General features: G+C 45.6%; 1 protein-coding gene across 2 annotated transcripts; it reads right to left on the reverse strand.

Annotated features, from left to right (window-relative positions):
- Positions 1–23,736: 23,736 nt before the first annotated feature.
- Positions 23,737–60,041, reverse strand: Bach1 (BTB domain and CNC homolog 1). Of its 2 annotated transcripts, none has more exons than XM_038344959.1 (5): positions 59,905–60,041; positions 38,957–39,250; positions 34,553–35,887; positions 31,323–31,529; positions 23,737–24,607 (listed from the first exon to the last, which is right to left on the reverse strand). In XM_038344959.1, exons 2-5 carry the CDS (start codon positions 39,188–39,190, stop codon positions 24,179–24,181), a joined length of 2,205 nt encoding a protein of 734 aa, XP_038200887.1. In that variant the 5' UTR covers positions 39,191–39,250; positions 59,905–60,041; the 3' UTR covers positions 23,737–24,178. The 2 variants fall into 2 exon arrangements, with proteins under 2 accessions (XP_038200887.1, XP_038200888.1); XM_038344960.1 differs by lacking the exon at positions 59,905–60,041 and adding an exon at positions 58,706–58,726.
- Positions 60,042–60,948: the final 907 nt, after the last annotated feature.

The raw sequence follows: 60,948 nt of genomic DNA on the forward strand, positions 1-60,948 counted from the left end.
GGAAAATGTAGGGGAAGTTCTCCACGTTGCCTACCACACACCGATTTTGTTGTTCTTTAATTATCTGGGCAGCTGCTTTGGTTCCTCTACTTGCCTTTACAGAGAGGCAGAAGGGGAAGGGAGAAAGTATTGACGGAGGTTGCTTTCCCAGCAGGGCTTCTTGGTGCTGACCTCACAACCCCCTACAGCAACCGCTTAGTATCTGTCAGTGGTCAGTGGCAGCTGCCCATCAACACCCAGTCTGCTGCAAACTAATGAGGCCTTTCTAATTGATCTGGGTCCCTGACATTGTAGAATTGGGAGGACTGTTTTAAATGCATTTTAAATGGTCAAATCCTCTCTTTTAAAAATATTATAAGCAGATTAGCTTCCTAATATAAAAGCTGAGGGCACCGCTAAGACAGAGGTTATCAGGATTGGCCAATGGTACAATTCTTCTCTCAAATATAGTTCTTGATGACCATGTATAAATCAAACCAAAGGTCATCAGATAAATTCTCTAAGCTGGTGTTCAGAAGTCCAAGTGCAGCTGTCACTAAAGTCCCTGGACATGATAGCTTGAGGAAGGAAGAGGCAAAAATTGAGAGTGGGGTTATTGAGAGTTAACATATTTATAAGGCAGAAGCGACATTTCAGGGGAGCACGAATGCACTGTTTGTCATCAACATGAAATCCCCAAGTGCAAGTCCAAGTCTAACAACCCAAAGGGCCCACGGATCTTTAGGAACTCCCTGCTGGTTGTCAGTCAATACTCTGTATTCTGTTTCTCTGTGTGTTAGGAAATCGTATTGTATAAGTCGAGACAGGTCAAATTATACCACAATCACAAATGACCAACGCTCAGTTGTTCACAACTGCACAGGTTTATTAGTTCCCTGGGTGTTTTAGGAAAAGAATCAGAAGGCTTTATCTGTTATCAGCATGAAGGCTCTGAGCAAATTGCTCACCGGACTACAGTAACTGACAAGTTCTTTGATCTGCCATATGTAAGTTGGAGACACAGGAAAACCAGTTGAGTCTGAGTCCAAAGGGCTGTGAACCAGTGGAACCAATGCATGTCTGTATGACAGCAAAAGGCAAGTAATACCCATATGTCACGTGGAAGAAAGTGAATTCTCCTTCCTCCACTTCCTGTTCTCTCCGGATCACTGGTAGGTTGACTGAAGGACCCACTTGGTCAGAAAAAGTAGTCTAGTTTACTGAGTCACTCATCCCAATACTCAGGTCACCTGTAAGCGTCCTCACAGACATATACAGAGACAACATGCAGCTGGTGATATGACCAGAACATGAGCAAATGCAAGTGACACATACAATTAACCATCATAGCCATACCACATGCCAAGTTAAAGTAGCCCAGGATTGCATAGGTGAGAAAGGGGGGACAGAGAGGACAACACCGTGTTCTTGGTGGGTCTGTGCATTTGTTATCCACTTCTAGTCAAATAGCCTTTGTTGGGTTTACCAGAGTAGGAAAAAATGGCCCACTTGTAGCAAGAGATGAAGGAAAAATAGACATACTGTTTAACATACTACTAGCTATTCTCATTCTGAGCCATTGCTTCAGAGATACCCAGTCACCCCAAGTCACTGCTACAACCTTGCTGTGCAATCCATGTTCTGGTCTTACCTAAGAATAATAATAGGTCACTCTCTTTATTCTCAAAAGTACAGAAAATACTTGGATGCGCATGTAAAGTATTTGATTATAACAAGGAGGATTATAGTAGAGAACAAGAGCAAACTCAGCACAACCATCAGCCATGCCCCTTTACTAGCTTTTGATTTATTACTTCCTCTAGCCCAGTCATGGCCATGTACCACCACTTGTACACCCTCCAGTCCTTCTAAGAATCCACCTCTGTCTCGCCCAGAGGCAATGCCCTCATAGCAATACAGATGTGTAACCCTTCACACAGTGTGCTCAGTCCTAGAAGGCTTTATTCATAGCTAGTTAGCATGTGTGGATCAGATTCTTGATTCTAGGAGGGGACTTTGGCATCATGTAAACAGGGAACTCGTTGCACAATTGATAATTTTACTAAGAGGTATGAGTGTCTCCTATCTCAAAAAGAACACATTATAAGAAGGTTCAAAATAATATTTTTCTATCTCACACAAAAAAGGAGGGAGGGAGGTGTGTTCTATATGTATATATGAATAAAGTGAGCATTTTAGGGAGGGATCTCTATACATAATTTAGATATTCATGTAAGTGCAGATTTATATTATGCCATAGGGAGATTTCAATATTTTATGTAATTCCTTAATTAACATAGTTAAAGATGACATCTTAGTATGCTGACATAATTTGTTACAGCATTCTCTTCAATTGACTGTTTCCCTTTAGTGTAATGAATGAGGTTATCGTAAACTACTTCATGCATATGGATCTTGCTCCTATTAGACTATTTTATGGAAACAAATTTTTAAGGATAAAATTCATGGGCCAAAACTATGATTATTTTTACCTTGTACTAACTTAGTTTATATCTCTAGACCCAATTTATAACAATCATTTATAAATATATAATAACTTTATATTATGTAACATTTTTATTTTATTAGCCCAGTTTAATTTGATGACAAATATGTGAAATATGGGTGATATTTTCTTCTGACATGAAAGAAATTATTCCCCAAATAAACTTAAAAGCTTTGCATTAGGATGAGGAGACTTCCTTATAATATCAAAGTGCTATCCTCTAGAAACATAGTATATATGGGTCATAGTCCTTTGTCTGCATTTATGCTAATTTATGAGATAGTCCCCTTTCATTGTTAGCTTCAGCTGTTAACTTGATAGAAACCTGGAATCATTTAGAAGAGGGAGCCTCAGCTAAAGAATTTCCTCCCTCAGATCGGCCTGTGGGTGCCTCTGAGGTATTAATTTCTAATTGATAAAGGAGAACCCGGAGAACTGGAGGCAGTGCCATTCCTAGGTACTGGGCTCCATAAGAAAGCTACCTGAACAAGTCAGATGGAGCAAGCCAGTAAAGCTGCCCTTCTGTTTTCTGCTCCAGGTCTCTGACTCAAGTGCCGATCTTGGCTTCTCTCCATGATGGACTGAAATCTGTAAAATGAAATAAACCTTGTTCTCTTCAGGTTTCTTTTGGTCATATTATTGAACACAAGAATAAAAACCAAACTAGGACCCCATCCCAAAGCAAGGAAAGGTGATCAATTATACCTGAGAAGGAAAGCTAACCAACTAGACCTGAGAAGGAAAGCTGTCTGAACTCACCAACGGTGTTCGGAGAATTGGGGGATTATCAGGATTACAGTCTCTCTTCCATCCGCTTCTCCCAAGCTTCAGCTTTAAGTTCTCCAACTATATACAGTGTACATAGAGTTCATTCCTTACACCTCTAGGTCTATGGAAGGGGGCTATGGGAAACTGGAGGGCTGGTACCAATGCTTCCATCTTTCTACAAGGCTACACTCTGGCCAGAGCCTTTGGGTGGGTGCCTTGGCATTGAATTTGTCTACATGACTCATGTCAATGACACATGTAGAAGTCATAATATGTCATGGTAAACCTTGCAAGTTTTCACAAGTTCTCATGGAACACACCCTAACCAGTCTGCTCTAGGGCAGACAAGAGAGACACAAACCTTCAGTGTAGACTACAGGCATGGACAGCCAGGCTTCTAGAACTAAGCCAACCTATTGTCATCTTATACATATATAAGCAGCATTGCTGAGGCCAACTCATCCCAACCATAAGATCTGCAGGTGCAAAACTGACACCAAGATCAATGCAGTATGAATGGGAAGAGCATCCAAGGAAATGCCAGTTCCAGAGGGAAGGAGATGCCAGCTCCTGCCTTAGGAAAGGTCGTGTCAGTGAAACCTAAACACCCCAGGGGACCAGGTAAACAGAGCCTTAGTAAGTAACTACCTGGTACCCTGAGAAGAAAGTCTGGAGATCCATAACTTTCAACCAGAAAACAAATAAAAATCACTGCTACATGTCATTATTTGGGAAGGAGTATTTTATTGACACATGATCCCCACAACTTGTTCTTGGTCCCAGAATAAATTTAATCAACCTGAAGATAATTGTGAACTCCAGAGCAACAGTCAGATTAGAGTTATCACAGAACAAAGACTGAAAATCCTTTAAAATTTTAGCTCCTAAGAAAATAACGTCACTTCTTTATAACTACGGGCATATGTTGATCCAACTTTTGATATCTGTGGTAGGAAATGAGGTTAAGTGCCAAGAGTCTTCCCTTGCTTGTTTCATTAAAAGCAGTTAGGACCACTATAAAGTGATTCCACTTTCTTTGAATTAGTAAGAACAATGGACAAGTTCTCATATGTGTATGGAAGGCTTAAGCCTACAAATGGTGTGCAAAAACATATATTTCACTGCATACTGAGTGAGAAAAAGACTATTTGGGAAATGAAGCTTTGTCAGACTTGGCCACTCTATCAGAACGTTTTCCATTACTACCACAAACACCTGACATAATCAGTTTGCTAAAAGAAAGAGCTTGGAATTGAGGCCTGGAGAGCTGACTCCGTGACTAAGAGCACTGGTTGATCTTGCAAGGGACATAAGTCCAATTTCCCACAACCCACATAGCTTACATGCATCTGTAATTCCAGGCCCAGAGGATATGATGCTCTCTTCTGGCCTCATGGGTCATTGCACATATGTGGTAAACAGATGTATGGGCAAAACATCCCCAAACATTAAACATTTAAAACAATTTTGCTTTTTAAGAGAAAAAAAAAACTCTCGGTGCTGAGAAGTTGGGTCAATGGGTAAAGAACTTGCTATACAAGCACCTGACTCTGAACCATGGGAACCCACAGAAAAGCTGAGACCCAGACCACCCACAGAATGGGAAGTGGAGACAGAAGACTCCCCAGAGGCTTGCAGTCCAGCGAACCTGGAACACTCATTGCACAGCAAAAGAGCCTGCCTCAAACAAGGGAGAAGGTGAGGGCTGATGCTGAAGGCTGACCTCTGACCTCTAGGAAATATCAGTATTGCATTATATTTTTATAAATATATATCTTTTAGAGGTTCAAGTATCTCCTAGTCACTCCTTGTGGCTACAACCAAGGCCCAGTGGCTTTTAGAGCTTTTAAAATTCAAACCATAACAACATGCAACTCATACTTGGGGCCCACTTGATATATCTGCTCGACAAAACTTGTTGAGATGCATGTGTTCACTGAGCCCTTGACACCTGTTCATTTGATGAGGACGGACTTTCTGCATTGTTCCCTGACAATGGCAAAATTAGCTATGCAGGTCACCTAGGACGTGACATTCGGATAGAGCAAAATCCAGATCTCGCACCTGTGTACTCTTGACAGTGCCAACTTTCATCTGCCTAGGTGCCAATCATATTTAATGGATAAGATCTTCCTTCAGCTTAGAACAGGGCACAATATCATGTTGAAAGAGTGGCTTCTTTTTGCAATTATCACCTTCACTTACCTTGTGTGGGAAAATGGAGGCAACATATGGAAAGAAACTTTTATTAATAATTATATAAAAAGAGAATCAGTCTTGAGGAGAACAATCTTTCACATGCGCCCTGCAGATAAATTACCAGGCCCATGGTGAAACTACCTAAGTGTGGCCAGACTTTAATTTAATAAATCCCTTGAGTTATAAATACCCTGACCTTATTTATAAAGGAAGCTAGTTTGTTCACTTAATGAAGACATCAATTTGCCATTCAGCTTGGACTGACTGCTCATTATCTGCTTTCCCCACCCCACCCCACCCCAACCAGCAGCTCTGACTTAGCAACCCAACCTCTGTAGACATCGTAGGCAGTGGTATGCTGCCACCTATAGTCATAAAGGAAAAGATGCTGTTCTGTACCTTCTGTGCTGAGAGCCAAAGCTACCGGTAAGAATACAGTACAGGATGCCGCTGCCGATGAAGATGAGGATATAAAAAAAAATATAATCCCAGGTTCATGATTGTGGTCCTTTCATCATGTTAAAATCAGTGTAAAATGCTGGTTACAAGCAAAATGAAACAGATAAACCAAGCAATATTGAATTATAGCTGCAAAGTCTTTCCCAGTGGGGGCAGGAGCAAAAGGACCATAATACTGAGAACTCAGATGACACCAGATCTGCAGGAGTTATTTCCAAGTAAAACCCTGCTTTGTGTTTTCTCTGAATTCATGCCAGGGATTTTTCTCACTTTCTTCAGAGTTTTTCCTATTCTGGGATGCCACTATCAGCAACAGTTTTATGCCAACTTGACACAAGCTGGAGTCATCAGGGAAGAAGCCTCAATTGAGAAATGCCTCCATAAAAATCCACTGTAGGGTATTTTCAAAATTAGTGATTGATTGGGGAACATCCAGCCCACTGTGGGTGGCTCCATCCCTGGGCTGGTGGTCACATAAGAAAGCAGGTTGAGCAAGTCAGGATGAGCAAGCCTGTAAGCAGCACTCCCCCATGGCCTCTGCATCAGCTCCTGCCTCCAGATTCCTGCCTTTTTGACTTCCTATCCTGACTTCCTTTAATGACAGATTAAGGCGTAGACATGTAAGCCAAATAAACCCTTTTCTCCCCAAGTTGCTTTTGGTCATGATGTTTCATCAAAGCAATAGAATAGAAACCCTAACTAAGACAAACATTCACTGCCTTTTTTGAGACCTTCTTGGGTTCCTGGAATCCTAGATACTGAGATGTAACACGGACAAAACAATTCTCTTCCTTCTGAGATGCTTATATTTACTGGCATCAGACAGATAATACACATAGTATGAACTGTACAAAATAAAACACCCCAATCTATAGCATGCAGAATGGCGAGAGACATCATGGAAAGAGTACATAAGGAAGTGTATGGGGCTGGAGGCAGGACGACATAACAGATGAAGAATGGAGTTGTGGGAATTCATTCCGCCAATAGCTCTGGGGTAATGCCTCAAGGCGTGGTTTCTTGTCTGTGGTTGTGATCTCTTAAAGGAGAGAAAGAAGTGTGTGTGTCTGTGTACATACATATTTTTTTCTTTGTGTTTCACTACATGGAGTGTTAATCAGGGTAGTGAGGAGAGCTTTACTGAGAAAGTAACAATGTATAGATGTCCCCCTGGAAGGCAACAAGTGGAATCTGCAGGGAAAACAAAAGGCCACTGACCAATGTCCCATAGAGAGACTGTACCTATAGTGCTGGAACAGCCTGGAGTCCCTAGGGGCATGGGCTTGAGAGACAGAGAGGAAGCCTATGGCCTCGGAGGTCACTGACAATGTATCAACTTCTAGTTTAGAGAAATGAAGCTCTCTTTTAGATAAGGCAGATGTACCTATAGCCTTTTCTCATTTTCTAGAACTAAATGGATACTTTCATTAGGATGTCTCAAGAGTCACAAGCGCTCAGAACACATTTTAACAAATCATTTCACTATTTGTGAACTTCATTTCAGCACCCAGATTCATACATAGCTTGGAATGTACCTGGTTATCATCACACTGGATACATAAGCATCTGGATATTATATTTAGCATTTATCATACTCACTTATCATGAGCATCTTAATGCTATTTTGTGTTTGTCATAAAGATTTTATTGACTGCATAAGACTCTTCAAGAAGGGCATTTGGCTTTTGATGTTACTGTGAAGATTAAGTGAAAAAAAAAAAAAAACCAGGAGTTCAGTTCAGTGTTTAGTACAAGATGAGCCCTCCACAAACCACAGTAAGTGGATGTACAGTGATGTGCTAAAAGTTTATTCATGGCCATTTGCTATGGGAAATGATGCTATAATGAAATGTTGGTAGAAAAGCATTTTATTGATTACTCTTCTATATACACTCCAAGCATCATGGTTCCTGGGTTAAGGGATATGGTAGCTGCATTATTTCACTTTTTTGTGACCAAAGCAATCCAGAGAAGACAGGGGTGCTTTTTGAAAACACTTTGGGTTATGATTCTGGAGGGTTAGAGTCTGTTGACATAAGTTTCTGTCCTGCCTGATCCTACAGCCATTCAGTCCCAAATAAACACATAGAGGCTTATATTAATCAGAAGCTGTTTGGCCTATTAGCTCAGGGGTATTATCAACTAGCTCTTACAACTTAAATTAACCCATAATTCTTGTTTATGTTTAGCCATGTGACTTGGTACCTTTTCTCAGTGAGGCAATCTCATCTTGTTTCCTCTGAGTCTGGTAGATGGCTGACTCTCTGCCTTTCCTTTTTCCAGAATTCTCCTACTCTGGTTGCCCCACCTATACTTCCTGCCTGGCTATTGGCCAATCAGCATTTTATTAAACCAATATGAGTAAAAAATCTTTTCAGTGTACAAGAGCATTATCACAAGAATATAACAGCAAGGATATCATGGCATTTCGGTAGGAGAAATTCACATAAAGCAGAGAGAGAACAGGAAGTGGGGAGGAACTATAAACCTCACAGCCCATTCCTGGAAAGCTCTACCTCCTAAATGTCCCACAGACTCCTGAAACAGTGCAAAAGACATGATGTTCTGGAATTTTCTCTTCCAAAAAAAAGAAAAATCAATCTAGTAGTTTAAATTTAGCCTCAGGCAGGCTCTCAGGACGTGAGCAGAATTCATGTAGATTGTTACAATATCACACAGATGGCCCCCAGCACCATCGTTAACAGAGGCCTCTCTCCCCTTTGAAACCTCATGAGCCTGGCCTCTGCTTTCTGCATCACTCACCCCGCTGCCATCTTCTAGGCTTCTTCTAGAACTGATAAATGGGATTGATTGAGTCTGAAAAGCTCTACATGATGGGGAGAAGAACTGATCACTGGAATTAGAAACAGAACTTCATGTAAGACACGGTATTAATGTAGTCAGTTAGTGCTCTCCATGTAAGCCCGAAGACCTGAGTTCAGATCCCTAGCACCCATAGAAAAATGAGCTACTGCAGCATCTTGTAGTCCAAGCACTAGGGACGAAAAGACAGGAGGATCCCCATGGCTTGCTGGCCAGCTACTCTAGCCAAATTGATGGGCTCCAGGTCCAGTGAGACTTTCTTAAAAAACAATGTGGAGAGCAACTGAGGAAGACACACAGTGTCAGCTTCTGGCCTTCATACTTACATGAGCACACATTCATTCATGTGTCTGCACATATTGATAAATATGCATATTCACACACTCACCTGATACAGACAGAGGAAGAGAGCTACAAAGAGTTAGCATACAACCTCCCCGATCAATCAATCAATGAGTTAATAGACTAAATAGAACACTCTCTAAAGAGGAAATACAGACAATAAATACTGTTAAAAACTGAATATATATTATTATTAATGATATATATTATTATAATGATATGTAATATATTATATTATTAATGATATATATAATCATTAACCATCAGGAAAATGTACAAACTGTTTTGATATTCATTAAGAATCGCTATCATCAAGAAAGCAATGACAACAACTGCCAGTGATTATGTGGAGAAAGAGTGATTCTTCCTTACCACTGGCGGGAGTGTAAACTGCACTAAGAAAGTCAATGTGGCCATCCCTCAGAAAACACAAAGTAGTAGCACTGCTGACCAGCTATAGCAGTCCTGGGGACTTACCTGAAGGACTCTCAGTCAACTTATCCCAAAGATGCTTACACAGCCATGATTACTGCTGTAGTATTCACTAGTGTATAGTGTAGTGCAGTATTGCACTAGGAAGTGCAACCAGCTTCTACATCCATCAGCAGGTGAATGGATTAAAAAAATGTGGACAGATACACAATGGAATTATGTTCAGCTGAAACAAAAAAAATGAAATCATGATATCGGCAAGAGAATAGGCAGAACTGGAAACCAATATGCCAGGAACAAAAAGACAAATCCCGTGTGTTGACTCTCATAAGCAGAATCTAGATTTAAATTGTATGTGTGCGTGTGCATGCATGTGTGTGCACACACATGCATGAGTGAGTATGTGTGTGTGTTGTGTATGTGAGTGTGTGTGTGCAAGTATGTTTAGGGGTGCACATGGGTGTGATTAGAGCATGAAGAGAGCTACACTTGGGGAGGAGGTGGTGAGAAGGCATTGGGATAAGTGTGACACGGAAGCACTGTTTGTAGGGAGAAAGAAGACCAGCAAGAGTGGGTGCACTGGAGAATGGAGGTGTAAAAAAAAAAAAAACATGATTATGTTTATATATTAAAATGTCGTGAGGAAACATCACCTTGTATGCTTACTTTAAAATAAAACAGTAAAGAGGAAGCTAAGTCTGGTGTGACTATCTCACCATTCTAATACTCAGGCTTCTGAGGCAGGAGGATAGTATGTTTAATGCCTGGATGGGCTACAGGGTGAGTTCAAAGCCAGCCTGTGCAATTTACCTTCTCAAAAGAAAAGGAAGAGGAGGGGGGCTAGGAATGTAGTCAGTGGTAGAGCACTTTCCTACTATGCAGAATGTGTGGGTCCAGTCCCCACAGACAAATTAAGAATAAACCAGTCATGAGGGTTTGGAGAGTAAAATTAAAACCTAAAGAACATTTAAACACATTGTTCTTCAACATTCCATGTAGTGAGGCATAACCGTCCAATCTTCGTACTCCCAAGCGAAGGACAAAGCAGGACACATGGTCACTAGTGGTCCCAATGAGCAGTACCACTCTTACTCATTCTTCACGCTTCTCAAGTCTTTCCTCCCACTGCAAAGCCATTTGCCTCACGCAGCCACATAAAGGGGGCACAGAGAACTCACAAAAGGGCCACTGTGTTATTTGCTAGCTATGAATTGAACATGTTGACCCTTTGGACAAAAGAGCTGCAGTGTGTGACAGAAATCTTGGAGTCTCAAGTGAAGAGTTTGGCTCTGAATCTTCAAAGGGTGCCTAGAATGGCAGACACACACATGACCACAGTTTCTCTGCTGGTGCCACATGGATATCCAAATCAGCCCTACAGAAAGAATTTTGTTGGACTTTCAGCTAATTACTACCCCTAGATCATCCTGTCTACACTTCACTTGCTTTCTCCTGGTATCCTGCCAGTGAGCCCATCCCACCAACTCCCTAAGACCACAACTGTATGCTCACCCCTAGGTTCTGATAGAGTCCTGCTGTGGGACAATGGTCTGTACCCTGTCGCTTGTATTTAAATGAACACCGATTGGCCAGAAGCCAGGCAGGAAGTTTAAGTGGGGCAACCAGGCAAGAAGTAGAGGCAGAGCAACAAGAACTCAGGGAAGAGGAAACTGTCAGTCTGCAGCCGTGACCCAGCTGCAGAGGAAGCAAGATGTGACTGCCTCACTGATAAAGGTACCAATTCACATGGCTAACACAGACAAGAATTATGGGCTAATATAAGTTATAAGAGTTAATAAGAAGCCTGAGCTAATAGGCCAACCAGTTTATAATTAATGTAGGCCTCGGTGTGTTTCTTTGGGACTGAATGACTGCAGGACCAGGTGGGACAGAAACATCAGCCAACAGAGTCCCTTAAACCTTTGCCCATGTGAGTCCCCGTCTCATCATCTCACTGAATAGCAATATCCTCCACTGATACTAACTCCTCTATTTCTTTTTAGCCACCCTTTCTCCATAACTCAGATCTGTCTCTTCTTAAACTTCATGAATCTAGCCACATTTGCAAGCCCACCTCTACTCCAGCCGAGCACAGCCTTGGCCTGACCATAGCCAAGGCCTCTCATGGGTCTCCCCAATTCCACTCATCCATTGCCCAAGCCATTGTCCTCTAAATCACCAAAGAAATGTGCAGAAATTCAAAGCTGGTCATATCACTCAGTTTAGAAGTTTCCCATTACAATTAAAGAGATTCCAGAATCTACACAATATATAAGAAGGTTCAAGAGGGGTGCTCCTTCCTCAGTTCATGCACCCCACTCCTCCATTCTGAAGCCATGAACACCTCCTCGCAATCTGACATACACAACACAACAAACATGTTTGCTGACAACCACAGCAAACCTCTTTCATCCCCATGCTTGTCTCTCTCAGCATCTGCCTACATCTTTGCTGAGGCTCTGAAAACCAGTCCCGACTTCCTGCTCAGCTCTCTGAATTTACTCAAAGACGAGGCTCTGAGTTTGCAGCCGGACTCAGTGGGTATTGTCAGTTGGTGGGGTGCATACACATGGCCCTTCCACACGGCTTTCTCACAGCATGATGACCTCAAACCATCCCTGCTTGCTCATCATGACTCAAAGTTCCAAGAACAAGTATTCTGGAGCTGAACAAAAGCACTAATAGCCTTCTGTGCCATCTCTCCCACAGGACTGCACCCTACTGATCAAAGCGGTCATGAGACAACCCGGCTATGGAGGAGGGAAGGGCGCCGTTGCCTGTAAAGAATCTCAGACATCAAGCTGGTGTGATGCAGGCCAGAGATCAGGAGTTGAAGGCCAGCCTGGGCTACACACGACCCTTCAGGGGGTATCCCTGAATGTGATAAAGAAAATGGGAAAGAATCCTGAGTTTAAGAGGCCTGCTTTATGGTCAGCCTGGAGATGTAGCTTACAACTCCAGCCACTTTGGATCCTGAGGCAGGAGGATCCCAAATTTGAAGGCTGCTGGGCTACAGAGTGAGTTCAAGGCCAATCTGGTCCACTTAGTGAGATACTCTCTCCAAATAGAAACTAGAAGAAGGACTGGGGATAAAGTTCAGTAGAGTGTTTGCTTAGCAAGCAAAACGCAGAGTTCCATCCACAGCACTGCAAGAAATGAAAAAGGAAGGGCCAGCGGAAAGAAGGGAGGATGGGCAGAAAGGGACGAGCAGCTCCATAGGAGAAAGACCAGGCGGAAGGAGATAAAATACAGCTTAACTCGCAGTGGCCTCATGGTAACAGCGCACATGGACACTGAAAACATTTGTTTATGCTACATACCTGGCCGGTAAGATCAACCAAATGCAGAAGATACAATGAGGTCATGTTTTTGTAGACAGTCACTTCCTGCCTCTTGGGGGTGTGGCTGCAGCAAATCTCAAAACCCCTGCTTTTAATAAGAATGTAAGGATAGTCTTATTTTCAATTCATTAAAGACACAAAACAGGATGTTTAAAGTATGTGCAAGTTTTGGAAATTGGATCGCATCCCACGGAAACTCAACATTCCAGCTGCCTTAGAAATTCTATTTTTTTTTTTTTTTAACTACAGCAGATACCTGGAGCTCAGCACCACACTGCACACCTGTTTTTCTCCCTTTGTGAACCTCATTCCCTTCTGCTTGGTCTCTGGACCCTGGCATCAGCCCAGGGACAGCGTGGGGGCATTTCTCTCTGTCCTGGCACCACAGTCCCCCTTCACCAGCCAGTCTACAATCTTTCCTGCTGTTGATCCCTCCTATTGAGGCAAGCCATCAAATGACACCCTCTGCTGCAGCACGGAGAGGCATCTTGTAACTGACATCGGGCAATGGCCACTCCGCCCAGGCTCTTACCTGTACAAACACAGACTTTGTCCTTTGTCATTTAAGGCAGGTGCTTTATATGGCTTTGGACTGGTTGGCCCGTGAGGCACACTTACAGCTCTCCGTGGGCACCTCCAGAGTGCTATGCATGGCAATGCAGGCTGCTTCTCCACCTCCCTCTCCTCCACCTGTTCCCACAGGCCACTCTGCCAGCCTCTCTGATGTTACATTTCTCCAAGGAGATGCAGGATTTCTGCTCGGTAAAGACCTGTGTCTCAAATTACATATCAGAGGAACTAGGGAGAAGGTTCAGCATGTTAAGAGTGCTTGCTTTGCAAGCATGAGGATCTGAGTTCAAATCCCAAGCATTCACATAAAGTGCTAGGCATAACTCTGCATGCCTGCAAAAGAAGGAAGGGCAGAGACAGGCAAATCCTGAAAGTTCATTGGCCAGACAACCAATCTGAATCCCTGTTTTTCCAGTTCAGCAAGAGATCTTGTCTTGAAGGAATAAGGTGGAGAGCCATAGGAGCAGACACCTTCTGTCCTTCCTTGCCTTGACACAAGAGAGGAAGACTCTGTCCTCTTCTGTTCTCTGTTTATGCCTGCGTGAGCATGTCTAAATGTATGCAAAACACAGAGACAAACACACGAGCCAACATGAACATGCAGACACACACACACACACACACACACACACACAGAATCATATATCAGCCTCACTCAAGGAACACTCAAAGAGTAGAAGGTTCAATCAAGTTCAAGGAGATCATACAAGTCTAACAGAGAGTAAGATGTCAGATTCTGCTGTCCCTAGACAAGGCCGTCTGTATTAGGGGCTCCCTGGAGGTGGCTCTACTATTACTCACAGTACTCTCTACTCCTAGGAACCCAGGTGAAACTCTTTCTCCCTCCCTCTCTCAAACTCTCCATTGACAGAGAGTGTGTACACATGCACATGCCTGTCTGTCACCTCCCTTTCTGCCCTCTCATTTTTCTCTCTGTTTTAGGATAAGGTCTCACTCAGCCACCAAAGCTATCCTGGAAGTCTCTGTGTAGTCCAGACTGCCCGGAATCCTGTGGCAGTTCTCCTGTGTCCATGTCTCAAGTGCAGGGATTGTAGGTGCACACCACCATACTCCGCTGACATCTCTAGAAAGTTGCAACACTTGTCTCCTGCTATCCAAAGTTTTGAGGCTTGAACTGAAATTCCAAGGTGGAGCCCCAGCACTCCCCTATTCTATATACAATTACATTTCCTTGATATAGCAGTGCCACACATTCTAATCAGCGCTGCCAACAGAACTCAACTCAGTGACGACAGTGTTCTCCGTGTGCACTGTGGACACCAGCGGAACTCAGCACAGTGACGACAGTGTTCTCAGTGTGTACACCAGCGGAACTCAGCACAGTGACGACAGTGTTCTCAGTGTGCACACCAGCGGAACTCAGCACAGTGACGACAGTGTTCTCGGTGTGCACACCAGCGGAACTCAGCACAGTGACGACAGTGTTCTCGGTGTGCACACCAGCGGAACTCAGCACAGTGACGACAGTGTTCTCGGTGTGCACACCAGTGGAACTCAGCACAGTGACGACAGTGTTCTCAGTGTGTACACCAGCGGAACTCAGCACAGTGGCGACAGTGTTCTCAGTGTGTACACCAGCGGAACTCAGCACAGTGACGACAGTGTTCTCCGTGTGCACTGTGGACACCAGCGGAACTCAGCACAGTGACGACAGTGTTCTCGGTGTGCACTGTGGACACCAGAGCCCAGTGTGCTCTTGAAATATAGCTTGCAACACTGAAAATTTATATCATGGTACCAATCTTAATACACGTTTATTCTTCTTAGGTAACTCTTATCATCCAATAGGTGCATGTTTTATTCTTCAATTAGTTGTTCCTCTATCTCAGTTACAACATAAGCTTGAAAAGACATAGAGTTTGTCTTTCTCTAAGGCATTGGTTCTCAATCTCTCCAATGTTGCTGACCCCCAACCATAAAACTCTTTTCATTGCTACTTCATAAATGTAATTTTGCTACTGTTGTGAATAGTACTGTAAATATCTGAGGTGCAGGATATATGATATGTGACTCTTTTTTAAGATTTATTTCTATATTTATTATGTATACAACATTCTGCCTTCATGTATGCCCGCACACCAGAAGAGGGCGCCAGATCTCATTATGAGATGGTTGTGAGCCACCATGTGGTTGCTGGGAATTGAGCTCAGGACCTCTGGAAGAGCAGTGCATGCTCTTAACCACTGAGCCATCTCTCCAGCCCTGATATGTGACTCTTAAGGGGCTCACACCCACACTTTGAAAACCACTGTTCTGTATTTTTAGAGCCCAAAGTGATTTTTGGGGGGAATAAACAGAGTCCTTCTGCGTGAATGAATGATGTATTCTCTAGATTAGGCGGGCACTCCAAGGAAGGAATGCCAAATCCTCTGAACCCTGGGTGGATCTATGGGTGAGATTTGAAGCCAACGTCAGAGGTCAACCAATAAACAAAGGAAAAGGGGAGGTGCCAGGGTGTCAGCACACGGCTAAGGCAGCTTGAGATGGGCAGACCATGGAGTCCCTAATGCAGCAGCATTCAGTTTGAAGCTGCCTGAATTGCTGAGATGTAAACACAGCATTGCGCACATTCTCCATAAGTCTTATCAGATCAGAGAATGACCTTTTTACTCACCTAATCTCCAAGTGCGTGATGGAGGGGCATGCCCCCGCCAATGCGAAACACAGAAGAAGACAACTGAGAACCTGAAAGGGTTTGATGGAATCGGGAACCCAGACACTCAGGGTGACCATGACATGCTAAGCCAGGCATAGTAATAACATCCGTACGTGCCACAGAAATATCACCTGCCCGGCCACCAACGCTGATAGAGAACACGTAAGGAAACCACGTCCTAGAGAAATGCATTTTCTAGCTGTACAGCTGTCAAGCACCAGACCCAGTCTCCCAAACCTGGTGTCTCTTGAGGCCAGGACCAAGCCTTTATTCCTCACAGTCCCTTCAACGGGGACTTGGATTTATGCCTGAGCACTGCCTAAACCCGTGTCATTCCTTGAGTTCTTAAGCACATAATTTCACACTGACCCTATTTCAAGCATGCCACAGCTGTCCACCCTATCCAACCCGAATGAACACAATCTCCTGAGTGCGCTGGCTGGCCAGCATCTCCCACCTTATCAGAGCACCGATGTGAAATCTGAAACTCCGTGCACGGCTCCAGCCTGAGCTCCACTCCCACGTGCTACTCCTCAGCGAGGCTGAGACAGAGCAGTCTGAGCAGACTTCCTGCGCTCGCGCTCGAGGAAAGATGTCTTGCAGAGTCAACTTTCCACCGCTCCCTAAAAGACACCCCTCAAGTGCTGAGAGCTTGTAGACACCAGAAAGAAAAAAACCTCAAACAAGGCCAAAACAGGTTTTCCAAAAGTGCCCTTCTGCAGAAAACTTTGCGTTAAAGGCACCAATGGGTAACCCTGCGTCCACCATTTAAATCAACACAAATGAAGCCTTCTGCATGATTGCACCACAAAGCAAGATTCTAGCTGCATTTCCTTTTGCACGGTGAATATCACCATGCTATAGAGACAGCAACTAGAAAACTGTCTGGGTCCGTGTTCGGAAAGGAAATTAACTATTCAGGAAAGCGCTGACTTCCCAAGAACAATTAAAAGTAAACTTAAAGCTGAAAACAGTAAACGCAGAGAAGATGGCCATGTTTAAATGATGAAGGAATGCACTCTGCTTGGTTCTCACCTTTTCATTTAGACCCGAAGAGCAACATCCGTAATAGAGATGAGGGAGACGGAGGTAGTGTCTCAGAAGCGAATACTTTGATTTTAAACCTGGACCTATGCCCCTTTCAGAAGATGGGAGGGCAAGTTCGGGGCTTTTATTGGGGTCTACCCGTCATGAGGGTACCCTGCTGTTTCCCTCAAACTTCTTGAAGCTTCCCATTCATGACTCCATGTAACATAATCTTCCCTGACCCCCAGTTTCCCTTCCCGGATAACCAATGAATAAGGGAAGAAAGCTGGCAGCTCTCATTTCTCCTCAGTAACTTTCCTCCTTGGAATAATGTTCCTCCCACCAGAAGCAGTATAGACCATGCTGTGCTGATGAGAGGAAACCTTCCCTCCATGAAAATGAACGCAGGGAAATTATTTCCATCCAACAAGAAGCAAACCACTACTGAATGTCTATTTGCCTAATTCTGGAGCCCGCCACTCGGCACCTCCTCGTGCCATCAACCAGGTTTAATTTGGTCTCCAACTTTAACTCCAGAGCAGGAATACGAAAGACATTTGAGAGGCACTGCAGAGACAAGGTGTGAGAAGCAGGATCTGAAAAACGTATGGCTACGACCTGTGAGCCGTTGTGTGCTGTGCTAGCTCAGAGCAGGCGTGCATGTTGCCTTGGTAATGAAGTTGGGCTAGGTGCGCATTTTTAATCTGGAAGGTTGCCATAGTGTAGTGTTTTAGCCAGCAAATGTGACTTCCTGTGGTAATTGCTTCCTGCCTTCCCGGGGCCTTAGAAAGGACCATTTAGAGACTTTTAAGCCTAAGCCACTGGAACCTCAGCAGAAATGTGGCCATCACTCACAGGAAAGCCTTTCGGGGGTTCCTTTGTACTGGCCCAACGCTGAGTCGGAAGTGACTGTTAACAACGACACACACACAAGGTGACCATAGCACGGAGCCACCTACGGTGAAAACATACAAACATGCAGGAGCTAACGGCAGGTACGCCAGGAAAAGCAGCATTACCAGAATGCAGCGCCAGGCGTGCTCAGTACTCTGCGGAAGACAAAGCGTGCCTGTGGAAGACAGTGTGCTTGGAGGAAGGAAAGTCAACAGGGAATGCCATTTTTTCAGTCTTGCCTTGACTTCTGCCAGCCATTTTCTTCTCTGGGGACTCTATTACCTATAGTCTTTAAGCAGTTAGCAGAAACCCTCCTCCATCTCCAACCCTGTGGACTTCAGGCCTTTGGAAAAAGTGTGCAATGCGACCCAAGTTAAAATGTGAGCAGCAGGCTCGTGGGAGTCCTCTCCAGCTCCAGCTGTGTACAAGGCACAGCAACACCAGAGCAACAAGCTCTGTGTGGGGGGAAGGCTCAGAGAAAGAGCAATGCTCTAAGACGTCTTAGTATAAATGGGAAAATGTACTAATTCTGCAATTCCCAAGGCAACTGGGTTCCAATGCAGAGTACTCTTTAAAGGTTCTAGCTTTTAAGAGAGAATTTCAGGCCAGTGGGACACACTAAAGTTCATATTAGTCAAGGAGTGAGCAGCGGAGATCCCAGCCTTGGATACAAGCGATTTCTCTTTAATAGACTTTGTGTTGTTTAAACCTACTTAGAGACCAGCCAATCCTGGGGCAGCCACGTTCTTAGGCCACATCCCAGCAGCCCTGGCCTGACCACATCTGTGCTAAAGAAAGTGGACTCAAGTCCTGAGAGAGCTTGCTCAGGCTCCCTCAGCCCGCAAACTGTGTCCTGTTGGAACAAGTTTAAATCTTGGCATAGGAGTTGGGTCTGTCTCCTAGCATGCTTATAGTCAAAACCAAGCTGTATCTAAGTAGCTCCAACAGATTCTGAGCACAGGTTGTGAGTTCCACAACAAATGCATCTCTCAGTAGAAACCAGAAATCACACACACACACACACACACACACACACACACAACTGAATTCTCTTATTACATTGGCAGTACTAGGTACTGAGTTCATGGACTCTAGCTCTATCTGGGACAAGTGATTTACAGCTTAGGAATTAGCTTACTTCAAATAAATATGGCTGTGGAACCACAGTTGAGATGTTATAACCCCTCATACTCTAAACCAGTGGTTCCCAACCTGTAGGGCATGACCCCTTTGGGGTCTAACAACCCCTTCATAGAGGATACCTAAAACCAATAGAAAACATAGATATTTACATTATGGTTCATAACAGTAGCAAAATGCCACTCATTGTGTAGCAAAGAAGTAATGTCATGGTTGGAGGTCACAATGTGAGGAACTGTATTTCAAGGGTCACAGCTGGTGAACCACTCACTGGTCACACCAGACACCCAGCCTTAGCCTTAACCCTTTCTAGGTTCCGGCAGGAGCTTTCACAGGGCAGCAAAGCTAAGGCTTCTATGAGAACCTCCACCCCACCGACTAAAAGCTGAGGAGACTTTGGTTCATCTGCAGAGTATATTCACTGCAGTCTTTCACGTGCATCGTTCTAATGGGCATCCTCCTGTGTCGGTATTCACTTGCTCCCCATGCAGAATCTCTGATATGCCAGAGAGGGGCAGAGACAGAGAAGCAATTATGAACGGCAGAGCTGGGAAAACACAAGGAATGCCTGGATTATTTAGTTACCAGTGTGTTGCTGGATCCACTCCAGAGCCTTCTGAGGGACCAACTATCTACCAACCACCCACAGCCCAGCACATGAGAGTCTGAAGCTAGAATCTGATAGTAGTGACTTCTTCCTCCTGGGTATCAATGAGCATGCCCAGAACGCAGCTGTGTCTGCAGATGGACTGATTAGTAGAAGCTGGAATGTTACAGGTTCAAATGCTAGTCACCTATCTCAAGCTAACTTCAGTCCCTCGGAAGGCCTCAACACCAGTAGCTGCTCAAAGCTCAGCTCAAGGCCTTGTTGGAGCAACAGATTTGAGAAACCTGTGACTGTGTGTGTGTATGCGTATGTGCGTGCGTGCCTGTATGTGTGGGTTTCATAGATAACCTAGGATGTCATTCTTCAAGATACCACAGTGTCTCTCACTGGCCTGGGACTCCACTAGCAGGCCAGGTGGGTCAGAGAGTGCAGAGATCTATTGGACTGCCTCTCTTGATGTTGCCATCGTTAGGCACACATGGGTCAAGCACCCGTGGCTATGCCTGGCTTTTCTGTTTGTTTTTTGTTTTTCGAGGCAGGGTTTCTCTGTAGCTTTGGAGCCTGTCCTGGAACTAGCTCTTGTAGACCAGACTGGCCTTGAACTCACAGAGATCTGCCTGCCTGCGCCACCACCACCTAGCTATGCCTAGCATTTTTTAGATGGGTTCTGGGAATAGAACTCAGGCCCATGGCAAGCACTTTATCAACAAACCAATCTCCTTGGACCCTTTGCGTGCCCCTAATTCACAGACTGGAATTAAGTAAATCAAACACAGGGCTTAAACCTGTGTGTCTTCCAATACCAGGACACTGGGAGTCTTTTTTCAGACATAAGATAATCAACCAATCAAAACGTCTCCCTTACCAACGCATAGTCTGAGCTCTGGTAACTGATCAAAAGGTTAGCATTAGTAAGTTCACATGAGCAGGGAGACGTGGAAGGTACAACTCTGTTCAGTTAAAGGCAGCATCAGGAACTTTATTGAACTGTCCGTCCACCATCAGCATCTACGACTTATATTTGACACATAAACAAGCCTATTAGGAAGAAAATGTAAATTAAATATTATAAAGTGTACTTCTAATGAAACATGGGCTTAATAGGACATGAATATATATATAAGTTCAGTGGTTTTATTCAGTTAGAAAAATTATATTATGAAAGATACAAAAAAAATCAATATTATTATTTGTTTATTTTACAATCAGTATGCCATCTTTTACCATTATGGCTTTAAATTTTCATTCTATCCAATAGGTGTCAAAGAATAGTTCAGTACATGCCTTAATAAAACAGTTAAAATATTTACAAATTCAAAATAGATGTTTTTGTAACTGAAAGGTTCACCTGAGAATTCACTGTGACATCGCCGTTTGCTTGTCTTTTTTTTTCCCAGTTGTTAACGTGGATGCATGTCCTCATGCCGGCTCCACTATCCCCACATCATTTATGTTGAATTCCTAACTTAAGATTGGCTAAGAATCAAGCTACAGTAAATTGTTATAATGCTTGCAGGTGGACAACCAATGTTATATCCATATTTATTCTGAATATAAGAATTTAACAAATTATGTGCTTGCGGCTATAGGATTCAAATAAGGGACAAAAATTTAAGAGGACATAATTATACTGAGTCAGATATGACAACTTAAAAGAAATCACCAGGCATTGAGAAGGCTGGATCATACAACGAGGAGCAATGATTGCAGAAATATGCAAATAACAAATGAAAAACATCGTCAAAACTCTGCATGAAGGAAAAAGCATACGTGTACACATATGATCCTATCATTTGTCTTCGGCACCCCCCCCCCAAAAAATATTGCCTTAAAACAAATTTTCTTAGAAAAAAAAGTCTTTAAAAGTTCATGTTAAAATAGGCATAAATGTGTAATGCTATGCAATATACAGATAACTTACCCACGTCATGGCCAAAAGACAAAGGTAAAATCTTTCCTGTCCATCCAATACAACTCGAAAATTACACAGGAATGAGGTAGTGTAGTTACTTGTATTATATGCTGGCTGTTAAAAGTAATGCTAAATTTTAAGAACTATTACACTTGGCCAATTACCAAACACCATTAAAATTAACCCTTAATGCTAAACATTCAAAGGTAGAAAGAAATTTAAACGAAGTGTCGTTAAAAGTATCTTTACCTTGAGGAGAGAACTGGGTCTTATCATAAAATGCTAAGTAACTTTCCAAAGCAAATATTTACAGTTACATTTAAAGCAAAAAAATTGGACGTGTGCACACTGATGGCAGAGAGTCGAGTGTACAGTGAGGTAGGAAATCAAGGACTCCATTGGCTTGTAGAAGATTTTACACTTTGTAAACCAGAGACGTTTTCATATTATTTCACGTTGTTGAAATCTAAAATTACAAGTATCAAACAGCTGCGTAGGGACATATACATATATACACAGCTCTTTGTCACATGGGATGCTTCGTCACCGTGAGCGTTCTCTCCCAGACAAACTGAGGGGACTTTTCAAAGTTTCTAGAAGATAATTCCAATTTCATTTTCTCTTCCAAAGATAAAATACACACTACCCTTCCTCCCTCCCTGCACCCAGGAGAGAAGGGCATCGTGACAACTACTCATACTGACGCTGGTCCCGTACCTTCTCGTGGCAAGCACCAGCTAGGTACCTACCGACCTGATACCGCACTCAGAGTGGCTCTCTGGAGTGCTCTCACCCTCTCCTTCCCTGGAGTGCTCTCACCCTCTCCTTCCCTCTCTAGGCTCTCACTGGACGCAGCACGCAGTGAAGATGAGTGTCTCCTCCAGCTACCTGGCTTGGAGAGATGGCGTCCTTTGACTGCTCCTTTGAGCACAACTCTACAAACACTCCCGGGAGCGTCCTGAGAGACCCCCATCACAGGTGTTTGAGACCACAGGTGCCTCACACTTCAGATTTTCCCCATTTGTCAAATATCCACTTCTACAGAATGTAGAAGCTTCTACAGTTAGCTTGAAGATAAGACCCTCCCCAAAGTCTTAATAAACTTCCCATGTACCTTACACATGTATCCTAAAGAAGCTCTCAGAAGATTTTGAATATCCTCTTTTGCCTGTGGCCCACCTCATGAACTCAGGACTGGAATATCCCACGTCTGCTATCAGCTAGGTACTCAGAACGTTTCCAATTTTAAGGCATTTCACATTCCTTGAATAGGGATATTGAACTTGTATATATGATGCTTTGTTTCTACTGCTGAGGTCTATAGTGTGAGATTCCAGAACAACCAAGAATCACTGCAAAATGTTATGGGGTAGATGCTCAGATTATTATAAATTCATTTTCTACCAACATTAAAATAAGCACAAGATTGACTTGTCCATGTCCAAGTCAAAGTAACACATGTGCCTTTACACCATACCAAATCGGGGGGCGGGGATGACAGGGTTCAATCTGCTTCTCAAGTGCGAGCCCATAATGGACTGAGCACAAATTTTATGATTTCGAACACCAGCAGAGCCGTGGTTCCACGCTTGCTCCAACAGGGCTTTTTACGGACCGCAGCTCTTCCTCAGGATGCCAACGTGCTGCACCTCTGGTCAATGTAGATATCCCCCCATCCCAGTGCCTTCTTGGGCATCGGTGATCGGTCTCCAGATCCGTGGCAACTGTGGTTCTGTCCTGCTTGTGAACACTCAGGTCACTCAGCCTAACTCCCATTTCTTCCTCCAAGGGACAAGAAGGGAACAGGAAGTCCGTGACTGGCCTAAACATGGCAGAAACTGCAGACGGGATCAAAGGAGAGAGCAGGGAAAATGACAACTATCTACTGTTGGTGCAGCCAGAAACTCTAGTCACTGTTGAGGAGGGGAGGCCTCCAGCTCAGGCCGCTGTGGCCCTTCACTAAGTCCTGCCAGGGCAGCCTCAGGTCACCGGGTCCAGTCTGGGCTGGACTTTGGTAGGAGCATTAGAGTTCGAACATGATTTCTTTTCGGCGTGACAGCTCTACACAGACACTCTCAGTGCTGACACATCTATTCTGGGTCGATTGCCACCACATTGCTTGGGGAGAACTTTTCTTTCTGATCAATATTCTGTCAAATGGTAGTTTACCAAGCTTCCACAGGCCAGGAGGACCGGGTGCAGATGCTGCCAGCTGTTGAAGCGGACCCTGCGGTTTTCACTGTCTTAGTTATTTTGAACACTGGGAGATTATTACTCTACATTTTCACATGTGATTTTTCAGTTTCCAAGAGGTAAATCATGTCACGTCTCCTGTGAAAACCAAGGAGAACTCAGGGTCACCTTAGAAGAGAAACTCAATTCCCTCTCCAGAAAGCTACCAGGGGAAGCAAGGCTACTGAAAGCAAGAAGACACGACCATGCGCGGCTCTCAAGACAACGCCAACGCTTCAGCAGGAATCCACGGCTGGAGGACGCGTGCGGTTCATTCATCAGTAGTGCACTTGTCAGTCATCTGCTGGCAGAAGTCTGAGATCCCGCCACTCTGCCGACAGGGTTCTGACAGTGTGGCCTGCTCCAGGGCAGCTGCGGTGGTTGGCGCGGTTGTCTGGGACTCCTGCCCCGGTTCCTGGCCTGCCTTGCTGCTCCCTGGTCCACAGGGGGGTGGCCCACCAGATACACTGAAAACTGAAGGCAAAGCTAGTTCACCATCAGTACTTTTTCCTTTCTCCGAAATTAGAAAGGAAAGTGGGCAGTCTGAGGCCGAGTACTTGGCGAGGATCTGGATCTGCTCCTGACTCAGCGCGGCTTCCTTGCAGACTTGCTGGCACAGTCCCGTCAGGTTCTGCTTGGTCTCACCCAGCGTGGACAAGATGAGATCTCGTTCCTTCAGCAGGCTCTCCTTTTCACTTTGCTGTGCAGAGGGGAGAGAGAACACAAGGGCTCGTGTTTATTGGGTCCGCCGACATTTCTAAGGCCATCAGACATTCCGCATCCCTCAGTAAGATCACACGGGATGCTCTCAATCAACTCAATGACACACGCGTGTCAGCTCACCACACAGACACCTGCACATCCATGTGTGCACATCCATGTGTCCCACAGCACTTTCACAACAGCTAAGTCACAGGACCAACAGAGGTGCCCAACTCGAGGAAGGGAGGATGTGGCATAAGCACGCCAGGGGATGTTTCCCACCATAAAGGAAAATGAAGTCATGTGATTTGCAGGAAAATGGATGCAAACTGAAGTCTGCATTAAGTGAATTACACCAGTGTTCAAAACACAAATGTTCTCTCTTGTATGTAGGTCCTAGACTTTCAGATAAGACATATAAAAATCACATATGATAGAAAAGCAGAAACAAAACAAATCTAGGGAAACAGAGGAGACTGAACAGGCAGGGGGGAGAAAGGGCAATGAGAAGAATGTCCTCAATAGATAATATGCACTTGTACGACAGCATCCTCAGGCCATGTGGTGCTGTACCATGTACAAGGAATACGTAAAATTTAAAATTGAACACACACATGTTAAATATCAAAAGCTCATGATCCTTCATCCAAAAACTCCTAGAGACAGAATTCATAACTTTTCACACTATAGAAAGATAATACAGATGTGCACAAATGCTCCATTGTGTGCAGAGTTAGCACCATCGTTAAACATCTTTATACTTTAAAAAAATACTAAAATATCAAATAAGGCAGAAAGTGGGGGGAAAGTACTTATAGCTGGTTATCAAATTTGGATGGGTTCTAATCAAGATTCTAAGACAAACTCACTGCTCTGAGTGTCTGAATCTGAACTGTGGAGTAGTGTGGACGTGATCCTGTGCGGACACCAAGACGGTGTTCCTGGTTTAGCCCCCAAGACTTACGCCACTGTAAGGTTCAGCTAATGCCTGCTTTCCTGAGATGCGGCTATGAGCCCAAGGTTATGGCCAATGTTTTCAATATGCAATCTCAGCTATACAATCCATACAGTGACTAAGTAAAGAGGAGGAAGACGTTAGCATAGCATCGGTGGCTGGAAAGAGCTTGTACAGTGAGTATAAGGATTGAAGGGGTTGGTCTGAGTTCATTGCTCTCACTAGTGTGATTTTTTAAATCCCTACAAGAACGTCTGCCACAAGACTTTTTCAGGTCTTCCTGGCTCTACCTCTTCTGCCCACATCAGGGACCATCGCGAACAGCACATCACTTCCACCCATATCCTATATCCTGCCTCCTCTTTCACATTCCACCATTTCACTTTCTAATCTGAGATGAGCCAGGCAACCTAATCATCAGGCTGCATGTGAAGTGAGAGTGAATGAACAGCAGCAGAGGCCAAAGGTTTCACCTGTGAAACAACAGGACCAGTGCCTGAGGGACCAGGGCCGCCTCTGCCTCCTGCCTGCCCACTGACAGGTGCTGAGAGCCGGAGATGCTGGAGAACATGGGATGGGGACTCCACAGGGATAATTCTAACTGTCATAGTTCATGTCCCTTTGGGCACAAAAATAGTTTCAAAGGTAGTAAGGGTTTCGCTAGATACGTAAGTACTATTTCAGCTTTATATAAAAATATTTCTACAAAGTTATGCAAGAATTCAATTATTGGTGGTTTTTTGGAAATACTAAGATTATATAACTTTTTTAAAAAGGAATTCCTTTATTATAAACACAATATAAATTTTATATTGCAAAGTAATTCTCCAATTTGTTCAGATTTCTAGGTTTGCTTCATAATAAAAAAGAGCAGATCAAGAATGAAGCACACGTCCTGTGTGCATACTAGGTCTACGTTCACACCTTTTCTCCTTCACATAAAATCAACCCGCAGGGACAAGAGCAGCACTGACTTCCAGTCCTGAGAAAAAGCACCTTTATAGCACTTGTGCACTCTCTTCTTTGGACCTCTCGGAAGCACATCTAACGGAAATGAAACGAAGATCTCAGAAGATGACAAGAGCCCTGTTTACCAAGTTACAGCCATACTCATGTCTCGGTTCTTCTATCGAACATGAGATGAAGCCATTCTGAACAGCAATATACAAAATGCTGGTCTTTGAAACTACAAAAGGTTAGCTTTAACAGTGGACGTTTGGGCTCCTCCCACAAATAGGAACCACTGCTTAGAGATGGTACGAAGATCACAGATATCACTTAACGTCTGTACCTTCATGTAAATATCTATCGATCTGACCCTCCATACTCACGCTCCTCCTGCCCCACTAAGCAAGAGATGACTCTGCTCATTCAGAACATCCAAGAAGAGTCTGGGGAGATGGCTCAGTGGATCAAGAATGCTTGCTGCCCAAGTATAAAGGCATGAATTTGAATCCCCGGCAACCTCACCAAAAGCTAAGTGTGGCCATACACTGCTGCAGCCCCAGTGCTAGGGGGAGAGGAAGGAGTCGGGAGGATTGCTGAGGCTTACTGACCAGTCTAGAAAAAAAAAAGGCAAGCTGCAGGTCTGCTTAAAGACACCTATTGGTGCGGGAAGTCCTTCTTTATATGTGTTGCTTTTATTGATTGGTGAATAAAGAAGCTGTTTAGGCCTGCGATAGGGCAGAATAAAGCCAGGCAGGGAAAACTAAACTGAATGTTGGGAGAAAAAAGGCGGAGTCAGTGAGAAGCCATGTTGCCCCACTGGAGACAGACCTGGGGATGGAACAGGTACGAGGTCCCAGGTTCAATACCAGGGGTGAGAGACATGATGTCTCAGTACCCCAACCTCAAACGCAAGCTAACTCCTTAAGATTATAGTCATGCGTGGTCCTCGACAGCAGCATGTTCTAAGACATGTCTTATGAGGCAACTGGGCCACTGTACAAACATCTAAATGGTGCCACCTGCAATACACGTGGGCTGAGCTATCTCCTGTTAGCTCCTGGGCTACAAATGTGAACAGCATGTTCCTTACTGAAGCTGCAAGCAGCAACACACACTCCCAAGTGTTTGCATATCTGCGCTTATCTAAACACGAGACGGGCACAGTAAAGATATGGTTCAGAAGACTAAGAATGTGCACTTACACAGGCGCGTGCGCAGTGGCGTTTCCAGGCCTGGACGCCGCTCTGGGTAGGAGGGCGAGCAAGCGAAGGACCTGGGACAGTTCTATGTACACCAGGGCCCTTGCAACTGCATATTCACGCTGTACTAAAGGTCTCAGCGTGTTGGGGTTCCTTCAGTAATATACTTAGTTTATTATAAATTGTTTATGTTATACCTTAAGTTTTTTTTTTTAACTTTTGAAATAACACTTAGCTTACAACACAGAAAGAATAAAATGGTGAGGACAGAGCCCAGGCTTGTGCCTAAAGTGCTAACACTGTGCAGCCGCACCAAAGTCATTTTCTCCATCCTTATTCATCGTTCTTGAATATTTTCCCCTTCCTTTTGAAAGTGTTTCATCCACTGGCCCAGCCTGCAAAGGATCGGTGTCCCTGATGACACCGGCACACGCTGCCCTTCCAGGGTCTTCAGCGGTGTGACACACATGGACCGGCCCCTCTTGTAACAGCACCAGTTCTGCTGGATCCCCCGAGGCTCGCCTTGCAGAAATAGGTGCAAGGCAGTGTGCTTGCTTTATGATCTCCACCATATCTGCAATGAGTGAATGACGGACACTTGCCTCTGTTAGGGAAGCCTTCCGGGGGGGGGGGCACTTTTTTATTACATGTGTTTACTTGGGGGGTCAGCAGCTGCCACTGAACCCTCCAAACTTTTTCCTGCAGCTTCCCTTCCCCCACCTCATCCTCTGTAAGGTGACAGCAGCCCAGCAGCTTCTCCACCACGTGGGGGGTCAGCTTCGGTGGAGCACTAACAGACCACTGTATACTATGTGTCTGTACTTTAAGCATTACATCTTGTTTCTTCCGGCAGTTTCCTTATTCTTATTTGCTAAGAAGCACACTTTCTGACTATCTTTTGTCTGAGAAGAACGTCAGCGGCAGGGCAGACATTTATAGCGTGCCCCTTGCCTCTGCAACTAGGGTTTGTGCAAATTAAAGACTGATAGCCCTGCACCACCACACACAAGCCAACAGGACTCTTCAGACTGGCTTTACAGATGAGGCCAGGGGCAGAACTGAGCTGCTGACACAGCAGCCCCATAGGCAACCTGCCTGGCCTGCTCCAAAAGGCAGGACTCTCAGCTCCCTGCTGTGGTCTGTCTTCCAGTCATAGGCAAGGACATCTAAGCCTCATGAGGCCGGTCCTCTTTGTTCCTCCTGGACATTTAGAGCTGACTATAAATGCTACTTTCTTCTTGAATCCCTTCGGAACTGGGGGCAGCGCACTCATGGGTTCCTGGAGGCGTTCTAGTTTCTGGTTCCACGTTGGTCACGAGACCTGGCTCCTTTCTCTGGCCTCGACCACAGCAGATTATCCCATCCACTCTGCAGATGGTTCCTGGATTTTGTAGCCAGAGTCCAAATCAATACAACAGGTAAACAGGAAACTTGCCAATTTGGTTTCTGAGTTCACAAAAGGTCTGAGGAACTACCAGTCTTGCACTGGAAAACAAGAATCTTTCTGTTGACCAGATGAAAGGAGCTCTTCTGGGCTGAGAGGAAGGGCGAGGAGGAGGCCCTACCGGAGCTCACAGCTGTGCTGAGAAGTTTTCTGCCACTTTGATACAAGCTAGGGTCACCCCAGAAGAAGGGGCCTCAACTGAGAAAGTATTTCTGACAGACTGGCTCATAGGCAATTAAAGATCATTGTGGAAGAACCCCGCCCACTGTGGGCGGTGCCACTCCTGAGCAAGTGGTCCTGGGCAGGTAGCTGAGCAAAGTCAATAAGCAACACTTCTGTAAGCTCTCTTCCTCAGTTCCTGCTCCCAGGTTCCCACCTTGAGTGCCTGCCCTGACGGCACCTGCTAAAAGACTGTGGTGTGGAAGTGTAAGCCAATTAAACCCATCCCTCCCCAAGTTGCTTCTGGTTGTGGTGTTTCTCACAGTAGCAGAAAGAACTAAGATGATAGTTAGAAGACAGCAGGAAGGAAAGCAGCAGAGGCTAAGAAAACTGTGAGTCAATGATGATATGACCGCAACAAGAAAACACTAGCACTTACTGAGGGCTATACAGTCGGTACTTGTTGGGACTTCTTCTGACACAGTAATCCATTTGCTCTTCACGAGCGAGCGTTGTAACTATAAAGTGGTCAGTAACACTATCCCGCCCACGCTTCGGCTGCATCTCCTGTCCTCCTCATCACCCTAGATATAAAATCCTGCAACCCAGCTTCTGCATCAGTCCCCAAACACGGGACCTTCAAGCCAGGCAATGGAGAACTGCCAAGCTACACTCAAACACGCAGCACATTCCCTGTGTATAAAACAGAGTAAATCTTCATCCGTCTTGTTTATTTTTAGGAGAGTGAGAAAACTGGAAAATGCTACAGATGACTATAAATTCTGACCAGCTAAGGGGAAGAGAGCAATGCAGGAAGCAGAAAAAGCACTCCAGCACAATCCTGCGCCAGCTTCAAATAGCTCCCCGTAGCCCAAGAGTGTGAAAGCATCTAGCACAGCAGCTAACAACAAGCAACACTCTACAACCTCATCCATCCACCGGCAGCTGAGCACTAGAGTGGGCTAACACGAAAGATTACAGTTCATAAAGGTGTGCGTAGGCCCAGCTGGCCGTGAGACTCTGTCATGATCCTAGGAACTCTAGTTGCTCTGTAATCTCATCCGATTTCTCCTTCATCGTTTTAGTTACTATACCCTTTCCCTAAAGTATGTGCACAGTGTATACATAATAAAATTTTATGTTTCAACTACTGTTAAAGCCATAAAGACATATTTTCCATTATACTGTTTCTAGTCTAACCCAGAGCTACAATGTTCATGCTTGAAGATCAGCTGCAAACACAACTGATTTTTTTTTTTCAACCATGATTAGCAAAGATACAAAAGCGAGTATTTGAGGACTCTTTTTATTGCCTCCAGGCTGCTGCCCTGGTGGCCTGGCCCATATGGAGCCCTCAGCTGGTCTGGGACGGGAGCTTCCTCTCACACAATACCTCCACCAACCACAAGAGGAAACTAGAAATGGGAGCAAATAAAATTAATATGTCTTCCAATTAATTTATGGTCTGAGGCTGGAAGAGAGGTCCGATAAGCAAGTACCCATCTCACGGAGGATCTTGCTGCATCTCCTAAGTTTCTATTCAAAGCACAACTTCACATCAGGATTTTTCCCTTGGCAGGGAGACACTGGCTCATCTGCTTGGTTTTGGTATCAACCCAAACAGGTAATTCAGGTCCACAGTTCTACCCAACTGGAAAACAAGTTTTTATAGACATCAAACATTATAAAGAACTGTATAATTACTTTAATCTTTATTCAACCACTAAGGATTAGCTAGAAGAGTCATTAAATTGGAAAATCATTTTAGTAAACCAACTCAGAAATAGTTCCCCACCTACACATTTCAGCATCTCATGCTAAAAATGTAGGCTGCATACATAATCAAAGGAGTCAATGAAAACCTTGTTTCACATCTTCTAATCTTTCTGCACATCTTAATTTCTCTTAAAATGGTATTTGGACTCTGAACCTTCCTAAGAATTTAAATAACTATCTATAAAATGAAAGAGCAAGGGCTTTAATAACATCGAGAAATCCGCCCACTTACCAGCTTCTCGATTTCTGATTCAAGGTTCTGAATACAGTCCAGTTTCCTCTTGCGACAGCGCTGCGCGGCAATTCTGTTCTTACTCCTCCTGCGGATGTCATGGATACAGTCCAGCTGCTCGGGGGTCAGCTTGTGCATCTTCAACAAGGACTGGAAGTCATTCCGTGACAGCGAGATTATTCGCTGAGCATTAAATGGCAGTTTTACCTGGGATGTGAAAGAAACATCAGGAACTATGACTACTGTGAAGACACGCACTGCACATCAGCTACAGATGAAGACACACACTGCACATCAGCTACAGATGAAGACACACACTGCACATCAGCTACAGATGAAGACACACACTGCACATCAGCTACAGATGAAGACACGCACTGCACATCAGCTACAGACGAAGACACACACTGCACATCAGCTACAGATGAAGACATGCACTGCGCATCAACTACAGATAAAGACACGCACTGCACATCAGCTACAGACGAAGACACACACTGCACATCAGCTACAGATGAAGACATGCACTGCGCATCAACTACAGATAAAGACACGCACTGCACATCAGCTACAGATGAAGACACACACTGCGCATCAGCTACAGATGAAGACACGCACTGCACATCAGCTACAGATGAAAACACGCATTGCACATCAGCTACAGATGAAGACACACACTGCACATCAGCTACAGATGAAGACACACACTGCACATCAGCTACAGATAAAGACACGCACTGCACATTAGCTACAGATGAAGACACACACTGCACATTAGCTACAGATGAAGACACACACTGCACACCAGGTACAGATGAAGACACACACTGCACATCAGCTACAGATGAAGACACACACTGCACATCAGCTACAGATAAAGACATGCACTGCACATTAGCTACAGATAAAGACACGCACTGCACATTAGCTACAGATGAAGACACGCACTGCACATTAACTACAGATGAAGACACGCACTGCACATCAGCTACAGATGAAGACACACACTGCACACCAGGTACAGATGAAGACACACACTGCACATCAGCTACAGATGAAGACACGCACTGCACATCAGCTACAGATGAAGACACACACTGCACACCAGGTACAGATGAAGACACGCACTGCACATCAGCTACAGATGAAGACACGCACTGCACATCAGCTACAGATGAAGACACACGTCACATTTCTCAGAGTTTAACGTGTTAACCTTGGGGCTGGAGCGATACAGAGCTTCAGAGTGCTCCCTGCCCTTGCAGAGAAGCTGAGTTCTACACCCAGCACCCGTCAGGTCAGGCAGCTCACTACTGCCTCTGACTCCAGCTCCGGGGATCCCACCCTCTGCTCTTTGCGGGCACCAGCACACATATGCACACACCCACACAGCCTTAAAAAAGGCCTCTGTTTTCCAGTTTCTACAGAATCCACCCCAGTAAGAACGGACAGCTCAGCTGACGACTCCTGGCTGGGAGAGCATCCAGAAGTCAGACACTTGAGCGAACCAGACACAGCCACCACACAGCATTGCATTCAAACTGGAATTCATCTACTCTCTATGTTCATATGTACTTTACTGTCTACTACGTTAACAACTTCAAGAAGTTTCTCCCTAACGTATGTTTAATATGTAATAAAATCCACTTTATCTTTGAATATTACCCACAGCAATGGCACTGTGCGGTACTGGAGTAATTATGCCGGTCATCTCTACAGCACTTCAGAAAACTTCTGTCAAAAATGTAGCTTCATACGTCTTATTTAAAAAGCTATACATCTCACTTGCCAATGGAGACACTGTGAAAACAAGTTAGGAATACTTTTTCCTAGACTATTTTCTCATCTGTTTTGAAGGCTCCAGAGACTGCACCCCGTGGCCTTGCAATCCACATCCTCCCAAAGCCAGGGAAAGGCAGCCTCTTCAGACTAACACCCTCGACTCACTGCAAAGCGAAAGACCAAAATGAAGACTGGGCATGGAGAAATGGCCCTCTGTACACGGCTGGCGGGGATCAGCAAGCTGCTATGAAAGCCACCATCAAGCTCTCATGGAAATGAAAACTGTGTGCATGCCATGTGGCCTGGAGTCCCCTGAAATCAGATCTCCAAGTGACGTCTGTCTTTCTGCATTCACTGACAACGGCCAAGACAGACGACTGAGATGAGCAGATGACAACGGGGCACGCGCACACCTATTCTTACTCAGCCTTACAAGAAGGCCTGCTAGGTAAAGAACACCACCCTAAGTAAAATCAAGCAAATTCCGGCGAGCAAGCCCTGCTTCTCTCGCCTACTACAGGTGGTGACTGTAACAGGTGACCAATAGCGAGGGCAGGACAGCGAGCGAGCCCAGGCGGGAGGAGGGAAAGGGGACGGACATAGGTGTTCAGTGACTTGTCGTTCCAGAGAAACGCTCTTAATACAGCAATGAGAGCTAACACCGTTCCGTGCTCTAGGACCCTTCTGAGGACAGACCTCGGGCCACCACAAAAGAGCAAGTAAGGCACGCACAAAAAGAGAAGTGTGATTAAGAATTCCTTATAAAAGCAAAGTGAGAATGGCCACAGTGACTTTTGCAAACTAAAGAAACCTAATTTCTAATGCATGGGTCCCTACTTACTATTACTGAAGCAGAATGTTCCACAAAGCAGGTATTAAGTAGTAAATATAAACTTATACATACCGAATGCATGGGGCAAGCTTGATGTGGCTAATTTAAGTCAGTAGCTACATGTAACCAAATTGAATTGTTAAGATATTCATTAAACTAATGCCTAAAATGGCTAAAGAAAAATAAAATAAAATAATAAGTAAAAGCAATGTATAAGAAAAATTAGGTCTAAGAAAACGTCCCTACATGCCAGAACCCTGAAGCCCCTCAGAGCCAACCATGGCTCACATACCAGGCTGTTCCCAGGTTTGACAATCTGGGGCTATGAACATGTTTTCTTCCGAAAGTTACCATTAACCACCAATGACAACACATCCTTTCTCCCTACTGGGGCATCTGATTACAAAAGTTACACAGCCCATGTGGGGGTCTCCCCCATGATCTATACACATACCAATGTGAAACACACACACACACACACAGTAGTCTTTCAAACTCCATACATCCGCCTCACCACGCCACATCTGTCACGTGGTCTCCCCCTCCCTCCCTCCGCCAGGCACAAGCCCACGTCTTAAGGAAGGCGTCTGCCCAGTGAGAGCACGCGCCCACTCACCTCACATTCCTGCTCCCTGGCAGAACAGGACTCACTGTCACCTTCTGTGTCAGTCTCAGATTCATCGCCCAGGCTGATCACGCAAGTGTACGGACAAGGCTCCTGCGGAGGCTCCGCCACGTAATCGTAGTTTCCGATTTCCAAGCTGCTCGAGCAGCCTTCGGAACTCAGAGTACTTATAAAGGGGCAGCTGACAGAACTGAGAGTTGTGAAGGTCCGCTGGCCTGGCTCTGGGCTCTCGCTGATCCTGATACCCAACCAGGGACACTCGGACCGCCTTTGCGAGAAGCCCTGTTCGGAGCCCTCTTTGGCCGCAGCAGGTGACAACTGCATTTGGCAGGTCGAGTCCGTGCTGCAAATGTCACTCCAGAAGCCTTTGGCCAGGTGCTCTGCCACCTCCCTCTCCACGCTACTGCGATCACCAGACGCAAGGCTGCTGCAGTCTTCTTTGGGGCCCGTCTCAGATTTCAGGTATAAATCCTGATTTTCACCGAACGGTTTCTCTTCCTGGACATCTGGAGCTGACAAAGGTTTCTCTGCTTTCACTGTTTTGCTTTGCACCCCAGCAAAGCCCAAGTCACCTGACTGGTCATACGCATGTAAGAGTGGCAGGGAATAGAGCCCGTGAGGGTCTGCAGAACTGTGAGGGAAAGGAGCCGCTTCTGGCTGCACCGCGGGGCACTGAGGGGTGGGGTCTTTGCGCTTTGTCTCCTCACTCTCCATGGCTGGCTTCGCTCCTTCACATTTTAAAATCACTTGTAAATCTGCACAGCCTTGTGCTCCCCCCAAACACTCGAGTTCAGACGTCTCGTTTGGTTGGACGGAAGCAGCATGGACATCTTTGATGCCACATTCTAGAGTACGGATCTTGTCAGTTCCAAACGCTTTCTGGAATTTTCTGTACTTGGGACACAAAGATGGCAATGCCTTCTCCAAGCACATGGCCTGGCACGTCTGACTGGCACTGTCTTGGAGAGAGGGCAATGCTTTCACATTGCCCTGACACCTTTGGGGGTCACACTGAGGGGCCTGAATATTTTTCTTTTCCAAGTACTCCTCTGCTTCAACGATTTCTAGATCTTTCTGGTCTGAAAGTGAGATTTTAAAGTCTGCTTTCTGACAGTGGGGGGAGAAGCATTTTTTCCTTGCACATTCCTGCTGCTCCGCGGTGGAGTCCAGAAACTTAAACTTGAGGAACTGAAAGCAGGACTCCTCGATATTGTGCACGCTCAGGAACTCTGCACACCTGCACACCTCATCGACGTTGTCCTTGCTTAGGATGAGCTTGGCGGTGTAGGCAAACTGAATCAAAGGTTCAAATCCTTTAACCGTCACCTGTTAACACACAAGACAAAAATAAACGTGTCCCTCACAGCCGACTAGCAGGCCTAACAGCTGTCTAGCCAGGACAGCAGGAGAAGAGCAGCAGAGCCACGCAAACTCATCTGTGGTGGCTGGACGGGTACTTTAATTTGTAAGAAAAGATAACCCTCTACGAAAACCAGCAAAGTGGGGTCCCACCCCTATTCAACAGGACTGAACCTCCACTTTAGGAATTCCATATCAATATGGTTTAATCCTTAAGACATAACCATAATTTCCGCACTTGGAAAGAAGTCATCTATGAAATAAAGCAGGACAGATCCACTCATAGCCCCCAGGAGAAAACGGCAATGGCTTTGCCAGGTGGGTGTCTGAGGCTAGTGCAGTTCCCAAAGGCCAAACAATACGAACAGTAATAAACTATAAAGTGGAAGTTTTAAAAATTTGAGAAGTACTTATAAAATACTTATAGAAATATCTTAACTATCAAAAACAGCACAATAAACCAAAGTATTGACTGGAGAGAGAGGTCAGCGATCATGGCACTGGCTGCTATTGCAGAGAAGCCCGAGTTTGGTTCTCTGCACCCACATGGGGAAGGCTCACAATTGTCTGTAACTCCAGCTCTGGGGATTGGATGCCTCTGCTGGCACCTGCACTCACAACACACACACACACACAAACACACACACACACATGTGCGCGCGCACAAAAAAAACCTAAAAAATAAAAATAAAACAAATCTTTAAAAAAAAGGTACCACCTTGTGACAAATATTTCTAATAATATTTTAATGATCCAGATGCAGAGGTTCTAATCCTGCCTCTGTACGGCTTCAGCAGAGACTCGAGAGCTCTGGGAGGCAAGGCCTCCAAACACACCCCTGTGCCCTGTGCCTTTACACCGAGGCTGTGTTTGCACGGCCAGGGTGGAAAAAGCCTGCAAATGTGCACAGAGCGCTCACCCTGGGTTCAAAATACAAAACACACTTAAAAAACTCTGCGTTACTACCAGACTGACCAAAGCACTTAGGCTCTCCAAAAACACACTACTCTTATAGCCCTTAGCTGGAAACTGCTAAGATAAACACCACCACATTCTTCAACAACAGTCAAACTGAGTCATTCCCAACGGTAGGGAGGTCAAGTGGACAGACACTTTAAAGTCACTAGGTAGTTTCTTATTAAATGTGCAAAACTACCTTACGACCAGAAAAACTTCCTGATTTTTTTATCCCTAATTAATGAACTTGTTTTCACAAAAAAACCTAAAGTGACTTGTCTGTAACAAATAAAAACCTAAACTAATCTCAGTTCCTTCAATGGGTAAAAGACGTTTTAAAAAAGGAAAACTAAGACGTAACTATTATACAGTATTCATCAGAAACACAGAATAAACTATTGGTACAAGAAATTTGGATAATATCAAGGAGATTATCCTAAGTGTGAAAAGGGCAACCCTAAGCGGTCACATAGCACTGCACTGTCCCACTTCTACGGCTCTTTTGAAAGGACAGAAAGTGGTTGCCAGCATCTAGAGACAGAAGAGGGGAAGGGAGAACGGGGCCCAAGCGGGAGAAGGAATTAGCGTAAGCAGCATGCGGGATCCTCAGGTTCCAGATCGTAACTATGAAGAATACAGGAACCTCCACAGAACGCACAGAAACTAATTAATGCCCGTAACACTACAGCCGTCTCGTCAACACTCCTGTTGGAACATTATTAATTTTTCAGAACATTACTGATGGAACACTGAGCATTATTCCTTAAGACCGTACTAAATTTAATAATCCGAATAAAAATGTCAATTAAACTTTTCCAAAATATGCTAAAACAACCAAAAAATATATGAAATGTCTTCAACTTGTCACTGTGATGGAACAGTTCAAATATTTGAAAACTTGTGATTTATACATCATCAGAATAAACATAAAACATACAAATATACACACCATACATAGACTTGTGTATTAATATATACATCTTCTCTTAAAAATCCATTAAACAAACTTTGTTCTACCTCTAAAGACACATTAAATAGCTTAAATATGAACTGTAGAAAGCACGCCACCATTGGGATTCATGTTCTTTTGTAAAACCAATGGTAGATACCCTTGAGCCACCCCCCAACCCTACAGACAAACACACAGACGAGATGCAGCACCAGCCACAGGCTCCACTAGGGGTTAATTTTCAGATTATCCAATTACATGCAACAGGGAACATCACACACTATGTCATACACCGGAAGTTCTACACACTTCCTCCTAGTCTCCTTAAAACCCTTTGGGTCCGATGTGAAAATATGCTAAGAGCAATAACTGCCCAAGCACATGCCAATAAACAGAGCCGGGAGAATCAGTGCAAGCTAGGAAGACGGCAGAGACCCTAGTATTCACAAGCTGAAGTTACACAGACTGGGGATAGGAAGGTGTACGTAAACAGGGCTAGGGCTCTACAGGGAAGACACTAAACTATTTTGGTTTTTAGCATTAATTTGTTTGTTTGTTTAATGGGTGGGAAATGTGGGAGGGTGTGTGCCAGAAAGCACGTGGAGGTCAGAGGACAACTTGCAGGCTTCTCATCTCTCCTTCCACGATGTGAGTCAGGGAATTGAACTGAGGCCAACAAGACGCCTTTACCTGCTGAGCCATCTCACCGGCCAAGACAACAGATCATTTCTTTCCTCCCAAAGAATAAAGAAATCAGGGAGAAATACACATACAGGGTGCCTGCTTTTCAAGGGAGATGTCTTCAGAGAGAATGCACACACCCTGAACCTGTCAAGGCTCTCCCGCCATGGGACAGAGTCACATAGCCAGCACTCTCTAAGCGAGAACCCTTCCAAATGGCTACAATCTATCAGGGAAGATGGTATCCATATATTCCACTGTTCAACAAGTATGAACATCCAAAGGGAGAACTTTACACGTCAATATTGCTACAAGCCCGAGAAGGGCTGCCACAGAAATGCTCCCCGAGATGCCCGTCTCCTCAGGGAGACTAGAGCTTGTTCCTGGTTTATAATCAGAAGGTAGCTGGGTAACAGTAGGTTGTGACTGCCCGCACAGTGGCCCCTCACCTCTTCAGGCAGTGTGATGGTGAGCTCAGCATCAGTCTGGCCTACGATTCTCGAGTGGAAGTAGCTGCTGCACGCAGCCAGCACCGAGCGGTGGGCTCGGAACTGCTGGCCCTCCACCACGACAGTGACATCACACAGCACATCCTTCTTCCGCTGGTCATTGAGGCTGAGCAAGACGTTGGTGCTGTGCACGGAGGACTCATAGGCAAACACTGCGCTCTCACTCACAGACATCCTGGGTGGCAGACGGGATCAGGGAGAGCAGTGGAAAGCATGCTTCTAACTGTCACCGACCTGCAAACACACAGGGAAGATGTCAACATATTCGGGGGTAGAGGGGAGAGATGCGTTTTAAACAACAAACTGTCAGCATGAAGTGAAATATGTACTTGTTACTAACACAGAAATGGAGACAAAAGCCTCCGGAGGGACAATCTAGATTCATTCAACAAACTTCAAGCAAAGCGGGCTGATGACAATAATTCTAATTTTAAGGCAAGGCTCTTAAAGAGTAAGAACTTCCTAAGCCCAGGACTTCCTAGATGTCTGAAAAATACTGAGATAAGAGCCAAGAGCTGGCCAGAACCTTCAGTCCAAACCCCACCCTCTACTTGAAGACAGTTCTTGGGTATGGCCAGGTCACACGCTGGGATGGGCACCCTGTTCACCCACAATGAGAAGCAATGATCAGGCACAGGCTTAGCTTCCCATCCAGAGGCTCCAATCAACACAAGGTCAAGAGCATTCCGCAGAACAGGAAACGAGGTCCCATGTGTCAGGACACATCTTAGAACTCACTTTCCACATGCTGTGCTCTGGGAGGCCAAAGTCAGGTAAAGCCACAGTATCACCAAATGCATGCTTTAGCCTTGCAGAAAGCCTTGGTTTCCTCAAATGTTACAATGTAAGACTAAGTATTACCATTTGAATATAAAGTAGTGTTCAAACTGTTTCTGAGCATGTGCACAATACCGGCACTCAAAGAAAGGAGGCACCCCAAATACATGTATGCTTATTATATCTGGCATGACGATTCTGATATATACACCAAGACACACAAGAAACTGCAATAAGAGTCTAAGAGACAGCATTTTCCTGCAGTCTCCGTGGCCTCTGTTGAGCACCCACTAGTGTGCCCACTAGTGTGCACCCCTCTGCATCATTCATTTCCCCTGACATCTAATTCACCGTCTGACCCCCCTCGGGGGGTTAGTGAAGGAGAACTGCCATACAAGACAAGAAAGGAGAAACCAGAACCATGCAAGCTCACTCCACCTCAAAGCCCTAGTGCTCTAGTCGCAAACACAAAATCAGCCCATAAATCCTCTTCTACTGTGTTTGCTTTCACACAGGTAAAAGGGTAAGCTTCGCAGAAGTGTAAAGGAAGGCACATCTGTTAATATGTGGCCACTCTGCCTTGGGTTAAGGACGCAGCCTTCCTTTAGCTACCCAGCACAACATCACTGTGACGTCAACACCAAGCATGAAAGTGAACGGAACTTTGGGATTGTACCCTTACAGAAGGAGCGGTCAGATTCTTCTTAAAATGGTTCTTCATGATTCCATTAACAACAAGGAATCACTAAGAATGGCTAGGGATAGCTGAGATTAGCTTTCCACAATCCTGTTGTCTCCTGTAGGTGGGAGTTCCTTCAAGGCAGATGCCCACACTGGCCTGCCGGCCAAGGCAATCATCACAGCTACCACCCGCCCTATGATGCTCTCATGCTTTCCAGCCACCCAGGCTAAAAACCTCCAAAGTGTGTTAGTCTTACACTTCTCACGTCATTCTAGTGAACACCACACAGCCAAGTGAAAGTGTGAAAGCTTAGAGACGGATGCTGTCATCAGTGTGTGATGTCAGGAGCTCGACACTGTCCACCAAAGTTCTCTGCGTGTCCTAGTCTCACCTTACAGTGGCTTTCCGACTTGCCATGTTTCTCTTCTCCTTGGAAAGACAAACGGCACAGCATAGCCTAAAGGTTCTTTGGATCCCAAAGGTGACGACATCAAACACCACCCCCACCTCTGGCCTCGTAGCCACTGCTTCTCTGAGGTACAGTGGATCACAGCTTACTTCAGACTCAGAGAGAATCATAATCTGGTTTATCACCCTTGCTGGGGCATCTTTCAGTCACAGATTACACATCACGGGTTCACATCCCTGAGGTAGGACGTGAGCATTCACACTGGTAGGATGCCAGCCCCAAGTGCTAGCAATCACAGCTGAGAGCAGCAAGCATCAGGAGCTGGAATAAACATGAGGACCACTAAGGCCAGGTCCCTATTGGTGGAATACGCAAAGCTCACATTAGGGATTTCCTGCTCCCACGGACTCTGGGACCCACTCCTCACACTCCTCTCCGTCAGGCGCACATATCCAAGTCTATGCTGAGTCCCTGTGCCTCGGCCTTACCATTAAGCTCTACGCTTCTCCAGCTCTAACCCGAGCACTCAAGTCCTGTTTCTACAAATGCTTATCCTTCTACACACCTCCCAAGTTTACATGTGTGCCAATGTAGTTACATAAAATCAAAATACGAAAGCCTTCATATATTAGCATTTAATCCTTACACCCATACAAAGTACTCTGATGTGCTCTTCATTTAAAAAAAATAATCCCAGGGCCTGGAGAAATGGTTCAGAGGTTAAGTGCTCTTGCTATTTCTTGCAGGAGGCAGGAGTTTAGATTCTACCACCAACTCTGGGCAGCTCACAACTGCCTGTAACTCCAGCTTCAGGGTATAATGTCTTTTCCTGGCCTCTGAGATCACCTACACACTTGTGTGAATACACTTACACAGATACTCACACACACAAATTAAAATTAAAAAATCTAAAAGGTAAAAAAAACCAAACAGTTGTGATCAACTCAGTTTAAAGATTCTTGAGTGTCTCAGCACTAACAGCTTGGGACTGAGGATCTGAGATTAACTGGGATCAAATCCCAGCTCTGTCACAGCTGCCTGGCGGCTTGGACAAGCTGATTAACATGTTGGAGCTCAGCCCCTCCCTGAGAGGTCGTGATATCTTTGGGATGATGAGGGAAAGGGACTGAGCACAGGGCCTGTCTCCCAGCAAGCTTTTTATGAAGGACTGACATAGCTCACACCACTCATGTGATTCTGTCTCTGCCCGATCTTCCTTGCTGAACCCCTTAGAACTCTTCAAGTTTCTGAAAGTCATACCCAGTTCCTTAGCATGTTCTTAAAAGTCACGTGGCTGGTGGGCTCAGTGCACTGGCCAGCCCTCCGCTCTCTCAGATCACTTCCGCTTGCCACTCTCCCGTCACAGCCCTTCCGGCCTGCCACTCACCGGCAGAGCCCAGAGCCTCCACTCTCCACATGCTGGCCGGCCGCTTGGATGACTGCGGGCGGCTGACTCTTCACCTATTAGGCCTCAGCCTAAATGTCACAATTCCGCCACAATCCAAGTACAGAAGACGGCGCTTTGTCCGGCTACAGGTACTCGCTGCTGAATGACTTGACATTTTTAAAACAACCCGAACCCAGACCATGGACACCTTCCGAATGTTCCACCTGTGACTGGAAGTGCACTGATCAGACCTCACAGAATGAAGCTCTTAGATGACGTTTCCAAAACCACAACAGGCCCAAAGGATCCCAGCTCAGGCCTCTGGGAGCTACAGCACTGCACAAGTGGCTGAGTCAGAGAAGGGCCACCGACTGTAAACACCCTCACTACAGTGACTGGCAGCAACAAAGCCACCTTGACCTCTGTCCTCATTACAGCGGGGCAGTACCCAGGGGTGTCCCGGACTAAGCGGTCAGAAATCCTTTTACCTAACACCTTAACTGCGTGATGACCGTGCATTCCTACTAACATCCACCAGGCACCGGCCAACACTTCTCGAACCTAATAGCAAACGACCACACTCCAGCTGCTCCCATCTCCAACTGCACTTGGAGAGCTCTGCACCCGGGCAGGCACCAGTGCAGTTCCAGAGGAGGCGGAGGCAGGCACCGGTACAGTTCCAGCGGAGGCGGAGGCGTGCCGACCTTAAACTGCTGACTCATTCCCTCGAGCTGACGAAGGATGAGAGAGCATTTCAGAACATCCTGGACTTCAGTTTGGAGATGTTCTGTTCTCTACCCATGATGGACGAGTTACACTTTAATACAGTTGCTGTTTGGCTGGTGTTTTCCCTTTCAAAACAACACCGAGACTAAGACAAAAGGCTGAGATTCATCACATCTTAATAATGTTCAGATAATGTACAAACCAGAAAACTCAACCTGAGATGGCCTAAGATGGCAGGGTCAGGTCTGCAAAGCCTCACAGAGCACAGGTTTAGGGTGTGGCTTTATGGGGCCAGGAAGCTGCAAGTGTACAAAGAACAGTTTGCCAGTCTCACGACAACAATGTGTGTCAGGTCTCAGTGCAGGGGGTACAGGAAACAAGACTGCCACCCAAACATTGGGACTTCACTGAACAATGACACACGTTCTGTCTGTAATGGTCACCTGTGCCACTCTGTGCACTGGGTGCCATAGGAACACAAACAAAAAAAAGGCTCATTCAAGAATGTGACTTAGGTGCTCAAAATGAGCACGAGGACCCAGGGTAAACAAGGCAGCACTTCAAGATATCCAAAGGTATTTATGGTAAGTATCAAAATAAAAGCTGGCCATTTTTCATTCAATTGTACTATTTAATTAATGAGAAAAAATACATCAAAAGACTTTTGTTAATCCTGTGTGTGTGTGTATGTGTGTGTGTATGTATGAATATCCATAGGTCTAGACAAGTACTGACGAAGGACATCAGAAATCATATTTAAAAACACTCATCATGGCTCTTCTTCATAAATGACACTCTGGATCTGCAACTGATCCAGTCTCCTGGATGTGTCTTCTCCTTGAAGCTTCGGTCTCCCCCTATCGGCATCCCCTGCTGTGACTTCATGGCCGCCTCACTGAAAGGCAGGGTGTCTGATGGCAAACTCCTGGTATCCATCTTGACCCTTGACAAGCTTCTAACTCCCCAAGTTAGTTCTTGTATCCCACACCAAGCTGCCCATAATGGGAGTGTCCTGAAATCTGGGAGCTGGCCTTATGTCAATCTTTCAAGGAGGTGACAGACAGCTGACAGACACACTATGGTTTGTACACACTTAGTCCTTTGGCCTTGAGGACTTTCTTTTATTTTTCTTTAAAATGTTAAAAGTTAAGGTGAGGCTGCCCATAGAAAAGAATCCTCAAAAACATGTTTTTATTAAGTTTTCAAGAAAGCCTTGATATCAAAAGCCTGGTGGAAATTTAATCCAGCACTGTCTTCCTGAGACTTGGCTCACAGGCCTGGAAAAAGCCAGAAGAGGAATAAACCAGTAACAGCAAGCTGCTAGTTCCTTTACCCTCTCAGAGGCTTAAATATCAGTCACCCACACCTGACAGCACATCTCGGGTGTTAGCTCCCTTAGCCTCAAGGAAACCTAAAGAGGGGCTCAACAGGGAACACTGATAAACTTATTTTTTTTAGCTCAAAGGAAGAAGAGTAAAGCAGAGGTGCTTACAGCACCATTCAAAGGGACAAGTTTCAAAGGCTGGTGCTCAGGAAGACCCTGGAGAGCCAGATTCAAATGTTCTGCAGTTAAAGAGGCAGGAACTTCTTAAAATTCAAATTTTAAGTCATAGAAAGCAGTAGGCTTCAGCACGTTGGTCCTCGCCCCCTCCATCCTCCCCCAACACCTCTCCTCCCTCTAGTTCCCCTTCCCTCCCCTGCAGTGTCTTCCTGCCCCCCTTCTGCTTTTGCAGCACATGGACTTTCTAAACATAGAAAATGTCACTAAGAACCCTGCACTGAGGTACAGCTTGATTCGGGCTGGGTCTCTCTCTTTTCCCAGTCTCAACAGTTAAGTAATGGCCAGTCCTGTTGGTTTTGTTTTCTTGGTTTTTGTTTTGTTTGGGTTGTTGGGTTTTTGAGACAGGGTCTCTCTATATAGCCCTGACTGACCTGGAACTCACTCTGTAGGCCAGGCTAGCCTTGAACTCAAGAGATCTCCTTGCCTCTGCCTCCCAGGTGCTGGGATCAAACGTGTGTGCCACCATGCCTGGCCTGTCATACATTTACTGGATTAAATGTTGTATCTGAAATTTTAAGAAAGAGTTAAGCTTAAAGGCGAGGAGCTGGAGAATTAGGGTGCCTGGAGAGAGAGAGTTAAGTCTCCCACTGGGACATCAGCAACAGAAGGTTTCTCATATCCCAAATCTGCAGATTCATCTTTGCCTGTTCAGGGTCTTAAGTTCAGAAAAGCCTGGAAGACAGTTCAGGAACAATATGAAAGAAAACAACAAACTGAAAAAAACGGAGATCCAAGCTACAAAACTGAAAACCAGACACCCCATTGCTTCACCTGCTGCATTCTTCCCTCAAGAAAACTTAGGAAACAACCGGGTCTTCTGTTTGCCCAGCACACTGGCCAACTACTTAAAGTTTTACAAGGACTGTTGCATCTTTTATGAAAGTACACACAAGCTGCTAGAACTGGTCCACACCAACAAAGTATCCTTCCTGAATCCAGACTTTCACCAAGCATCAGTCACCGTTATCAACCGTGGCCTTCGCGTTACGCACAGTGAGCTGCCTGTGTCTGAGCTACAAACATCGGTAAGCTTTTATTTTGCTAAGACGTGTTAAGACATGTCTCATTACGTAGCCCAGGCTGGCCTCAAACTACAGTTCTTCTGCCTCGGCACTCCCAGTTTCAACAGGCTTTGGAAACTGCATATACACGAGACCAGCAACGAGGCCTATGGGTTTCTGTGGCCCCTCAGAATCCACCTGGCTCTCCCACTCGTCTCCTCCATGTGCCTGGCTATGCGAAGCCGCTGGCCCGGGGTCTGTCACCATCACTGTACAGTAACTGTAACACTGTACAGCACAGGCTCCCTATTCTGTCCTGTGCCCTTTTTCAAGTTTCTTTCACTCAGCGGAGTAGTTTCCTCATACACACTGATGCTACGGACATCTGGTGTTTCTTTCTGTTGCTGCTGTTGGCAAATATTCCATTATGCAAATATGCTACAATTTGTTCACCCACTTAATTGGTGACAGGGCCAGATAAGTGACCTGGTCTCAGCTGGGGATGATACTAAACTTTTAATAAAACAGCGTGTGCCTAGACACACACTTGCTCCGCATTCCCAGGGCATGGCCTAGAAGACAAGAGCTGAGTGACAGGGAGGAGGATGCTCCTTAGCAATCACAGAACAGTCCCTGGTGGACTAACGCGCTACCAGCAGTGTGCGGCAGTTCCAGTGGCTCCACACCAGCACTAACCCTTAGCGGTGCCATGCTCCGAGTCTTGGCTATCGTGGTGTGTGCGGAGTACTTCACTGCGGTTTTTATTTGTATTCCTGGGTACCCTTGCATGTGCTTGTATTGGCCATTTTTTATCTTCTTGCATGAAATAGGTTTAATTCTTCCTAGACTTTTTTTTATTATCTTTGAGTCAGAAGAGCTAGTAGAATTATGATTTGGGTTGCAATAAAACTATTTATTTAGAGAGAACAGCTAACAAATCGAGCTCTCCAGCTCACGAATGGGGCTTCCCTCTCCACATTCCAAGGACTTCTTTAATATCTCTTAATGTTATAATGATGATGTCTGGAGCAAAGGAGGTTTGTGCATCTTCTGCTAAATTTATTACTAAGCATTTTGTGGTTTCTGTAGCACTGTAAATAGATTTGAGCTCTTATTTTATTTTCTAGGTTTACTAATGTAACTGCAAATGTATTTCTGAGATATGAACCAAAATTCAACAACCTGAACTAATTCATAATACTGGTGGCTTCTTTGTAATTCTTTCCTCGCCTTTCTGTGCACAATCATGCCATCTGAAAACAAGCGGTCTCACTTCTTCCCCTTTTTTATGCTTCCTTCTTTTGCTCCCTCATGGTAATGACTACGAGTGGGGACAGGGCTGTCCTGACTCACTCATCTATTAGGAAGTGTGCACTGCCCACCCCCAACGTGGGGTAGCTATGGATTTCTTTTTCAGATGAATAGCAAGTAATGGACAGAAAATGTCTACCCCAGTTAAGCCTCCCACAAAAAGTTCAAGGGGTGGGGGCTGAAAATCTCCCAAATTATAAAATTCTGAGTCACCCTGCCTCCCCAAGGCCTGCATCATGCCTAAGTACGCACTTCAGACATCCCAACATCCACAACCAGATGCCACTGAAGAGAAGGCAAGAGAATTCTTAGAATGGAGCAAGGACTCTATCAGAGTCTCAGATGTGGGACAGCAGCCGCTCGAGGGACAAAATAGTAGTTGGTGTCTTCCCAGCCAGAGGAGCATGTTACTTCCTGTCTTTTTGTTTTAGAAACTGGAGTCATTTTTCTCAGGAAAAAGGGATGGTATACATAATATGTTTAGAATAATACCTGGCATATAATTTTATTTTTATGCTATGAATGTGTGTTGTTGTTTTTTAATGCTCAGGATGACACCAGAACAATGAGGAAAGAAATACATTACCACATAGTTTAGTTCACACCCAATACAACACAGGTAAATCATATAAACACTGCTAACTGGTTCTCCTAGAATGCCATCAGTTCACACCCAATACAACACAGGTAAATCATATAAACACTGTCAACTGGTTCTCCTAGAACAGCATCACGCTAGAGGACGGAATGAAAATATTACCGGCCTTGACAAAACTGCTGGCGAGCGGACAGAATCCAAAGGCACAGAGGAGTGGTAGTGTTTCTACGTGACTAATAATGCAAGGTTCAGCTTAAATCAATGAGACCAAGAAAACAAAACAAAAAAAAAAGTCAGAGTTGAGTGGGACAGGCTCTCAATAGCAGAAACAAAACTAACAAGATGAGGAGGGGGAGGGGACATAGGAAATGAACAAAGTGTCAGGCTGGCACATAAACATCTTTCAGACACAGAAGTGGTCACCAAAGAGTTCAACACCAGATGTGAGTAGATACTGCATCGCAGCAGAATTACAGCACAGTGAACCAGGCTGTTCCCTGTAACGTTTTAATACTTCAAGTGACACTGTATCGATTTCACTAAAAACAAACTTGAAAGGTCTTCACAGAAATAGTAGCAAAACCCATTCAGGTTCAGTTAAGCAGAAATTGCTGGTAAATTGGCTGCGAGAACAGATAAAATATCTAAAGATTTTTTCAAATAGGAAAGGTGTCTAAAAGAGAAATCAATCTTAAACAACAAATTTAGATTTTAACAAAAAGGAGGTGTAAGGGAAAATGGTGAGATACAGCAAGGGGATGAATGCCAGGATCCTCTTGAAATATCTCTTGAAATTTCTTGACGCCCCCATCCCCTTTGTGACAGCTAACATGGTCAACCTGGCAAGATCTGGAATCACCCGAGGCAAACCTCTTCACTCCTGGGAGGGCTCTTCTCGATCAGATGGCCTGCAATGGGACTATCCATTGGAGTAGGAGGTCCTTCTATCTCTGTGTTGCTTTCATTGGTTAATAAAGAAACTGCCTTGGCCTGTTAATAGGGCAGAACAGAGCTAGGCGGGGAAAACTGGACTGAATGCTGGGAGGAAGAAGCCATGGAGGCACAGGAGACAGACACTGGGAATTTTACCTAGTAAGCCACAGCCATGTGGCGATATACAGATTAACAGAGATGGGTTAAATTAATATAAGAGTTAGCCATTTAGAAGTTAGAGCTAATGGGCCAAGCAGTGCTTTAATGAATACAATTTCTGTGTGGTTATTTCGGGGCTAAGCTAGCAGGGTGGCCAGGACAAACAAGAGGGCCCTCCTCCTACACTCCATCTCAGCAGGGACAACACCATCCAGCAGCAGCCGAATCTAAGAAAGCCCAATGGAAATGGCTTTCTGCTCTTTGCCTGCCTGCTTTTGTGTCTTACTAGTTGCTGCTGCCAACATCGCTGTCTCTCTGCTGCAGCCATCCCATGAAGATATCAGAACTCAGATTTTCAGCCTTCCCACCTGGAATGAAAACCAGCGGCTCTTGAGGAATCCCCCAGGCCTTCGGCAAAAGATGAGGACTGCTGAGGCATCTGGCCTGGTGTACTGAACAGCTCTGGGTATCAGCGTCACGTTCCCTCACTGGGAGTGCAAAGGTCACTGTGGGGCCACCCAGGCGATATCATGTAAGCCAATCTAACTAACCCTCTTTTAATATACAGCAATTCTAGTGGTTGTTTCTCAGGGGAACCCTGGCTAATACACACTTGGGGTTCTCTACTTTTCTTTCCCAGGAACAGCAATCCACCTCACACTGTCTCTACTTCCCTCTCTGTGCAATCTTATGCGAGTCCACCAAGGGCAAATTATCAGTTTTTGTGCACAGCTACCTCAGCAATACTCAACACCTTTTCCAGCTTCTCGCTACAGTCCTTAGGCTTCCAGGACCCCACAGTTCATGGATGTCCAACCAGCATCTCTGGCACACTGCTGCCAGTTTTCTTTGGGTATCTCTGTTGATGACTAGTATTAATTATCAACTTGACAGAATCTAGAATCATCTATGGAGGGCAGGGTCAGCCTCTGGGCATGCCTCTGAGGGTGTGTCCCAAATGATGTGGGAAGACCTATCATTACTGAGAACAGGACCATTCCCTGGACTCCCTGGGCTCCTTGGGCTCCCTGGGCTCCCTGGGCGGAGGATCCAGTGTGGGGAAACTGAGCTAGCACTCTGGGCGCATTCATCTCTGTTTCCTAACTGTAGATGTGATGTAACTAGCTCTTAACCTCAACGTCCCAGGCAGAATGTGGGGATATTTTATATATGATATAACAAATAAAGCTTGTCTGAAGATCAGAGTATAGTGCTAAGCCATTAGTTAGCCATAGAGGCTAGGCAGTGGTGGCACACATCTTTAATCCCAGCACTGGGGAGACAGAAGCAGACAGATCTCTGTGAGTTCAAAGATACCCTGGGCTACACAAGATTGAATCTGTTTAAAAAGACAAACAGAGCTCACACAAAGGTGATCCCAGAATTTGGGGTCACACACCTTTAATCCCAGGACTAGGTAAGTGGAGACAGGAGTGAGTGGGTGGAGAGAGGACTATAAGAGGGGAGGGGTCAGGCACTCAGATACAGTCTGAGGATGCAGTCTGAGGATTTATAGAAATGGATGCAGTCTGGGATGCAGTCTGAGGATTTATAGATATGGATGCAGTCTGAGATGCATTCTGAGGATTTATAGAAATGGATGCAGTCTGAGGTACAGTCTGGAATGCAGTTTGTGATGCAGTCTGAGGATTTATAGAAATGGATGCAGTCTGAGATGCAGTCTGAGGATTTATACATATGGATGCAGTCTGAGATGCAGTCTGAGGATTTATAGAAATGGATACAGTCTGAGGATGCAGTCTGGGATGCAGTCTAAGATGCAGACTGAGGTACAGTCTGGGATGCAGTCTGAGGTACAGTCTGGGATTCAGTCTGAGGATGCAGTCTGGGATGCAGTCTAAGATGCAGTCTGAGGTACAGTCTGGGATGCAGTCTAAGATGCAGTCTGGGATGAAGTCTAAGATGCAGTCTGAGGTACAGTCTGGGATGCAGTCTGAGGACTCAGAGGGACAGAATTGCCCCTTTGGTCTGAGCACTGGCAGAGGAAAGAACTCTAGAAACTGGCCGCCCTGCTTCTCTGACCCTTGAGCTTTCACCCATGACAGCTGACTCTGAGCTTTTCTTATCAAGACCAGTTAGAATCCACGCTATGGACCTGTGGACCTGAACTGCAGTCCAGGATAAACCCTTTCTCCTACTAGCTGATTGTCAGAGTGTTTTATCACGGCGACAGAAAAAAATTAAGACAGTCCGCCTCTCCCCGAAAGCCCCCAGCTCCAGAGGGCCAGGCTGAGTCCTCACACCTCATCTGGGTCTCCCCACCACATTCAAGGGCTTATCTAAGGCCACAGCAGGAACATAAACTCAAGATCACACCAACTTCAGATACATGTGCCCAGATGTATACTCAAATTACTATACGCACGCCAAACAGGCGTGGCACATTTAGCTTGTGCAGTAATACGAGTGCTACCTAACACCACACTCATTAGGATATTCATTCGACTATCGAGGTGAGTGTTTTTCTTCTACTCCCTTCGGTTTGGGCATTCAAATTCTCCACGAGAAACACATATTACCCTATAAATATGAGGCAATTGCTATAAGCATAAAAGTAGGCCTTAGTTTAAAATGTTGCTCACGTTTATTTTAAATGCCGATTAAAGGACAAGTAACATTTCCGTCTTCACAATGGGATTTTCTGTACTGACCAACAAAGATGCAATCGACACCGCTGACTTTAAGACACAGAAACCCACGGCTATGGCCTCGCAGTGACTACCAAAATATATAGCTTCGTGTTTTAGTGTGTGGCTTGGGGGCTAGGGCAGAGCCCATGCTAAGTGCTCGCTCTGCAAGCATGAGGATCAGAGTTTGGATCCCTGGCAACATAGTGGCAGCAGCTCACACTCCAGTGCTCAGCACTTGGTGAGGGGAGCACGGGAGGCAAACACATCTCTGGACTATACTGACCAGCCAGCCAGCCCAACCAACAAGGTCCAGATTCAGTAAGAGACCTTTTGACAAAGGAGTGGGAGTAACAGAAGAAGACATCTAGCTACCACATAAGCAGAGGCATCAGCCATTAAAGCCAATCAGAGGCTCCGTTCATTTCCCTTGACAGTGACATCTCCATGTCAATACTGGCTTGGAGGACTACTGACATAGAGGAGAGAAAGGAGCAGCATCTACCAGGCTTTAGGGAAAGTTTCCCACACTGATAAAAAGCATCCCATGGTGGTGGTGGTGGGGGGGTGGTATCTGTCTCTTTGCATCCTTGCAGAAAACTTAGTCACTGAGATAAATACGCTTGTGGCGGCTATCTTGCCACCCAAAGAGAACAGAAGCTGCTGGTATCTCCAACCTTGATCCCCAAGCTAAACTTCGGCAGAATGTCGGACTTGCCAACGCAGGCAGTATCCTCCACCCAACCACATCGTCATCTTAGCACTCCTGAGGCTCTTCTGACTTCCCCAAATGGAGACTTCTCATAATCTATGATTGCCTAGCATATCTCACTGCAGCTGGCCATCCTTCTACAAAGTTTTGCCAATACCTAGAGAGACTCCGGGCAGAGAAAGCCGTAAGTTTACATTGCATACAAACCCAGTATCTGGCAAGCTCCGATGTCACAAATGTTGAGGTAAATTTAGCAAGCTACCCTACTATCTACCCAGACCTATCAGATGTGCCCGTGTGTGAGTGTGCGAAGAGCCACAGCATGCATAAGGAAACAAAGAACAAAGCATCATTAAACCCAAACATGCATCACCCCCACCCTGACTGCCACCAGGGAGAGTGGCTTCATTGAACAGCAGAGAGCTTAGGTGGAGGGGCTCTTCAGCCAAGAACAGCTCTTCATGCCAGACCATTGTCGGGACGGGTGCCCTAGATGCCGGAGGCCTGAACCCAACAAGAGCAGGGATGAAAGTCCTCAGACACAAAACACACCTCATAGACAGTCAAACACCTGGAGCTTGACCGGCACTTGGGGAGTCCTTTACCACAAAGACATAAACTTGAGTATCGATACTCGACAGTGGCCACAGACTCAGCATCAACTGGAATTTCCTTTGGTTTCTCTCCATGACAGCTACAACTGAAGGCGTGTCAGCAAGGATGACTCCTCGGCAGGGTGGCAGGCTTTCCACCATTAAAAGTCTTGCTAACCAGACAGACACACCTATGACCCTCTCCAGGAGGACGGTCCTGCCTAGTAACAAAGTCTTTTACTAGAATGAAGAAACTAGTCTTTAAAAAACTAGTTTGCTGAATCTCCTCATTTAAAAGACAGCTCGTACACAATGGGAAATGGTGTGCTGTGCCGAAAAAGACACCTCAGGAAACTACAGGACATAAACATCGGTACCTTGGAAGTGACACCTGAGCCAATGCACAGTGACAGCTTCTCCTTCAAAATGAGGAGTTAAACGCAAAATATACACTACTGGTCCCACCGAAAACCACTTACTCTGGAATTCCAACTAATAAATGTATTAAAAATGTGAACAAATGTTTATAGCTAAGTATTTTATAGTCAACTCTCTGAGCTGTTTCAGGTGACTGGTAACTGGCATCCTCAGCAGAGGGAGAAGACATTGCACACAGGAGGACATCAGCAAGAGGGGAAGTCGGTAGGTGGGAGGGTGAGTCTCCCTACTTCTTCACGTGGACACTGAAGACTTTGCCTCCTCAGGCAAGAGCACCTTCCTAGGGCATCGGGGATGCACAGTCAATAACCAGATTAACGGAGAGGAGTGAAGGAGGGCAGAGACCTCACTCCAATCTCCAGCCTAGGAAATGGCCCGCCGCTAACATCCAAGCTACAAAAGGACAACCACCAAAACAGAACCGAAAGAACTTCTGAGTGGATTTCAAGCTTCAGAAGAATGAGAATGCAGAGAGCAACTGCCCAATGACCCCAGCCAAAAAATGGCCAAAAGTAGTGGGGGTTTTCTGGGAAGGGGTTGCTTTCTTTGGTTTTTGTCTTTCAGTAAACAACTTTATCAGATAGTTTGGTGGTTTGAATAAAAATCCCCCCCCCCCATGGGCTCATAGATTTGGAGGCTTGGTCATTAGAGAGTGGCACTACTTGAGAGGGATTAGGGGGTGTGGTCTTATGAGAGGAGGTGTGGCCTTGTGGGAGGAGGTGTATCATTATGGGTGGGCTTTAGGGTTTCAAAAGCCCAAGCCAATCCCAACATCTCTCTCTTCCTGCTGTCTGTGGATTCAGATGTACAGCCCTCAGCTACTTCTCCAGCACCATGTCTGCCTATGTGCCGCCATGCTCTCTGCCCTGATGAAAATGCACTAGACCTAAGCCAGCCCCAAATCAATGCTGTCTTTTATAGGAGCTGCTGCGGTCATGGTGTCTCTGCACAACAATTAAACACTGACTACAGCAGACAGAAAACAGGAATAATTTCTTTTACAAAACTGTTCTTTTAAACAAAGAATATCCTAGGGCTTTTAAGAAAATGCATCCTTTTAACAGAATATAATTTGCACACAACTTCAGCGCATTACGAACATTTTCAAGCTGTCCCTCCACTGAGAAGGGAGCCTGCGGCTGGCTGGCTTCGGGGCAATCTGCTGCGGTGTCCTGACAGCGGTGGGCTGCCTGGCAGCCCCTGTAGCTTTGCTCCCCAGGTTTGCCTTGGGGCAGGTTTAATCTCAGGCAAACGCACCCGAAAGTGGGTTCTGAGTAGAACTAAGAAAGATCTGAGGGTGATTTGAAAGGAGGTGTGAGGTATACAAGATGGCTAATATCTCCACAACCCAAATTATATTTGCTCCCTCTAAGGCAACTACAGGTAAAAAAATAAATAAATCCAAGGTCAGTTTCCTTTGTATCTCAAGAGGCAAGTTAGAACAAGGAGTCAATTCCAGCTACCTCCTCGGTCATCACAATGCCTGACAGCAGAAACTCCAAATCTAAGTGTCTCAACTTAAAATACAGCCAACAAGGACACACAACACCCACTCCGTCAAGCTGCTGAAACACTGCCAAGTTTCAAAGCCCACAGAACCAGAACTAGCCCATATTGGATAACTCTGAGGCAGTCAGCAGACCTCTTGGTAAGTCAACACAGCCAGGGAACAGTGAAAGACTGTTCACCAGCAGGAAACTCACACCGGGTTGAAAGCAAATCCAAGTGTCTGACACACCTTCCTATCCCAGGTAGGACTACAGCTAAAAACACGCCCAACCCACTGTCTCTGGGTCCCTACCATGGATAACCTCTCTTCTTGTTGTCTAAAGAAAATGCAGGGTTTACAAGCTGCGACCGGAAGGTAAATGTATGTTTTACACATGCTCCCCATGGACTGGACAGAGCCCAGAAAACAGAACTGAGAGGCCAGTTCCAGTAGAGCACTAATAAGCAGAGGGGGAGTGGCCAGGCTGCTACACCTGATAGGTCAGAGCATCCTCAGCTAGGATGCCAAGGAGGAGCCAGACAGAGAAGTCTAAGTCCTTTTCATTTCTTGAAAAACAAGTGACATTTAACTGGCATGACAGCTTAGTGTGCTCCAGAGCTCTGCCAAGGCTGAGAGCCCAGAAGCACCAACCTGAAAGCTGCTACCGACTTACTAGTGTTCTCTTGAGCTGTATGTCTACTAGCAATACCTACCCTATGGCACGCAGCCAGCTCACCGTGGTGGCGGCTGCTACTTCAGCTCCCAGAAGCCACCGAACGAGGCCATGGAAGTCAGAGTACAACCTGCCTCATTCTGGACACCAGAAAATAGGACATACCAATTTATGTCCTGACCACTTGGTTGACAGTAACACACTAGATCCTCCAAGCAATCAATGATGGACTATCACCACCATCACCACCACCATCACCACCACCATTATCACCATTATCACCACCACCACCACCACCATCATCACTACCATCATTATCACCACCATCATCACCATCACCACCACCACCATCATCACTACCATCATTATCACCACCATCATCACCATCACCACCATTACCATCACCACCATCACCATTACCATCATCACCATCACCACCACCATCATCATCACCATCATCATCATCACCACCATCACCACCACCATCACTACCATCATCACTACCATCATTATCACCACCATCACCACCACCACCACCATCACTACCATCATTATCACCACCATCACCACCACCATCATCACTACCATCATTATCACCACCATCACCACCACCACCACCACCATCACCACCACCACCATCATCACTACCATCATTATCACCACCATCACCACCACCACCACCACCATCACTACCATCATTATCACCACCATCACCACCATCATCACCATCACCACCATTACCATCACCACCATCACCATTACCATCATCATCATCATCACCACCATCATTATCACCACCATCATCACCATCACCACCATTACCATCACCACCACCACCATCACTACCATCATCACCATCACCACCATCACCATTACCATCATCATCATCACCACCATCACCACCACCATCACTACCATCATCACTACCATCATTATCACCACCATCACCACCACCATCACTACCATCATCACTACCATCATTATCACCACCATCACCACCACCATCATCACTACCATCATTATCACCACCATCACCATTACCATCATCATCATCACCACCACCATCACCATCACCACCACTTTTCAGAAACACAAGTAAGTTAAAAGCTAGCTAGCCTCAAGGCCTAAAAGATGACAACTTAGCCAGACCGGATCTTTAGCAGTACAGGTCTGCATCTCCCACCTAGAGTTCATGGCTTCTCTGTCAACTGTACAGGTACCCCAGCTTTATATCTGTTAATGCCAGACTAAGGCAGAAGCCAGGGGTGTGGGGTGATGCAAAGTAGTAATTTGTCTGCCGTTTTGAAATGTTTACCTTCTGCAAAGGGCCTGGACTTAGTCAAACAGCAGTCAGATTACCCAAACTTTGGACAACAGTTGAGTCTCTCACTTAGCATATCTTTCTAAAATCAAAAGAAGGTCATAGATCATCCATCCCACCACCTAAAACAATCCCTTCATTTTGCTGACTCTTCAAGAGATATGGGGTTCAGGGTTCAAGCAAGTGTCCCACTAACAGAAAGTTAGAAAACTGAAGGGATTGGTTGTTTAAAATTTCACGCTGTGAAGATTTCTCTGCCATCTGGGTGGTTTCAACGAGTTTTGTAACCATTGTTGTGAGAGTTACCAGCACAGGACAGAGGTACAAAGGCACAGGCCTTGAGGTGGAACTCGATGGTAAATAGTAGCCACACCTCCTGGGCCAGTGAGTCGGTTCAGTGGGCAAGGACACCTGCTGCCAGGCCTCAGTACTGGAGTTTGATGCCCAGAGCCACATAGTGGAGGGAGAGAACCTATTCCTACAGGCTGTCCTCAGACCTACATAGTACCTGAGTGCCCACACGCATAAAGAGAGAAAATAAATTTTTAAAAAATGTAAAACAAAAATTAGCAACCACTCCTAAGAGGCTGACATTTTAAGAAATAGAATGCCACCTCCCAAGGTATTATCTAAATGCACAGTTTTAATAATTCCCACAAGACTATAAAAAAGGGTGAAACCCATAGGCTCTCAAAGGGTAAGAGAACACTATAATTTTAAAGACTTTATTATAAATATTACACTCGGTGTGTAAATTATCAAGCAGTATTCCTGTTGTACTTCTACTGCTCTGCAGATCACAGGCATCCACCCACCCACCAGTCTCACCTCCAAGTTCAATAACACAGTATCTAATCTAACTGTACCATTTCTTAGTTCTATCACTAACTTCAACAATGTAGCAAGAAATTACCATCTTCTATTCTTCCTCCTGCCACCCTTTTGGCTTTTCCAGACAACGTTTCTCTGTGTAGCTTGGAACTAGCTCTGTAGCCCAGGCTGGTCTCAAAATCACAGAGATCCGCCTGCCTGAGTGCTGGGATTAAAGGCGTGTACCACCACCACCTGGCCTATCTTCTAGTCTTTCCGATGTAAAAACTACATATGAAGTGAAAATTAAATACTAAGAATATTTTTAAATAACTACATCTCTCGGGAAGAGATCGGAAATTAAAAACAAAACAAAAACAACCCTGTTGCAGTTTCAGAGTAACAATAGAAAGTGAATTTTGTATTCCTCAAAAGAAAACAGGATGAAGCGCATTACTTAATACACAAGCAATGATGTCACTCTGCTTCTTTAACTTTTTGTCTTTTATTTTTATAAGCAAAATTTGGGTATTTTCATCTCAGAAAAATAATTTTGTACAGTATCTGAAAGCTCCAAATACCTAAAAGATACATGATTGATAATCCGTAAATCCCTGAAGCAACAAAGTAACTGCTTTCCTGCAACAAATGTTTTAAAGGAACTGACCATCAGTAATAAAGAATTCATCATCACTCTTGGAACTCATGCAATGGTTGATGGATAAAGGCACTTGCCACCAAGCTAGATGACCTGAGTTCAAGCCCCAGAAAGCACAGGATGGAAGGAAAGAACCACACCACAAGCCATCCTCTGACTACTACACAAATAAATGCAGAAAACAAAAATATAAATAAATAAATGTAAGGAAAATTTACAGAAAAAAAAAAAAGAAAACTTCATTCTTTCGGTCAAAGGGGAGAAGCCAGCTCTCCCCTGCCTCACACACGTTTCCATCTCTAAACTTTGCACCGAGGAATGACTGGCATGTGTACGTACTCATTTTTCAAGCAAAAGCAACTACACACAATCCATACAATCACGAGAGAAAGACAGACACATGCTGTCTTCCCATAGACCCCTCTTTCTAGGATTGACCCAAGAAAACCTGCTGACTCTATCCTTTACCAACTCTCTGACCCTAGAAACTAGCTATGCAGGAAAACCTAAAAGTCCTGAAAGGAAATCCCCTTTGTGACCTCATCAAAAACAAATTTTATAAAGAATAACTTAAGCATGTATTCATCACTCAGCATCAACACTAAAAGCGAAACGATTAAGTTAGGGCACCAGGAGAAGGAAACGTTTCGTTCCAACACTGTTGAATGCCTCACTTCTATCTGAAATTTCTCCAGCACAAATTGATTATCCGGCAGTAGGCCACGAGGCTGCTGTTTAAACACCACCTCGGTGTTATACTTGGCCACGTCCTAAGCGTGCTCTCCACGTCACTCACTGATTACCTGTATCAAAACACACAGCCAGCAGCTGGGCCCGCTCCGGCCTCCTGAAGCAACCTCTCGTGTATGCTGCTCAGCCTTTTATAGTGGAGGCATGTGATGCGCGTATCTGCACCAGCTGTTCCTAATTACCTCTCAGACTGGGGGGAATGACTCAGCAACACAAACTCTTTTTTTTTTTAAAGAGTCACCCTACCTTGTTATCCAACCAACGGAGCGAACAAAGGGAAGCCACTTGACAGTTCCGTCGGTTAAACAACAATACAAGAGGCGATCGCTCCTCCAAAGCCAAGGAACTCCAAGATGACTCACTAGGAGTCTTTTTCCCCCTACACTACCTTACGATGTCTAAAGACAGAAGTGGCAAGCGCCTTCAAGCCCAGCCCAGAGCCTGCACCACTACCACAAGAGCAGGAAGAATAGGCCAACTCATACCTCTTCCCATTTCTCTGAACGTGTGTAGTGCTTAAAAGCTCGGCCACTAACAAATCTCGAGTGTCCATCCTTAAATCTTTCCGAACTGCCTTCCACGCAAACCCAGTGGGCTGAAAGGAGCGCTGAAATACCTAAACAAAGACCCAGCAGAGGCAGCCTCCATAGCGAGCAGTCACAACTCTATACAATTCTCCAAAAAAGAGCAGCATCCTGCAAAAACAGTCTTTGTTCTTCCAAGCCTGTCGCTGGAGCTGGATTTTTCCCACACACGTTCTTTCAGAATTACTACAGCGTCTGCCCTGACTCAACCCCGTGCTGAACGTAGAGCGCTCACTACATAAAAGCCATCGGCGCAATTCCACTAAATGACACCAAAGTGGCAGAGAAGAACGAGAACGCGTTGGCCCTGGCGCTACCGGACACGAACACAAAGCGGGTGTCGTTATCACCGAGACCCACTCTGCCCAGGCAGTATGAGTCTAAATTACAAACGTGCGTAAAGCTGCAACAAAGGGAAGCCCGGACCGCGGGGAGGTCCGGGCGTCCGGGCTGGCTCGGCCTTGCCCCCGCACGCAGGCATATCGGGACGCGGCCCGTGGAGCTCGGTTCAGGGCGGCGCCGGCTCGGCCGGCCCGAGAGTCCGAGCAGCGCGTAAACAGCGCGCAGCCCGCCGCCCCTTCCAGGCCCGCGCCGCCGTCCGCCGCGATCCCGGATGACCCCCGGGAAGGACGGAAGGACGACAGCCCCGCACCGCCCGAGCCACTCACCGGAGCCGAGGCGCGGCGCGGCCAGACTGCAGGCTGCAAGCGGCGGTCAGGTGACTCACTGCCTCGGCGCTGCCGGCCGCCCGCCCGTCCCCTCCCTACGTTCAGCTCCACTCCGCCACCGCCGCCAGCGTCTCCGGGCGCTAAAGCCCCGCCCCGCCCCAGGCCCCGCCCCTTGGCTGGAGCCCCGCCAAGCTCCAGGGCACGCCCACGTTGGAGCCACGCCCCGTTCCAGGCCACGCCCTCTACTGGTAAGATCCATCCCCTTCCCGCCTGGAGAGCGGTACCACGTCGTGTTCTGGATGGAGCTTGGAGCTGAGAGCCCGGTGTCCAACCCCGTCTTCCTACCTCTGCCTTCGGTGGCAGGGTAACAAACCACCGAGGACCACCTTCTCACCTGCTGATGCCTCCATACACCCAAGGGTTGTTGCATTGCTCAGAACAGCCCCCCCCAATCCTCGCCCCCCAGCAGATCAGATAAGGATCTTCTGTCCCACGCCCCCCACACCCTCCCTCGCCCCAAACCATGAAAGTTCGGCTCAGCCAAGCTCCTGGGCTGCTTTCCAGAGGGGGCGCGAGAGCCCGGTGTTTGAACTTGCCGAAAGGGGTGTGTCAAGAACTTCGATCTGGAGCTGAGCAGGACTTTTAGGAGCAGGTTTGAGAGAAGGAGGCTGTCCCGCCCCTCGCCACCCTCTCTGCCCCCCCATGGTCACTTACTTCCCTTCAAGTTGTTTGTGTCAAATGAGTCCCTTCCCTTGAAAACCACAAGGCATTTGACCTGGAGCGTACTTTGCTCGTTATAACCCACTTATATGCATGATTCCCTGATCAAATCCCGGCACAGGCTGCTCTGACTGATAATTATCCCTGTGCCCTTCATATTTGCCTGTGTAATCTGCACATGCATTTTTTTCTTTTTCCTTTTGTTTTGTTTATGTTCTTCAAGACTGAGTTTCTCTATGTAACCTTGGCTGTCCTGGAACTCACTATTGTAGACCAGGCTGGCCTCAAACTGGGCTATACACCTGCCTCTGCCATCCAAGGACT

This window comes from Arvicola amphibius, chromosome 10 (genome assembly GCF_903992535.2).
Source record: "Arvicola amphibius chromosome 10, mArvAmp1.2, whole genome shotgun sequence".
Lineage (NCBI taxonomy): Eukaryota > Metazoa > Chordata > Mammalia > Rodentia > Cricetidae > Arvicola > Arvicola amphibius.

Bases quoted from the DNA above. Each gene is read 5' to 3' on its own strand.
- Bach1 (XM_038344959.1), bottom strand. From the start codon at position 39,190: ATGTCTGTGAGTGAGAGCGCAGTGTTTGCCTATGAGTCCTCCGTGCAC. The intron at 35,888-38,956 runs GTGAGGGGCCAC...GTGTGTTAACAG, and splicing joins CCATCACACTGCCTGAAGAG to GTGACGGTTAAAGGATTTGA. The intron at 24,608-31,322 runs GTAAGTGGGCGG...CCCTCTGCACAG, and splicing joins AATCAGAAATCGAGAAGCTG to CAAAGTGAAAAGGAGAGCCT.